The sequence below is a fragment of the Chanodichthys erythropterus genome, chromosome 1 (assembly GCF_024489055.1).
Source record: "Chanodichthys erythropterus isolate Z2021 chromosome 1, ASM2448905v1, whole genome shotgun sequence".
In the NCBI taxonomy this organism is placed as follows: Eukaryota; Metazoa; Chordata; class Actinopteri; order Cypriniformes; family Xenocyprididae; genus Chanodichthys; species Chanodichthys erythropterus.
In genome coordinates this window covers 17,003,977-17,074,787 of record NC_090221.1, presented here as the reverse complement: position 1 = coordinate 17,074,787, position 70,811 = coordinate 17,003,977, and the positions used below count along the sequence as shown (strand labels likewise).

Sequence of the window (70,811 nt, the reverse complement as noted above, 5' to 3'; positions counted from 1 at the left end):
CTGCGATCACAGTCGGTGTTCAAATTCCATGTGAAAGTATTTAAATCGACTTCAGTCACAGGAAACAATCGCTTGTATGTTGAGCACAGTCTTAGAATGTTTTAGCTAGTCGGTAAATGTGTGCCCGGCTTTAATGTGAATCACTATTTACTAATAATTGTAAAACTAAACTAAAATTACAACAAAAGTAAAATGCATATGCATAATTATTATAATTACAAATTTGATGAGAATGTGCTTACTTGTCATGAATATGTCACAATGTAAAAAATAATGGTACCTTACATTACCTTAAATATTTCTATATATATATATATAATATATATAATTATTATTATTATTATTTTTTTAATTGCATCATTTAATAAAAGAAAAAAAATTAAATGTGACCTGGACATGTTTTCATATGTTCTTTTTGTAACAATTTGGTGTTTTTTGATGCTGATTTTTGGTATACTAAATAAGGACAATGTAAATAATATCACATTTTTTTATTCCTTATGAACAGGGGATCTTGAGCTCAATAGCCTCGTGTTCCTGACAGACCTTTGTTCCAGTTTGGGAGGGATTCATCCAGTCTCTCTTTTACCTTCTTCCAACTCCAGTCCACAGCTTCAGCTGGATCCCAAGTTTTGCTCTGACCTAGTTTCTCGGAAGACAAAAGAGGTGTACCCTTACCCTAGTCCACTCCATGCTGTGGCCCTCCAGAGCCCCCTGTTCACAACCTGCCAGGAACCATCCCCCACCCGCCTCTCACCCAGTCCAGAGAGTGAGCAGCCTGAGGAGCCAGAGCTTGATCAACCTCCTGTGAAGAACCAGCCTCCAGCCTCTCCTTCCTTTACTCAGCTGGAGAAATACATCAATAGATTAGTCCATCAGCATCACTGCAGGGTGGCTGCTGAAACTTCCAGTCGTGGACACCAAATAAACATTGCAGGTGCTGGTTATGAGGGACTCCACCCAAGAAGTGCTTCCTCTTCCAGCCTGTCTGGAGGTAGTGTGACTCCTTGTAAGTCTATTCTGGGCAATTCAGCAAGAGTCAGCCTCAGCAGTATTGGTAAACATGCAAGTCGCAATTCCATCAACCTCGGAAACTTGCCCTCTGTGACAGGGGAGGATTTCAACATCAGCTTCCATTTGAATCTGAATTTGAACCTAAATCCGAACCTGAACAAGACTTTAAGTTTTGATGCTAAAAATGTGAAAGAAGAGGTCTCAGGATCATGTGGGCATCTCTCCGCCAACATAGTCACTCCAACTGCTTCCCCTTCCTCTTCAACGTCCACCATCACCAGCACTCCAAACTGGAGCAGGAGACCAAGGATCTCCACCTGCCCTTCCTCAGTGAACCATCGTGGGTCTCTGGAGATAACTGGAAAGACCTTTGCTCCAGTGGGATTCTCCAAGTCTCTAGACTGGAGTGGAGCCTCAAGGGAAGAGGCAGAGGGTTGTCCCCCAGTCAAAGCTTCAGACAGCCCTCCCAAACTTAATGAGGACTCTGCAGTTGTATGTGAAATCTCTCGTGTATCTGGATTGCCAAGATCTGTAGTTCTGGGTTTGATGGAGGAGGGGGTGGAGTTGGATGCCGAATGTTTTAGGAATGAACGAGAAAGAGGTGTAGGTTCTGCTTCTCCAAGTAACGTTCCTACACTGCACTCTTCCCGGTCTTCATTTCAACACCCGTTTGGATTAGAACGAACTAATCTGACACCACCATCAAATGCCTGGACAGGTGCAGGCACAGGACAGGATTACATATCTCAACAGCATCGCCTACAAGTTTCCCATTCGGATTGCCATTCGGCACTGACATCACAGTCAGGTAGCCCTCATTCGGACAATTCTGGACACACGCCTACTCGTTCTTCTCCCATCCTGCCTTTCCCACATAATCAATCGGACCCTGCTTCCTCTCCAGGCTCCTCTCACACCAGAGTCCACTCCCCTCCTCGGCTACTTTCAAATTCACCTTTCACTCCTGCCCAGTTGTCAGTATTCCGGCGGGACTCCCCATCTCAGTGCTCTCTTCCACGCTTTCATCCATGTAGTTCCCCACTGGAGGGTCCCATTCGACCTCGTGGAGGTTCTCTCAGGCAGAACGCAGGGGCTGGATGGAGGCCTCAAGAAAGAGGCTGGAGGAGGAGTGGGGATGGAGAGAGGCTCTACCAGGGAAAACATGCCTCCAGAGAACTTATCCGAGCATCAACGGTGAGTAGCTATTCGGGAAGAGACTACGGCACTGGATGGGAGGATGAAATGAGCACTCAAACACCTAAAAAGGGTGGAAAGTTTTGGAAGGGGTTTGAAACACGATTTTGGGGAAGAGAGGAGGAGGATGAAGAGAGAGATGAGAGAGCTGGAGGATTTGGTTGGAGGCACACCTCTTTGAAAGAAACATCATCCAGTAGGCAAGATCAAAGAGGAAACAACTCGAAAAAGAAAGGAACAAGTTGGGACAGTCGGAGTTCCAGCCTTCGGTTGTCCAGACGAGCATTATTTCGAAGTGAGTCTCAGGGAATTCTCAATCCACATTCTCAGAAACGGGAAAGCAATCAGTGGCGTTCCTCATTTGAGATCAGCCGTGCAGGACGAGGCTCTGAACGTACTCGCAATCTTGTGCAAAAGGAAGAGAAACATCATTCTTCAACTGCGAGTCTTTTTCATCTCTCTCGCTCCCAGAGCCTGGAGGGAAGCAGTCACTCCCTTTCTCCTCTTTCGTCCCCTTCCCTCTCACCCTCGCCACCCCCATCAGCTCCTCTCACCCGTTCCAGATCGTTCCGTGACCTTGGAAGGAAAGTGTTTGGCTCTATGAGGTCCCTCAGTTTCAATAAAAACCACAAGTCAAAAAAGAAAGATTAGTAAGAACATTTCAAAATGGGAGAAACCATGCTGCCAATTTTTCCAAATGTACGATCTACTCGCGTTCTGCTTGTTTAGGTACTGCATGCCATGCTGTGTTGTGTTTCTGTGCACTCTTATGGTCATAGTGGTGCTGGTGTTGTTTTTACTATGAACATATTATGCTTAAAAGAGCACTCTAAAGTATATGCTGACCAAATACAAAAAGATGTTGTTTGATCTCATGCTCAGGACTTTGAAAAAAATATAAAATAATTTGAAATGATTGTTAAAGTGCTGAAACATGAAGAAATATCAATAAAAGTATTTCCAGTTTAATATGATCCTTGTTGATTTGCTTGGCAATGACTTCATAGACTGCTACTGCTGAGTGAAGAGTTTTGTGGTACAATAGGATTAAATGATCTCACATACAAAACTCTGCTGCCATACTTTACACTTATAATAAAAATCTTATCAGCATTTTCCTAATCATATTAGCATAATCCATTAACAATCTATCAACATCTTGGTTGAGTACTCTATTTCAAGTGGCAAATAAATTATGCATTGGGTTCTTTCAAAAATATTTATTAGGATGAACAAACAAAAAACAAGACAACTTTCATCTGAAACGAAAGAAAACACCCACAGCTCGAGGGAACTGAATGCAAAACAGAAGCAGCTTGATAGCACATTAGCCATACAATACCAGAATACAACGCATTTTAAGTGCATTCAAATTCTCTTTCAAGCTGCCACATTGCACCAGATTTTAGCCACATATTTAATCCTCCCATGGGACCTTCAACACCAGTAAATGCCATATGCAGCAAATTATCCATGCCCTGAGGCAAAACATCCATCAACTCCATCAACAGGAGTCCATCAACTAAGTTAATTTAACTTGACATATGTTCCTGCAGAGTCATTTATTAGTCCATTTCGACCAGTTTCTGTGTCTTCTCCTCTGCTAACTGCTCCTCACCCTGTTTCTGTTTGCTGAACATGCCTTTGTACAGCGCCTTCTCTTTCTGGTAGTCTTGGCTGAGTCTCTCCTCCACTCGCTGCAGCTGTTTCTTTACATTGGCATCTGAGAAATAGAGAACAGGATAAAATGAATGTCATCATTATTTCCAATTAAACCACTGAAATGAATTTGATGTGAAACTGAGCAGTTCAATCAAAGGCTGCAAAGCAGAGGTGTTTGATCTTACTAACTGAAGAAAATGGATCAATCCACAAGAAGTAACAACACTACATTATGTAACAGGCTCAAAATTCAACACATGCTGAATCCCTTGTGAAAACAACGTAAAAAAAATCCATGGAAGCATATTAATTAGAACAGTAGTTCCCAAACTTCTTCTCAGGGGACTTACTACACTTTTTTGACACCCACATAAAAACAGCTTTTCAAAGTATTCACACATACAGGAGAAGGAAACATGTAGATATAAAACAAATATGCCTTTTAAATCTAAGTAAATAAATCTGAATTACACAGCAATACTGACAGTTTGGCTATTAAATTACCAGCCAATTAAATCATAATGGGAACACTTTGTATTTTTTCAGGTTATATCAGGAGTGACTTTAATGATTTTCATACAAATATCATTGCACACTTTCACTCTGTATCATGCAGAACATTTTCACTGATAAAACAGATTATGTGGCATTTAGCCATGTATTTTTACATGCCTGTTCACACAAGACACCTTGCATTTAAATATAGATAATGGAATGCAGGGGCCCCGTGACATGTTTTAAAATTATTTTTAACTTGACTTACTCTTTACTTTGCTCATGAGACTGAAAAAAACAGCGAGACAAAAAAACAAAACAAAGATCTGACATCCATATGTACACAGACAATCGCAACAAGTATACTGTGAACGAACCCGTATTTAAATCTTTTGATTTTATTTCTCAGTTGGATATCAGAGCGTTTATAACATGATAATTTGAATGAAAATTAATCGAGCGAAATCACTTAGTTTGCCTAAAAATCAACCCCTGGAGCAGGTTCGAAAACCATGAAATAGACATGAAATAGAATGTGATTGGTTTTTACCGTTAGGTTTCCCCCTGCTGGCCTGTATGAGGTACTGTCGAGCAGTCTGAGCATCACCCAGTTCTAATGAAGCTACACCAGCTCTGTACAGGGCCTTAATGTCACCTGCCCTCCACTGGAGCACTTTCAGACTGTACTCCTGCACACGGGTATAGTCCACCACCTCTCGCTGTAGCAAACATGCTGTAAGACATAGAAATAAGTGAAGAGGAGAATGCTTTCCTAGATAACTTTTGCATACACTACTGTTCAAAAGGGTTTGTTTGGGGCTCTTTTAAATGTTTTTAATTAAAGACGTCTCTTATGCTCACCAAAGCTTATTAAAATTGCAGTATATTTTAAAATGTAATTTATTCCTGTGATGGCAAATCTGAATTTTCAGCAGCCATTACTCCAAAACATATATAAACAGTAATGCATTTTTCCCCCCCAGGATTCTTTGATGAATAGAATGTTCAAAAGAACAGCATTAATTTGAAATAGAAGGCTTTTGTTGCAATGTAAAGTTCTTTACTGTCACTTTGGATAAATTATGTGTCCTTGCTGAATAAAAGTACTAATTTCTTACCAAATAATTAAAGCAAGATCTTGGTTATTATGATATGGGTGATCCTATATCAAAGATTAAGGACCGAGTTCACAGGATTCTTATCTCTTATATGACTAACATGGGTTAAAGGTTTTAACATGTGGTCAAGATATTATGGTAAGCACCAGCAAAGGGTGAAAGCATTTGGTTTGGAGGTTTTAAACCAATAGGAAATTAATATGAATATGAATATGAAATAACCAAATGCTGTGATAAAGTTTGACTAATAATAATACTGTGGTAATGCCTGACCAAAAAGAAAATCATGTAAACATGCTTAAAAATTCACAGAAAGTCGCTTCGGACAAAAGTGTTTGCAAAATGATTACATTTTAGTGTTGTGTTATTCGGTACCATAGCACACTGCCAAAGTACTTTTTTGTAAGGATTACAAACCTGCTAAATTATTATAGCAGTCTACTTGAGTGCTCCTCAGCAGGTCCTCCTGCTCCTGGCTCAGTTTAGGCACTTGAGCCCCAAACCCTTGCAGGGCAGCGTTCACCTCAGAGTCCAGGCCACGGAGAACGAGCAAAGCACGATGATAGCGTCCGATGGCAGTGCGCACATTTTTCTCCCTGTAGAATGCATTCCCCTCTGTCTTTAACCGAACGGCCTCCTGGAGCTGCGAGTCCAAACGGGAACTTGTTGATCCTCCAGTGGCTCCCAAACATGACGAAGAACTGGCTGCTGCTGCCTCTGACCCATCATCCCCTGCTGTGGGATCTAAAGCCTGCCACACATAACAGATGTAAGTGATGACAACATAACACTACTGCATTAATAACACTTAAATATCGCAACAATCTCTGCATTAGGAGAACAATCTGTCAAATCAGTTATATGCTGCTTTTAGAAGGTTTACAATGGTCTCCCATCCAAACCAAACTAGTGTAGCTGGTCTCCCAGTGTGACCAGGTGAAAAGTACCAAGCAGACCGGCCTAACCAGGCAGGGAGACAAGCTAAGACCAGCAAACCACCTTAGGCTGGTCTGAGCTGTTTTTCCAATCAGCGTTTTAACACTGATCATTATCATGTTCATTCATTAGGTGTGAAGTTGACACATCTAAACTCCTACTAATAAATAAATCAAAACAAACAAACAGGCACACAAAGTATGAGGGCGTGCAGCAGAGTTCCCATCATTAAAAAAGTCATAACTTTTTTAAATCTAACCAGTTCATTTCATTGAACTACGCCCATCACAGCATGCAGCAGTAAACTGCCTCGATTTGATCACATATAACACATAATAAGTATATTCTTACCTTTTCGTCCATGGCGTTTAAAGCTTTAAAATGGTTGCAGTCTGCTTAGAAGCCAGTTTAATGACGAAAATATTGTTGGGACGTTAAAGAAACAATTCTTTGACACTCTTCTTCGTGGTTATGGTTGCTGCAGGACATTTGGCAATACTGCCTTCTATCGGTCGAATATTAATAGCGCAACATTACATCTCTGTACCATCTATGCTCTGTACATTGAGTGCATTAAAAAACTAAACAACAGGCCGGATATATTATTATTTAACCATTACAATATCATTATTACGGATAATAAAGTTATTGTGAAATTAGATATTTTTAAAATGACTTAATGAAACAGAAATGACACTGTACAGACTTTTTTGTGGAGAAAATGAAAGAGTATTTACACAAACTTCATGTAACAAACAAAGGGGCAAAATGACAAGATTAGGGAAGTTAAACCTCGTAGTTACTCTATAACACTCCTTATATTGTTTAAGGAATCTGTCATGTATTTGTTAAATAAAGAGATTTGAGAAGCCAGTCTTGAATTTGAAAATTTCTATTTGTGAATAAAAAATCAAACAAAATAAAGAAATTAAAGATAGCCTATATGATTCAAAGACATGTTGGAAGCGTCATCTTTTACATTTAGGATTAGGGGTGGAAATGGGGGGTAACGAAGGGGACGGCGTCCCGGGAGTGAATTTTGAGGGGGGATGGCGTTCCAGTTAAAAATTTTTCGATTTTTTTATAGAAATGAAGGGATTTCTGTATTTATTCAATCAATAGCCTACAAAAATGAAAAATTTAGCCATTTCCAGCCAACTAAAAAAACAACAACATATAATTTACTAGATATTCTGACATCATGTTAGTTGCTGCAATCTATCTACAAAAACATTAATTATTTTTAATTAATAATTATTATTCTTTTTTTAAAATCGGTTTGAATAAATGATTCAATGACTCAATTATAAAGATGTCACTTGTTTCATAGATGAATCAACGTTTTTGAACAATTCTTTGTAATGAATGAATCAATGACAAATACATTTTTTATGGAGTCAAATTAATGCCTTAAAGTTTTGCACAAAAATAAAGTTTTGTAAAACACAAAAAAGAATTGAGCTATAAAAAAATGTTTTGCAAACAAAAATAAAGAATTGCAAAGGAAAATAAAATATCGAGTGGAAAAAAAATAAGTTTTGCAAACAAAAATAATAAATTGCAAAATAAAATAAAGTAGTGCAAAAATAAAAATATAATCAATTACAAAAATCAATGACAGCTGTAATCCTATTTTATCTTTGCCACATATTTTTCATGCTCAAACCTACAAAATCATTTGCAACGCTCATTTTATTCTGCGTTTCAGTCAAGCGTGCGCTCACGATACCGGTTTTCTTTTGCGCTGCACTTTTCTGTGCGGATCTCTTTATGGCACTGGTTTGACGTGGGGGTGGAGTCAAGAAACGGGGGCACGCCCCCGCGAAACACGTCATCGGCAGGAGACGCAGATCGCAACAGAACAGGGCAGCGTTTCCCAAAAGCATCATAAGATTTTGGAAACCAGTGGAGCTACGATCAACTTAGGCTTACGATGCTTTTGGGAAACGCTACCCAGATCAGATCAAGCATAGAGACAGAGCGCATTTATTATAATCTGGAAACCACGCCCACCGGGGGAAAAACAATCCAACAGTCTCCATTGACTTTGTATTGCGTGAGGCTGCCTTCTTGTCTTTTCTGACTCATTACAATAAACAGAACAATGCCTAAAAGCTGCTACGTGACAAGGTGTACAGCTAACAAGCTAAAAAAAAAAACAGAAATACGTTTTTATAAGCAGTCGACCCCAAAAAACGAATGTTTAAGGACACAAAAGTGGATACAGGCAGTGAGACAGAGCGCAACGGGTCATATTACTATAAGAAATGCATTGGAGGGGGTCGTAATCGGTGACAACATATGCTAAACAAACCAACAAAAACAAACCATGCATTATTTTTCACCATGTCAAAGAATTATTTCACCTGTCGCCGATTACGTTCCCTTCCAATGTATTTCGCGGGGGCGTGCCCCCGCTTCTTGACTCCACCCCCACGTCAAACCAGTGCCATAAAGAGATCCGCACAGAAAAGTGCAGCGCAAAGGAAAACCGGTATCGTGAGCGCACGCTTGACTGAAACGCAGAATAAAATGAGCGTTACAAATGATTTTGTAGGTTTGAGCATGAAAAATATGTGGCAAAGATAAAATAGCATTACAGCTGTCATTGATTTTTGTAATTGATTATATTTTTATTTTTGCACTACTTTATTTTATTTTGCAATTTATTATTTTTGTTTGCAAAACTTATTTTTTTTCCGCTCAATATTTTATTTTCCTTTGCAATTCTTTATTTTTGTTTGCAAAACATTTTTTTATAGCTCAATTCTTTTTTGTGTTTGGCAAAACTTTATTTTTGTGCAAAACTTTAAGGCATTAATTTGACTCCATAATTTTTAACAATCATTTGTAACGATGTAATTGACGCAATCTTTATTTGAAGTATCAGGGTAATTTAAACATGCAAAATGTTGGCTTTATTGCAGTTGATAACTCAACTGCAATAAAGTAACAGCCTATAGTTAACAATTACTTGTTGACTTTAAACAAAATAAAGAAATTAAAGATAGCCTATGTTTCCAAGACTTGTTGGAAGCGTCATCTTTTACATTTAGGATTACCTAATGATTCTTTTATAATCTCACCATCACAACTTCTGGTTCTTACGAATTTGTGAAGGCCTAATAACACAAACTGAACCGTTTTAAGTGTTCAGTCATTATGACAGGACACAAAATTATTTACATTCTTAAATCCAGTGACTCAATATGTCATTACCTGGACAAATCTGATACATCAAATGTTTTCGTTTTATTTATTTTCAAATCTGTTGGGTGTAAACTGTTGCATTTTTTGGATTAGGCTATAAAGTGGGTCTGATTATGAATGCCAGACCAGTTCAGACGTTTCATTTGATAAGAACAACTCGTGTGACGTGTGATTTAGGGACAGACTTTGCATGACGGGTGACCCATTTTCATGTTTGGGCTGTAATCGGCCTTACATAACGCAGCGGTGATCCACTGACCGAATTAAGCTTTAGGGGTGTGGCACTGCCTTTGTCATGGAAAACCCCCAACACCCGCTTTTGCTGCTATTCGTAAAAATACAGTTGACTTAAATCAATTACAATCACACACACATTTGATATTAAACAAATTTAGTTTACACTGCAGCTCGTGCGGATCGTGTGAGAGTGCGTCAGCGTCACGCGCAGCGCCCCGTCACAGTCAAAAGTCAGAGGAACCGTTGTGTAAGCCCGTCCCGCCGCCGGAGGGGAGGAGTCCTGACACGAGCTCACGGGCTGTGCTGTGCTGTACAATTCCACTGTATTTACAGTCGAAAACAAACATCGAGATTCCAACAGGTAAGCTACACTCCTCTACCCACAGGCTAAACTAATTTTCGAGTACATGGAGCTGGATCGACGACTCTTGTTGGCTCACTGCGCCGCCTACACCCTGTCCGTCATCGCCGGACTCTTGGTGGTCGTACCGCTCGCCCTAAACGGATCCGCTTTCAAGGGAAGGTGCGCGCTGTTTAGTCAAGGCTTCTGGAGGACGGAGAACCTCACGGTGGGCGAAGGAGAGTCCAAAGCGGTTACTCATCTGGTGGTGCAACAATGGGGTCCACTGGCCGCCTGCCAGTTCGCCACATTTGTCGGTGTGTTTACAGTGTTGTACGGCGCAGTTCAGGGCTGGAGGAGCCTGTTCTACCTCCATCGGCGACACGACGAGTGAGTGCTGATGTGACTTAAAATGACTTGAAAAGATAACATTAAAATGGTACACTTGTTTATGGGAGAATTACATGTAACTTATATAACAGTAGAAACTTCAATTGGCATAATTTATCACATTACATTAAACTATATGCTATTATATCCAATCAAATAATGTTATTAAATATATTTTTTAAATATTAAATGTAAAATGAAGTTGAATTATGGCGTGTAAATTATATATATATATATATATATATATATATATATATATATATATATATATATATATATATATATATTACACCATAATTTCGCTTCATTTTACTTAATATTTGTGTATATTAAATATTAATAATGTTTTAAACATTTATATTATGTATTATTTTTAATGATTTTAGTAACTATGTAATATATATATATATATAATATAGATATATATGTATTTTACATAGTTCATAAAATCATATATATATATATATATATATATAAATCTCAGCTTAATATTCTATTTAATATTTTTATATACTAAATATCATTAGAATTAATAAATAAATGTACAATTTAAAATATATATTATGAGTGTAGAACCAATGTAATTATAATATGTCCATTGGAGAGACCGGCCTTATGTGTATCAGAAGCTAAATTGTGTTATCCATTGGTTCTTATTTTCCCTCTTTTTCCTGCAGCACACTGTTCTCTGCCTTCCTCACACTGTTGCTGAGTCTATGTGTGTTGTTCCTCTCCGGAGGGGCCAGTGTCACTCTCACCTTGGGTCTGGTGTCCTGGTGCAACACTGTTACGGACGATAACACCAGATCCTACAGGTACACAAACCTTTAAACCTACAAGCTAATGTCAAATTAGTTTATTTGTGTAGCATTTTCACAGTAAATATTGTTTCAGAGCAGCTTTAGAGACTTTACTAATCAACACTGATTATGGTCTAAAAACAAAACACATACTTATATATGTTTATTAAAAAATATGCAATGTATACTTTTGATTGCACATGTATCATGAATGGATTAAATGGCTGCATAGTGTTATTACACAACTGTTACATAGTGTTCCATTTAATGATTCTCTCTTTCTCCACAGTTGTGCTGAGTCACAGTCTGTCCCTCTATATCTGGACGTTGAGACATCCTCTTTCTACTCTGAGCTCAATTGTGCGCAGGTAAAGGAGGAATTGACTTGTATTTCTGTCTGAGATCTGTGTCGCAGTTCAACACAGCATGCATATTTTACATGTTAATGCATTATCCTCTTTTTTGCAGATGTCTCTGTGGTGTGTAACAGCTCTATGGTTGGCTCACTCTATTTTGTCCTTCCTGAGGCTCTACCATTCCCACAGTCAGCAGATCAGCAGACCGTGTTTATCCAGGGAGAAGGAACTCCTCCTGGGCCAAACACAAGCGGAATGTCCTATTCATCATCCGCATCCACACTCGCACCCTTCACACACTCCCAGTGTTTTTATTTAGCCATACAGTGTTCATAGAAGTTGTACTTTGAGGTTAATTCTAAAGCCAGATTGGAAAGAAGGAATTACAAGATTGGTCCAAGATTAACGTAAAAGGGAATTAACTTCTAATCTAAACTATCAATCCCCACAGTTCTCATGCATGTTACACAAAGAATAACCTCAGTCATCAAAATTATCCTGGGTATCAGTTACTTTTTATGCACTTGTTGAGAAGTTTTTTTGTTGTGTAGATTGTAGTGCTTACATTGAGGTAAAGTGTTTTGTGCACACTGCACATCCATTTATAACTCTGCCATAACGAATCAAAGTATCCTCAAATAGATATGATATATATTGCACTATTAATGCATCGCTCTTGCATATGCAAGATGTTGTCTGACGTTGTATGTTCAACCATATAATGTGAATTTTAAGTGAATGGGAAGGAAGGACTAGCCTGTTGCATGTGCTCAAGTCAGACCCATGTTCGTTTTGTACTGTGAACGTATACATGTACAGCGTGACTTTTTGCATAGCGAATGGTACCGTCACTCAAGCCAGACATTCTTTTTCTAATCCGATGAAGGTTTTTTATATGAAGCTGTTTGTGTTGATGCAACCTCCTAGTTCGGAATCCACTTTTGGTGGATATAGCATTGCTTAATGAAGTGACGGAAATTCAAAGACAGGGATAAGCTGGAAAAACATGAGATGGAATGTCAAGAATGTTGCTCATCCTTTTTGAATCCTGACCCTTTGACCTGGAGGATTGTTGTGAAACACAGACAGCTGAATAAGAAACAGGAAGGAGATGAGTGAGAAATGTTCATTAATGGCTTGGAAATGAGATTATTTTTGATGCTTGTGTTTTATACTGCTGTTTGTATCCAGTATTTATAAGCTCTTTTCACTTGAGTAAAGGTAATACAAACATGGTGTCTTGATATTGAGCCCATTTTTTAACAGAATAAAAGTAAAATGAAAATATATTAAAACTCATATGGAAAAAATAATAGTAAAAGCAAAGAAAAAGAAACATATATTTATCAAAATTACATTATTAAACAATAATTCAGTGTTAATACTATCCATTGTTTAAATAGACCACATAGTCTCAAAAATAGTACAATTTTGAAAAACAAATTTGTGTTAATATTGCAATAGAAATAGTTTTAAAATGTTTATACTTAAGGACTAAAACCCTGTCCATGTACACATAAAAAAATTTAGAACATATTAATTGTTACATGCAAATAAACAATTAATTACAATAACATTTTCATTAAAGTGCATTCACTGACCATATAATAGAATAATTTAAAGCTGCACTTAACTACTTTACTCTCATTATTCATAATTAGTTTTATCAACATTAATATATAACATTTTTTACTATATGACAAAATTGTTTAATATAAGGCCTTGTTTCCTCCCTGTCATAATTGTCAGTAAAATGGTAAATACTGTAATTATTACTTTATGAATAGTTCTATAAAAACTGATAAATGGCTCAGCAGTTAAGGAAAGGGTTACTATTGCTCAGAATGCTTTTTCCTTCTCAATACTGTTTGCACCTGTTATGCTACACATCCTTGGCGATCTCAGACAGATGATTAAACTTCTCTCTCTTTCATCACAGTCCCTTGTTGTAAGTCAGCACCTTGCAATCTGTTGCCATGGCAATTTCCGGCTCAAGGTGAGATGCCTCGATCTGTGAGGAGCAAAGAATGATTAGCAAGCAATTCCCTGCTAAAATATTTATTATTCAGAGCACATATACACACACACATGAAAAGATTAATGGCAAGAGGTCGACAGACGAAATTAAACCTGCTGCAGCAATTGTTTGCCATAGAGGAAGTGATGCAGGTGTTGCTGCAGTACCTCTGACATCTGTGGGAAGAGGCTGATAGCAAGTGGCAAGGACAGCCCAAAGACGGCCAGACACACTAAGCTGTGCACAGGCAGCATCATCCTGCGATGGGCCTGCATCAGCGGAAGCCTGCCGGAGGACAGTGAGAATTTTTAATGATTAACTTAATACATTTATTACAATACAGCAACATATGATTATATATTATTAATTATAATTATGTATGTATTAATTATATATACTATTTCATACTTTTCCAAGAAGGCCATTATGATTGGTGGAAGGACAAAGATTGGCAGCGGTAAAGCTACACGTGTCAGTGCCGTCTCTATCAGTGCCTGATAAAAAATGCATAAAAATAAAAGTTAAATTATGACACAAACAAAATAATTACTTTTGAAAACTCATTTAAAGGTGCCCTCGAATGAAAAATTGAATTTATCTTGGCATAGTTGAATATCAAGAGTTCAGTACATGGAAATGACATACAGTGAGTCTCAAACTCCATTGTTTCCTCCTTCTTATATAAATCTCATTTGTTTAAAAGACCTCAGAAGAACAGGCGAATATCAACATAACACCGACTGTTACGTAACAGTTGGGGTGTACACCCCAATATTTGCATATGCCAGGCCGTGTTCCCAACATTATGAAAGGCATTAGACAAGGGCAGCCAATAACTGACATGATCCATGATATCATGATATTTTTAGTTATATTTGTAAATTGTCTTTCTAAATGTTTCGTTAGCATGTTGCTAATGTACTGTTAAATGTGGTTAAAGTTACCATCGTTTCTTATTGTATTCACAGAGACGAGAGCCGTCACTATTTTCATTATTAAACACTTGTAACGTTAGTCTGTATAATTCATAAACACAACTTCATTCTTTATAAATCTCTCCAACAGTGTAGCGTTAGCCGTTAGCCATGGATCACAGCCTCAAATTTATTCAGAATCAAACGTAAACAATATAACAGTATACAATACTCACATAATCCGACGCATGCATGCCGCATACATGACGAACACTTTGTAAAGATCCATTTGAGGATTATATTAGCTGTGTGAACTTTGTTTATGCTGTTTAAGGCAAGCGCGAGCTCCGTGGGCAGAGAGCAGGAGAATTAAAGGGGCCGCAGCCTAAATCGGCTCATATTTAATGATGCCCCAAAATAGGCAGTTAAAAATTTTTATTTAAAAAAATCTATGGGGTATTTTGAGCTGAAACTTCACAGACACATTCAGGGTACACCTTAGACTTATATTACATCTTGTAAAAAAACGTTCGATGGCACCTTTAACAGTGTGACATGGTTTGTAAGAATAGAAATATGTCTCAAAAAATGTATCTAGCTTTACTTGCATGGATTTGAAAATAAAACAAAAAACATTCAAGCCACCGACAAACTTAAGTGGGGTGTCCCAACTGTATAACTAACATACGCACATGTTTGGCAGCTATCCGTGAGGATCCCACTACATTCCCGTTGCTGTCCAACACATCTATTCCCTCAGACAGCTCATTGTGTCTCATTAGAGCCACGTTACAGATGTTCGCACTGGCTGAGAAATTAAACAAACACAGATCTTAATGATGACCATCCATGCTAAACAAAACCATGACATCATGTTTCCGTGAAAGGAGATTTGTTCATCTTGACATAGATTGCACTGGTGAAAATAATCTGATACAATCTCCATATGATAGTCTATTATTTTAAGAATTCCTAGTTGATTTGGTAATGTACTTGATTAAAATTTACACTACCATTCAAAAGTTTGGGGTCAGTAAGATTTCTTTTTCCTATTCAGTAAGGACGTGTTAAATTGATTAAAAGTAACAATAGAATATATAAATAGAAAAAAATATTTATATTTCATTTAAATACTGTTCTTTTGAACTTTTTATTGATCAAACAATCATTAAAAATGTATTTACACTCAAATATTAAGTAGCACAGCTTTTTTCAACATTTATAATAATAAGAAATGTTTTTTGAGCACCAAATCAGCATATCAGAATGATTTCTAAAGGATCACGTGATAATGAAGCCTGGAGTAATGATGCTGAAAATTTAGCTTTGACATCACAGGAATAAATGACATTTTAAAATATTTTACAATAGAAAATGGTTATTTTACATTTTAATAATATTTCACAATATTGCTATTTTTACTGTGATCAAATATATTCAGCCTTGATGAGCATAACAGACTTATTTCAAAAACTTTACACAATATTACATACCTCATAGTTTGTGTCATGCTTTTTTACTGACAGCAGGGGGAGCTTTATGCAATGCAGAGTGAAGGACTCTGCTGAGTCAAGCAAAATACTGGATCTATAGGGACATACCTACAGCAGGGAAGGGGATAAACCTCTGTATCAACATTCTGGTGGCGGGGTTAAATTTGCTGGATTTCTGGATAAGTACATTCAGACCCACCTATAAGACAGAATATTACAGGAGAATTTAAATGTCATTTACATATAAACTGTACAATGGTACTTATCAAGATGTTATGGTGTAGTATAGTATACTAGAACACTACTACCATAAATGCATTTTCATATTTTAACTTTTTACATTTATACACAGCTCATTTAGAGGTCACTACACAGCGACAAACGTACATTTACATTACAAATCACAAATAAAACTTGCACATCATTCACGTACTGCAATCGAAACAGCACTGGTGACCGCTCCCAGGTATCCCTGAATAAACTTTGAGGTTGGTGTCGGCTAAAGATAACAATGGGGGGAAAAACAATTATCAACATCCAGTTTCAGCAAATGTTCCACAGACTGCTGTGCAATGAAAAAATACTCTGAGGCTCTGAACCACAGTCGGATGCAGAACAGACGTCTGGCCCTCAGGACACAACGATGATCATTCAAATGGAATCAAGAAGAAACGCTTCACTGAATGACCATCTGCAAAGGCATTGCAATAGTTAGACCTCAAAAACCTGACCTGAATTACAAGAACGTTTCAAACCGTACCTTTGTGGCATTGCGGTTGGCGTAGTTCACGCAGGCATTGTGACTCTGGTTGAGCCACTGTAGGAGAGAAATTCTGGATTAGCTTGACACTCGGTTGATGAAAATCTTTTATTTTCTGTGAAGTCAGATTCTGGTAAAAGTCATATATATATATATATATATATATATATATATATATATATATATATATATATAAAGAAATCTGATTAATTAGGACTACTTTAGACTAATTACGTATTACTGTGAAACAGTGGCTGCTGGGATACTGATGATGCAGAGCCAGCTTTTGTGCTTCCTGGCATTGAGGGGCTCAAATGATGGGAACAAGCCACTTTACCTGCCAAAACACAGTGGAAGCCAAAGTCTGGTTCGGAAGGAGAAGACCAACCACCTGCAAGAGAATCAGTTATGGATCATTTAACATTTCATGTTAACAATTTAACTAACCGTGGTATATAGCCATACGCTGGTTAATAATTTACACCTATCTATAGAAACAAAGGTTTATTACAGACTTTAGAAACTCAATACAGATTCCAACACCTCTCATGCTTAGAGGATCTGGACGTGTCAACACTGGCAGAAGCATAATGATTGGCTTCTCTCTCTCATATTTGCTGTTTGTGTGGTCTTTGATATGCACTTTGATCGTTTTTACAAGCAAACTGAAGACTTACGATTGGTGTTCCAAATGGCACATAGCCTGTGAAATGAATCCAGATAAGAAAAAGAACAACAAATCAGAACAGAGTAAAAATGACCTTTATGGCTGTTCCTCACTTTAAATTAAACATTTATTAATTTAAAGTTAAACAGTTTTATTATGGTGGAGCTGTAAATGTAATCTTGCTAAAGTCATGATTCCAGTAAAATAGGCTTTCTACATAATTACAATGGAGGAGGTGACAGTATATTTCAATGTAAAATAATGTACAATTTAACGTAAAATAATGTACTTTTTTTTAATTTAATATATATTTTAAGGGGCCGTTTACACGACACAGTTTTCAACTAAAAACTTTTTATACGTTTTGGCCGTTCATGTACACGACAACGGCATTTTGGTGGCCTGAAAATGCAAACTTTTGAAAACGGGTTTCAAAATGCAAGTTTTTGGGAACGTTCTCCGTGTAAACATCAAAAACGCGAATCCATGAAAACGATGACAACATGCACATGCGCACTACATGTTCCGTCTATAGTGTTTCATCGCCATCTAATGGCCTGCTAGGAGAATACAGCGTTTTTTTTTTTTTTGTAATTTTCACGGGTTCGTATGAATGGGGATCGTTTTGAGTGTCTTCTGTAGGTGGAAAACTCAAAGGAAAAACTTTTAAAACTCCGTTTTAACCATATCATTGTCGTGTAAACGTACCCTAAAATTTGGTGCTTAAAGGGTTAGTTCAACCAAAAATTTAATTTCTGGCATTAGGTACTCACCCTCAAGTTACCACACTTTCGTTCATCTTCGGATCACAAATTAAGATATTTTTGATGAAATCCGAGAGGTTTTTTTTTATATCTCCCATAGAAAGCAAAGAAATGACCACATTCAAGGTCCAGAAATGGAGTTAAGACATTGTTAAAATAGTCAGCGTGACTACAGTGGTTCAATCTTAAAGGTTCTCTAAGCGATCCTGGGTGAAATAACTTCCTGTTGACGTTCGAAGTGTTGTCAAACAAAACATAGGCTAGCTAGACCCTCCCTCCTCCTCCTCCCCTCCATGCTTCCTGAAACAGTCATGAACACGCAATTAAAATCATTCTTGTCGGTTATTGGCTGGAGCATGTTTATTATGATTCGTGGTCCAGGCTGCACCAGTTTGTTTTTGTTGCTGTTTTTCGGAGCTTGTGGCGACTACAGAGACCGTGTTTTTTTACAGTGTGTTCAGGGGACAGGCAGCTATTGGATAGTGAGATGTTTGCTGTATGTGACAAAAAATGTTTTGGCCTAAAAACGCGTGACATCACTTAAGTCCCGCCTTCTAAATAATCATTGCGTCACTGGAGCAGCCGTTAGAAGCTCCGGTTTCTATAGAAACAGTCAGACGCGCGCCTTCGAAATGAGACGCAAGAGACGCGCATTTAGGACTGCGTATGTGCATTAGCTTGATCCAGCCTGAAAAATACCGTATTTTGTCTTGATTCGAGCGTTTAGAAACAAAATTTATGAAACCGTTGTTGTCAGATTTCATTGGTGATTTCAAATATGAAATTTAATCGAAAGCTTGGAAAACAGCTTTAGAGAATTTGATGTTCTCCATTCAAAGAGATAGGAGCTGCACTTGAATGCCCGAGAGGCGTTTCAAAGATGGCCGCCGAGTGAAATGACTTGTCTTAAAGGGACTTTAGGCGTTTCTCAATGTCAAGGAAGGATCCTCGGAAGCCTGAATTTCGAGGAAGCTACGTCATCAACATCCGTCGAAGGACTGTTCCAATGTCGAGGATCCTCGGAATTTCAAACAAGGACTGAGTCCTTCGTTTGAAAAATATCCCATATACAGGAAAGGATGCATATGTGTAGCCTTCTTACTCTTCGCGCTCTCAAATCACCCACAATCCTATGCGCGCAGCTTTGCGATCTTGTTTAAAAATTAAAAAAAAATAAATAAATTGTCGGACGTTAGCGGGCAATATGCTTTCAAATGTAAGTATATTTACGTTACCAAATATTTGTTAAAACTGTAGTAAATATGTCAGATAAATAAAGTTTAACGTTTAAATGCCAGTACAAATTACTACCGTATTGATATAATAAATGATAGAAATACAAATTACGTTATTGATGGCTAACTGAACCGGACCGTCATTTAACAATTGTTAGCTTGGTTGCCGTCATCAGCATTTCTTTTATAAATAATTAGTTAAGTAGTCCAAAGTAATTTAACTTTAATATTATACCATTCACAGCGTTATTCATAGCTTTCTCGTCTTTTTTAACAGGGACCAAGGAACAAACCGAAGCGTTCATACATCTCCGTGTAGAAAACAAGCAGCTGTTTACCGAAAGCGGACCTTTTCACTGACGTAATGACGCAATGACGTGCATTTGCTAGTCTTTTTTCATTTACGTGTTCTCCAAATGCTAAGTGACTTGGAAGGACCAGTCCTGCCAAGGAAGTATCCTTGACATTGAGAAACGCCTTTTGTGTTGACGCAGTGCAGCACTTCCATGTTTATGTCCGAACGGCAGCTCAGTATTGGCCGAAGCTGTTCACGTGAGCACCAGGACGCATGTGTATAATGCTGACACAGGAGCCAGCCAATACTGAGCCAACATTCAGACGTAAACATGGAAGCTCTTCAATGTGTCTTCAACGTAAACGGCGTAGAATGACATGGAGAGGAAATAGTTGAATAAAGTTGTTATATTTGTTTTGTTTTTGAGCACAAAACGTATTCTTGTCACTTCATAACATTAAGGTTGAACCACTGCAGTCACATGGACTATTTTAACGATGTCTATACTCCATTTCTTGACCTTGAATGTGGTAATTTCATTGCTTTTATGGGAGATAAAAAAAAAAAATCTTGGATTTCATCAAAAATATCTTAAATTGTGTTCTGAAGATGAATAAAGCAAGTACTTAATGACAGAAATTTCATTTTTGAGTGAACTAACCCTTTTACGAAACATTTTTTATTATCATCACAGGTGTAAACAGTTATGCTACTTAACATATTTGTGGAAATAGTGATTTTTTGGAAATTGACAGTTCAAAAGAACAGCATTTATTTGAAATAGGCACTGTAGGAAAAGATTTAAATTCTCTGGACTCCTCTCTATGCTCTTACCTGACATGCGGAAAGGCATGAAGATTTTTTCACCGGTGTCAGGGTGAATGATGGCCTGAAAGGAGATGAGTCAGTGACTGTAATTCAAACCATCATTTGAAAGTGACAGTGAACGATGACCTCAAGACTCACCTGCTTCACTTTCTGAGCCTCCCAGAGCTGAACACACAATACAAGCCGTTATAAAACACTACACCACATACACTTTAGGCCAGGCCTACATACGTTATTCAGCGAAACGTCAGAGACCTCACCTGGTGATCTGTTATTCCTGAAGGAAGATTCCCTTGCTTGAAATCATCCAGGAGTTTGATACATTCTTTTAAACGACACTACAGGGATAAAAGAGAGGAAAGGAAAAGAACTGTAGACTCATCCAGAATCAGAATTAGATGATAAGAATCTGCATTCATTCTTCATAGCTATGACTAAATTACTGAATATTATATAGAAGAAAAAAAAGTTCAATACAACTCATTGTTTCATTCACCTCAATTACTATAACATAGACAAGATTTCCATACCTCCGTCACAAACAAAGTGGAAGGATCGATGATGTCAATAAAATGTCTCAACCTGCCTAGAAATGTGCTCTGAGGAAGAAAAACATTCCTTTAGTTTTCACAAACTTACACCGTCAGCCAGAACCTATAAAGAAAAGATGCAAACAGGACAACCTGCTGACAGCACAAACCAAAAAAATGATTAAAACTTGCTGCTTTGTGCCTTAAATTGTCAACAGACTGTATTCTAATTTTAGTTTAGAGTTAGACTGAAATATTTAAGGGATGTAATGACAACGCACTGACAGTTTGTGCAGACTGTGCTCAAAGGAGAGACGAATGCCTACATCAACATTCCCACTGTTTCTGAACCCTGGGCAGCAATGCAAGCGGTTTTCTGAGAGCCAACTGTTTCAGAGGCCCGATGGTTGAGCATGCCAAGGGTTTATTTGGCAAAGAACACAGAGTAAAAAAAGAAAGCCTCAATCAACAGCATCTAAATGATTTATACAGAGAAAAAGGCTCCTGTGTGGCTCATCTCACCAGTCTTTGTAGCTGAAATCCATTTTTATCTTACAAAAAAAAAAATCTGCTGATCTGACTCGGCTTGGCTAATAACGTTATTTCTGGGCTACAGACACTTGCTTCAAAGCTGTTGCGGAGAGCTATGCGAGCGCATGTCTGCTGGAGAAGACTTGTTAATTATGCATGTGTTTCTGCTCCCCAGAGAATATGCAACACAGTTAGCAGAGATGGAGCAGGGAGAAAACATACACCCATATCCTTCAGCTGCATTGATTTCACCTAAAAGCAGCAGCAATAAAAAGATAATTCATGCACATGTGCTGGATATTTTTGCGCATAAAAACCAATTCGATTTTGATCCAATCTTAGCAGAGAGTGATGACAGGCACAGATCTAATGAATACTCAGTGGAGCTTTCTTAGGCAAAAGACATCTTGAAATCTTGAACTAGCTTGTCAGCAGGGCAGTGATCTTTTGTCTAGAAGTATTCCCTCTAGACCATATGGCATGATTATCAGATGAAACTCATGATTGCATCAAAATAAACACTGACCCGAGTATTTCATTGAGCTGAATTCAAAGACAACATATATAACCGGCAGACTAACAAAGGCAAGGCAAAATATGTCTATAATGTGACCCTGGACCACAAAACCAGTCATAGGTCACATGGATATATTTGTAGCAATAGCCAACAATACATTGTATGGGTCAAAATTATACATTTTGATAATTTTATGCCAAAAATCATTAGGATATTAAGTAAAGATCATGTTCCATGAAGATATTTTGTACATTTCCTACCATAAATATATTAAAATTTATTTTTGTGAGTGGATATGCATTGCTAAGGACTTCATATGGACAACTTTAAAGGTGATTTTCTCAATATTTTGATTCATATAGTTGTATCTCAGCCAAATATTGTCCTATCATAACAATAACATAAATGGAAAGCTTATTTATTCAGCTTTCGGGTGATGTATAAATCTCAATTTAAAAAAAAAATTGACTCTTATGACTGGTTTTGTGGTCCAGGGTCACAAATTAAGTAAAAATGATTTTTGCACCATTGCTTGCACCACTATTTTTGCAAGCAAAGGAGATAAGTGCATGCAGATGTGATTATATTACTAGATAGACATTATAATACTTAGAAATCAATTCAAAATCAATACTGAATTCAAGATATTTTGGTATATTAAAATACTATATATATATATATATATATATATATATATATATATATATATATATATATATATATATATATATATATATATATATGCTTTTAGAAAATAACTTGATTGGTTTAAAAACAACCTGAATAAATCTAATACAATTCTGCATTAGCATATTTTTATTTTTGTTCTTGAAACTTAATTTACATCAAATCCACATGCATGATTACCCAGAAGTTGTTAAAAAACAATACGGACATCAGAAATGACTATTAAAACATTAACATAAACTATTTCTTGATTGATTATCAATTATGGCAGTATTCACAGTACACATAAACTGGTCATATTTTTGACTCCATAGAACATAATTTGGGTCTGAACGGGTTAATTAGGATGACCGCGGTGTTTCCATGGAGGCAACAGGACTTAAATAGATGGTCATTCATTTGACCGACACGAGCGCGTGAGATCTCACAGATAACACAATTGATGAGACAATTAATTGCAATCGTTGAGCAAAAACGGCTGCTATTTCAAAAAGCACAACTTGAAAATCTGAGTTCATCCGGTGTATAAGCACATTTGTTTTTAGAAAGAAAATAAAACAGGGAGGAGAGGCAGTTTTTTCCAGCTTTCAAGAAAAATTATGAACTTTGATAATGTCCCGCGACAACACTCCTACGTAATGCAAAAATAAAAGTGACCAGTGAATTTGAAACTAATCCTGTCCTAGTCATTTCCTGATTTTTGCACATAAAAAGAAAAGCCATTGGTCATGCATCTGATGTTTTAGGGTCTCTATAATAACGGTGCAAGCAGACCTCTCTTACGCTCATCACGAACAACTGCATCGGTCAACAATATTGCAATGAAGCCACGAACAAAAGACTAAAGGCAAAAAAGCGTGAGAAATGGGTGACTTTCGCAGTCCAGTGCAGGAGCAAAGCAAAGGTATCTGCACACATATGTTGTTTATCAACGCCCATCAAAGATGCCCAGACAAAGATGCACTTTAACATCGCGGCAAACTCTTTACCTGCTCGTAACGCGGTTTTCCCAGCTGAAACACCGGACAAGGCGCAGATTCCGCCATCTCAGCTGCGGTGGAGTGATGTTAAATAATAAAAAGGTCCATGATACGGAATTTGTAAGAATAGTCAACTCGGGTACGAAACTAGTGAAGCAATAGCTCGCAGGGGTTCATGGGAAGTGTAGTTTCCTGTTAAACTCAAGACAAAGCAGATATAATGGATGTGGAATGCGCTCTAATTACAAAAGTCTGAAAGATTTACAGCACAGTGTTTTTTTCCCCAAAGCATTTTTAAACAGTTTACTGACTTCTGACAACTTTAAGGTTGGGCAAAATAATTTGCATATCTATATAAATGACCATGGTTTCCAACAATATAGACCTTTGTTATTACTGTAAATCATAAAATAATTAAAATAATGATTCTGAAAGCTAATTTTTTTTAATGGTTAAAATGCTCTCTCTTGAATAATTTGAACCATTCTAAAGATACAATTTGGAAACCTGTAATGATAAATGATGCCACCTAGCTGACAGCTGATAAGAGTGTGGTTGGTTGGGACATTGCATGCAATATAAGAAGCAGATCTAATGAATTTGATCCAAATGTCATGCATGATGTGCATGTATTACAGAGCCATAACCATTATCGTTTGTGGGGGAAATGTATTCAGAGCAATATCCAAATGATTCTTAAAATATGTGATCCTGGCCCACAAAACAAGTCATAAGGGTCAGTTTTTTTTTAATTGAGATGTATACATCATCTGAAAACTGAATAAATAAGCTCTCTATTGATGTATGGTTTGTTAGGATAGGACAATATTTGGAAAAAAAAATATATATTTGGAAAACCTGGAATCTGAGGGTGCAAATTAAATCAAAATATTGAGAAAATCACCTTTAAAATTGTCCAAATGAAGTCCTAAGCAATGCATATCCACTTACAAAAATATTTTTTTTGATATATTTACAGTAGGAAATTTACAAGATATCTATTCCTGGTTTTGTGGAACATGATCTTTGGCATAAAAGAAAAATCGATCATTTCGACCCATACAATGTATTGTTGGCTACTGCTACAAATATACCCGTGTAACTTATGACTGGTTTTGTGGTCCAGGGCCACATTTTATATTTGTTCCAGTCCTAGATATTAGGGTTATGTAATAAAAAAGGTCCTCATGTAGCAGAACTATCAGTTAACTGGTCAGTTAACAGATATAAAAAAACAGTTAAAACCATTATAACAATCTTGAATAGTTAAAATTAAGAATAAAAATAACCATACTCTATCTCTTGAATAATTTTAGCTGTTCAAGAGATTTTATTATTTATCATGTTTCATTTTAGCCAATTATATCATGATCATCATACATATCAGATAAATCTGTAAGTGATGTTAGTTTAATTTAAAATAAACATGTTTATATTTCTCTTTGTCATTTCCCCTCTTAAAACATTATAGCTTTTTAACACTTTTCCAATCAAACCTATAGCCATAATAACTACAGTTGGGGAGTAATATATATTTTATATATATATATATATATATATATATATATATATATATATATATATATATATATATATATATATATATATATATATATATTATATTATATTATATTATATATATATATATATATATATATATATATATATATATATATATATAATATAATATAATATATGTATATGTATATGTAGTGACATTAGATCTCTTTTCTTTTTGCACGTAGTTATGTTATCTTCATGTTTGTCCCACTAGAGATAATTAACCAAGAATGTAAACCTCAGTTTCCGGTATTCCAGTAGGAATTGTTGTTAAGATCAAATTTGCATTACTGTGGCATATTAATGATTAAAGCCCAAACAACACTGCACCCAAACAATGCAAGCAGAGACACTGTCAGTTTAAACTTGGATTCCCACAACATTAATATTTTATGAAACCCATCTGCACAGCCATTTTATAGGAAAAGTTTCGCTGCTGTGATGAATCAGTTACCTGTAAAATCTTATATATGTGAAATTCATAATAATGTACTCTTTACCAATAGGCTGTTTTTAATGTAATATACAAAAATGAGTTCATATTTCAATAAAATATAGTCTAATGATTACAAAGTGGATTAAGCACCATAAATCATCTTTAAAGCACAGTAGTGCCACCCAGTGGCAATCAAATATAGCATTACCGTGATTGTCGATGTGGATTTGAGTACCACTGTACTGTTCTGGGCTGCGTTTGCAAAAGCATTGTATGCCCAAGCAGAGCCATTCCCATGATTGGTCTCTACAATCAGCTTGGCTCAAGATGCTTTTGAGAAACGCAGCCCTGCTCCTTTAGTGAAGATTGAGCTTAAATCTCAGACCTATACAGGTCTCTTCTGTAAAGAACTCAAACCAAAACAGGACAAATGATTTTATAACTTTATTTTCAAATAACTTTGAAAATGAAGCTGTTTGAAATAATTAGCAATAAATAAAACAAAATAAGAAAATACAAATATGAATGTATGTTGTAAATAAATCCAGAGGCACATTACAAAATGGTGATTAAAAAGCAAAATGAATCAACAACAATCTAGAATCACACTGAGGGCTGAGGAACCACAAAAAAAAAAAAAAAAAAAAAAAAAAAAAAATTTTCATTTCAGGATGCATTGTTACAAATACAACTTTTAATGCAGCGAGTCAACAAAATTAACTGCAACCCTGTACTTTCTTTAAGTCCAATACTGAGACATAAAACTGATGATCTTGTGTGACAGAATCTCCTATCATTTTCATCAGAAGAATAAATGAGGAAACATCAACCGAAGAAAACACTGAATACTAAATAAAAATCACACTGTAACCTTAAAAACAGAACAAAAACAATGGTATAAGACACCACTGGAATGAATATCAGAAAAAAAGCACAATGAAGTTACAATGCAACACATTTTTGCCTTAAAAATAAACATTGCTTTTGTGGTTTAGAAAGCTTAGGCATTTGCATATCACTAAATTTGCTACATGAGCAATGATCTAAGTATTCAGCAGAGCTAAGGCTTCATGAATATATTTTATGTAGCATATATTAACTTAAGCTACGGTTTAGCAGGTTGTATTATTGCATAGCTTACATGTTTGCAGAAACAATCTCTGCTTTGGTGCGAGTGCTTGATGGAAGTGAGCATGCACTGATATCAGTGGCTTCAATGTGGCAAAGCTGACTGGCTCAAGAACAACGCTTCTGCATAAGGTGCTTTTAAAGCTATCGAGAAGTAAGATATTCATTTACATGTACAGAATATTTTTGAAAGCAATATTTTACATCAACTTAGACACAAGGTGTATTAGGCTACACATGTATTAAATATTACTAATGTTTTTAAATCTCTGGATTCATACTGAACAGTGTAACATACAACGTGTAGTCAGTAAACAATATTTTCTTGAGATTTGGACACGTTTGGAGGATTGAAAGGTAGATAAGTAGTTCAGTTTTTTTAAATATTATTTTATTGTTATTCTATTTTACTTCCAATTCTGAGGAAAGAAGAGTGACATTTAAAGAAGTCGTTTATTATAGGCAGTGGTTTTTTTACTTGCATTTGTGGATTTTTGTAACTTTCCTAAGACATTTTTTTCATGTTTAACATTTTGGTACACTGATGCATCAAGATGCACCTATTATGAAATTTAGCATAATCATGAACAGGAAGACATTTGTGTAGATTTTATGAATATTTACATCTACATGAGATTAACAAAATCAATCTAAATGCAGATCCTTTTTTTTTTAACTTTTAACCACTGCCTTGTGCTCATATAATAACTAGTAGTATGCTAAGCTTCATTGACTATGGATTTGGAAGTCCAGTAAAAAGCATGCAAAGCTTTATCGTGTCTATGTGAATCTGGCAGTTTTGAAATTTAATGGAGCATCACAAATGGCGTTAGATCAATAATGTTTTCAGGACGGACGGAGCGGGTCACCGTAGTCATTTTGGTCTTGCGCGTACCTGCAGCAAGGTGGGCGTCTGTTCCATGATGCGCACCAGCAGTTTGTCAATGTAGTCCTCCAGGTCTCTGACCTGAACCTTCATCTTCTTCAGTTCGGCCTCACGTTTCTCCAATAACGCCACCTGCACCTCGGTTTCAGCTCGCTGCTTCTTGACGTCCATTTCCTGCTGAAGCAGCAGAGATATCAGCTCCATGTTGGTCATGTTCTGATACTGAGCCCGGGCCTCCATCAGAGCCAACTGCACAGGAAACAGAAACACAGTCATGCTTTCGAGAGGAAGACCGTAATGAGGTACTGCATGTTATGTAGACTCATGAACTAAATCTACTTCATTAAGCGTTTCAGCTGATTTTCGATCACTTGCGCATTCTTTCGGTATCTTCACAGTGCAATCAGCACAAGTCCATATTCATTTCACTGAGACCCTAAATAACCTCTCAGATCATTATGCTTTTTAGTAGAAGGGACATTAGATTAAAACTTTGTTTACAGCACCTTTACTTCATGAAACTTTCGGTACCTGGTTTGTCTCATCCTCAGCAGTGGTTGGTGGCGCAGATTTTCCAGGGTTAATGGTGGACTTGAGTTTTTCCAGAACTGAGCGGCTTTCAGGTTTTTTCTCTCCCTGCACAACTGTGTTGGTCAAGGGCTTCACTGGGTGAGGGCTGTACAGCGGTGCAAAAAGGACATAAATTAAGTATTTATGTAGACCTAGGGACTTGTATGGTTTAACTGGTACTGTGTGGGAATCTTGTACTTTCAGCTACTTTTCTAAATCTTATTAACTTCCTGGTGAGTTAGTGAGTTTAGCTCAAGCAATAGCGAATAGTTGAAGCAGCAATGGTTAAAAGTGACACATACTGTACACAAAAACTTGTCCAATGACATTTGTTCCAGAATCATTGTCAATTTGTCTGGTGTTTCCTGAGCGGTATATACATATTGTACTAGCTTGAAAAAACAACAGGAACTGATTGTTGTAGAACCATGTTTGCAATGGTTTTATTACTCAAGAGTTGCTCTGTTTTGGTTTAGTTCACCTAAAAATGAAAATTCTGTCATTAATTACTCACCCTCATGTCATTCCAAACCTGTAAAGATCTTCGTTCATCTTGGGAACACAAATTAAGATATTTTTGATGAAATCCGAGAGCCCATTTTCAAGGTCCAGAAAGGTACGAAAGACATTGTTAAAAAAGTTGACGTGACTGCAGTGGTTCAACCTTAATTTAATGAAGCGACGAGAATACTTTTTGTGTGCAAAAACGAAACAAAAATAAGTACTTTATTCAAAAATATCTTTTCGGTGTCATTCTCTTGAGCAATTTACATCAGCGCTTCCAGGTTCTACGTCAGAACGCCGGCTCAGTATTGGCAGACGCTGTTCACGTGATCAGCATGACGCATGCGTGTGATGCTGACGCAAGAGCCGACCAATAACGACCGTTTTGACGTAGAACCCGGAAGCACTGGACGTAAACAATTTAGGAGAATGACAAAGAAGAGAAGATACTGTTGAATAAAGTCATTTTTGTTCCGTTTTTGCGCACAAAAAGTATTCTCGTCGCTTCATGGAATTAAGGTTGAACCACTGCAGTCACGTGGACTATTTTAATGATGTTTTTAGTACCTTTTTTGGACCTTGAAAGTGGTGGTTAAATTGCTGTCTATGGAGGAGTCAGAGAGCTCTCGGATTTCATCAAAAACATCTTAATTTGTGTTCTGAAGATGAACAAAGGTCTTACGGGTGTAGAACAACATTAGGGTGAGTAATTAATGACAGAATTTTCATTTTTGGGTGAACTATCCCTTTAATGCTCTCCGTTTTCTTTCATTTAAGCATCAACTTGTTTGGAGATTTAATAAAACAATTTAACAAAATGTATTAAATTATTAATTTATAGTTAAAAATCCTTTTAGTTAATTAAGATAAAGCTGAGATAAATTAAAATATAAATATTAGATAAACTTACTTTATACAACTTAAATGAAAATGTAAAATGCTATTTTGCTATTTAAATATAAAAATATAAAACATCCTAAAAGTCCTTCTGAGAAATAAAAAAAAATTATTGAAGACATCTTGGCAAATCTGAGGTAATTTTTAAAAGGAGACACCTGTGAGATTACTGGATTTAAAAAAGGAGTCTCAAGCAATTTAATTTAATTCAATTCAATGCTGTTTAGGAGAAGCACTTCAGATATTAAAGAGATCTTATTTGCAATTTTTGTCTCTGTGTACTAACAAACAGGTCAGTCGGCCATCATGATACTAAAGTCTACATCTTACATCAAACCTCTCACAAACACTAGATGCATACAATACAACTCTGTCATCTAACTTTAGACTAAGGTAAGTTTAGTTACCTCTACAAAGAAAGATGTTTTGCGGTGTGTCTACCAAATCAGAATGAGACTGAAAAAAGCAATAGAAAAGCAAAGATGAAAAATGAAATAACTAAAGGTAACACAGCATGAGCAAACCAGGAGGAAACATAAGAGATGGTGCCGGAAAAATGCATTTTACACATTTGTCAAAGTCCAAATTATAGCAAGCTGTGAGCGCAAAAACAAAGTTTCTTCTAGGCCAACATATGTGAGAGCATTTATGAGCCTGTCCTAGTGCACCTGTGAGAGAGAATGAGGTCATTTCTCAGGTGAGAGCAGAGGTGAGTGCGCTTTTAAAGGCAGTGAGGTCTCACCTGCTCTCCTCATGGGGCAGGAGGACGTTTGCTGGCTGTGTCTCCTCAGGTGAGAGGGAGAGCGGTGCATCAACGTGGGACTGGGCTGTGGAGGAGCATGTGGAACCCATGCTGGGCATCTCGTTTGGGGGATTTGCCGGAAGGGAAGGGTCAAGGCGGAGGCAGGAATTAGTACCAGCTAATGGGGTGGGTGAAGGGGAAAAATCATGCAAAATGAGGTCTGATGCAGGGTTATGAGAGCCTGGGAGCGAGTTGGCACTGGAGACAGTTTTGGGTGAGCTTGTGGTTGAGCGTGGTCTGATGCGGGCTGATCGGACTTCTGTTGAAAAGGGGCTTCTGGAGTTTCTTGGAGCTACTCTAGCATGCAAGTCCTCAAAGCTGATTTGTTCATTCAACATCGAACAAGATCCCTTGACCTCACTGTCCTTTGAGAAGCACACTTCAGAGTTTAGGTTACAGTCTGTTAAATGAACATTAAGCTCCTCATCATCATGCATAGTGAGCAAGACACAACTGTCCTTCATCTCTGGTTTGATTTGAGTTGTCACAGTGTTGTCATTGCTTAAGCATGTTTGATTGATCACAGTGATTTCTTCTCTGAGGAGAACGTCAGCCACATCCTGAGAGTCACAGTTTAAAGTTGAAGCAGTGTTTTGGTGTTCACAAGGGTTGACATTTTGTCCTTCCAGTCCTTCACAAGATCTCTCAAAAGGTGATGAGCAATGGTTATGGTTTTGTGAGTTAGACAAATGTGATGTGATATCATTATGGGTGTTCTTTGGTGAAAACATCTCCAACTCTGATGTCATTCTGCACAATATATCCTCAGGTAAGCCTGGTGAGCACCTGGGAAGTGAGGAACCATTCCCAGAGTGCAAATGTGAACAATCTTTGGATGCTTTACCTTCTTTATTCATTTCAAAAGGTGGTTGCAACTCCGACGTTGAACTTTCAGAATCAATGAAAGCAAACTCTGAAATAATATCTGTATTGTTGTTCGAATCCCTTGGGGAGAGGGTCAACAAACCGATGTCATTGGTTTTAGTCTTTTGTTGTTGCTCATTCGAGTTCTTTACTTCACAGGACAATTCTGAATCGTGTTTGGGTTGGGCCTGAGGTGAACTGCAAAGTGATTCGGCCACTGTGGTTTCCCAATCAGATGGAAAACACAGCGTTTCAGGTATCGTGTTCTCGCATTCAGAGCTTCCAAGTGCATCTTCACCAAAACCATTCGGAGAAGCATCAGCACTGTTGTTTGTAGGGAAATCTTGCCCTGTTGCTTCCCCAACCATGAATTGGTTCAGTTTGATACCACTGTGCAACTCTGCTTCCATCTTGTTATGCCCTACTGAAGAAATGTGATGCGACTCTTTATCTGAACATAAAACTTGAGAGTTCCTCTTCAAGTCTCCGTCTCTCACATGCTGAAGGGAGGCAAAGTCAGTCTGGGAGAGAAAGCAGGCCTCTTTCTGCACAGCCAGCTCCTGGGCTCTATCCAACCAGCTGTCCATGGTGATCACTTGGGTCCTCATGGGTCTACGTGGTGGTAGAGGAGGCAGATCCCATGGCTTTGAAATACCCATATCAACTTCATCAACTCTTAAACCAATTGCTTTATCATTTACAAACATCATCTGGTTTGTATTTGGTACCTGTGAAAGAAACGGTGCTGACGGAGGTCTAGTTGGAGTCCCGTTTGGTGATTTGAGACGGCTGGTGGCAAATTCCTCAAAATCATCCCATTCCCCAGCCCTCTCAGACAGAGAGTGGTTCGGATTAATATTTGAGTTTGCTTCTGGGGTCTCAGGCATAATGGTCGGAAGAGACCTCTGCCTGGACATACTCCTGGGTCTATCCCGCTTTATTGCAGACATTTTGTTTGGCACTCCATTACGGAGGGGACTGGATCCGACTGGATAATGATAAAGACTTGAATTGAGAGAACAGTAACCAGCAGTTGGAGACTTCAGTGCTTCCTCAGCTATAAGATCCTCAAAAAAAGGGTTTTGCTGTAGTCGTGTGAGGAACGGGTTGGAGGGAGAGATGGAAGGGGGTGTTGAGGAAGAGTGGGTGAATGGGTTGGTGTGATTGCCACTAGGGGGAGACACCGAGCCAGTAGTGCAACTGAGGGGAAGAGAGCATGGGGGCTGACTGGGGGAGCAAGGGATCTGACAGGGGGTGTCTGAGCTGCTCTCTACCTTAGGAGAGACTCCCAGCCTGTGGAGGGAAGGCACAAGTAGTCCTCTTAGTCATAGTGTGTAATGGGCCATAACATCTAACTATGGGTGGGGGGAGAGACAGTTCTTCTCTATTACAGAGAAACCTGTTAATAGAAGAAAAACTGTCTTTGGATTCAAATTTGTTCATGTTTTGTTCAGGAAGTGTCTGGCATGTTTTGACCAGCTTGCAAACTGTGTTCCTACATAAATACTGTTGGTTTAGCTGGAACAATTGAAAAAGAGCAATGAGGGCGAGGGAGTGGGGGTGTTTTCTTTCATTCTAAAATCTATAATTAGGGATGGCCAATAGATCAGTAGACACGATAAACTGATAGAAATTTGACAACTGTAAATTTATCTATCGCTCATGTTACATTGCATCGTAGCGATTTTAAACCATTTAAGTGCAAAAAGGTGCGACAGATAATTCAATTTGGTATTTGCATTCTGACAGACGGTTTTCTGTGGACACACCCGAAGTTTGTCTGTCACACAGCATGAGTAACGAATTCAGTACTTTTTCGTGGTTTATTGAGATTAAAGTTATGTAAAAATGCCCATCTTGAGTATTCAGGTAAACACAGTCGGTTGTGCCTTAAAGGGTTAGTTCACCCAAAAATGAAAATTCTGTCATTAATCACTCACCCCATGTCATTCCACACCCGTAAGACCTTCGTTCATCTTCGGAACAAAAATTAAGATATTTCTGATAAAATTCGATGTCTCAGTGAGGCCTCCATTGACAGCAAGATAATTAACACTTTCAAATGCCCAGAAAGGTACTAAAGACATATTTAAAACAGTGCATGTGACTACAGTTCAACCTTAATGTTATGAAGTGACAAGAATACTTTTTGTGTGTCAAAAAACAAAATAATGACTTTATTCAACAATATCTAGTGATGGGCGATTTCAAAACACTGCTTCATGAAGCTTCACAAATCTTTTGTTTAGATTCAGTGGTTTGGAGCGCTTATCAAACTGCCAAAGTCACGTGAACCATTGAAATGTTGAAACACTTATGACATAAAGCCTCGTTTACTGAAAGCACGTGACTTTGGCACTTCGAACCACTGATTCAAAACAAAAGATTCGTAAAGCTTCAAAGCTTCATGAAGCAGTGTTTTGAAATCGCCCATCACTAGATATTGTTGAATGAAGTCATTATTTTGTTTTTTGGAGCACAAAAAGTATTCTTGTCACTTCATAACATTAAGGTTAAACCACTGTAGTCACATGAACGGTTTTAAAAATGTCTTTAGTACCTTTCTGGGTGTTTGATAGTATAAATTAACTTGCTTTCAATGCAGGCCTCATTGAACCCTCGGATTTTATCAAAAATATCTTAATTTGTGTTCCGAAGATGAATGAAGGTCTTACGGGTGTGGAACGACACGAGTGTGAGTAATTAATGACAGAATTTTCATTTTTGGATGAACTAACCATTTAAGTGAACAAACAATTGAGAGAAAATCAGATGTGTATAGGTCTTAAACATCTTACAGCCTACTGTAATACACTTGCTGCTGTCTGTGTCCTTAATGTTAATCAAAGAACAAAAGAATAAGAAAATCACTCACTGCTCTTGACTAAATTTTTAGCTTTAACAATAATCAGTATTTTATTTATACTGCGAGGACTATGCAGTGTTTTATTTCACATTTGATTACTTTATTCTGTATTTCTTACTTCTGTTAGACAATCCTACCTGAAAGTCTGAGAAGCACTGTTGATATAATCTGTAGCTTTGTTCTATTGTAGTTATTTGTTAGTCAGTGATAAACTAAGAACTACGAATAACTGTTTATTTGTCTTCATTAATCTTGAGAAATGTATATATTAATTAGGCTAGTATTGTTTAAAATTTTCTTAACTTTATTTCCAGCAAAATAACTATACATTGAGACATATATTGTTATTGTGAAATAAAATGACTCATATTGTGATATAAGATTTTTTTGTCATAGCACCCACCCCTAACTCTAACTACTTAAAATAAAACAGGTGTGAACTATAAGAAAATGGTTGGATGTGTTGGAAAAAAAACATGCTGCTGAACGAAAAGATGAAATTACTGAAAGGTGAAATAATAATAATAATAATAATAATAATAATTTAAAAAAAAAATCAATTTAATATACGTGTACATTCCTTGTAAAGAAAAAAAAAAATAGCTGATGATTTTGAATGCTTCAACAAATTTGTGGATCTTGACAATTTTTTTGGATGAAAACACACACATTAACAAGCTCTTCTTAGAAAAATGTATTGACCTTTGTTCTGCATACCAAGAGCAATATATAAAGGAATGAAATGGAAAAAGCTGCTGCAGTAACTGTTGCATCAGCAAATTCAAACAACTCCTTTTTCTAAGAATATTCTCTGAGGACCAAAATGCAGGCTGACATTCAAAGCCATTCCCTTAAAAACAAAGTATCCCTTTTGAATAACATCTGACAGTCAGATACAGATCACGGGGAATGGCTATTGATGATATTGATACATGTGCAAAGTCAGACATCTTTTGTACTGTAACATAAAACCTAGTAGCCGTGCTTTCACTCACCTTGGCTTGTTCTGGGAGTCACCTGAGCCAAACCATCCTCTGCGTCTGCCCTCAAGTGGAGCAGAAACCTGGCTCTGCTCCGGCTTGGCTGGGAGAGAGTCACTCCTCCCACTAGAAAAAAGAGTTTTCCTCAGCTTTTTCCCTTTATCCACCACTTCCACAGGTCCAGCAGCCTGCACTGGCTTTCCCTCTGGAGTGGCGGCCCCTTGGGTCTGACTTTGAGCTCCATCCATCTCCCCATCCTCCTTCTTGCCCTTTTCAATGGACCAGCGTCTACCGTCGCTCTTCTGCGAGTCCTCGCCACGTCGGGTCAGGTTCTGGAGAGAGCGAGAAAGGGGTGCGCATTTCTCCAGCAGGGAGCGCTTGGCCGGGTTAGTGCTTGGACTCTTGGGGCTGACAGGCTCGGATGAGTAGATATGGCTACCGTTGATGCAGAGGGTTGATTTGGAGAGCGCTGTGTTCTGACCTTTTAGGTTTTCCACAGCAGGGCTAGGATGAGGAACACCTGTGATCTTACTGGCTTCGTCGCTGTGCGCACGCTTGTGGGTCATCACTTTAAAGACACGGATCACAGAGAGAAGAGAGAGAAAAGGTACCAACAAAGATCGGTATGTGTCGACCAGACATTTGAGGAGTGGTTTGAAAGAGGTCTTAAAGGGATAGTTCACCCAAAAATGAAAATTCTGTCTTAATTTACTCAACCTCATGTCATTCCAAATTTCCTTCATCTCTGAAACACAAAAGAAGATATTTTGAAAAATGTCTCAAGGTTTTTGCTTTGTCCGCACAATAAAAGTCAATGCTGTCCAATGTTGTTTTGGACACCACTGACTTTAATTGTATGTGTAACATTTTTGATTCATAGAATAAAGAAAATAATACATGTTTGGAATGTCATGAGGGTAAGTAAATTATCAAAAACTATAGGGAGCCCACATTATATAAATTATCAATAGTAAATTGTATAATAATTATGATAGTGAATTCTCAGACTTTATCTCTATTCATAGCTGACTGACCTTTTATCCCTCCTTCAGTGTCCATTCGGAAGGGCTCCAACACTCTGCTGCTGTAGACAGGCGTTCTGGACAGCTCTATTGGGACGAACGGTTCCCCAGCAGACGATGCCATGCTACTGTCCGAAGCCAATGATGAACAGGAGCGTGTGTCTGAATTCTTGCGCAGTTTCCCTTTAAAGAAGTCTTTCACCTTGCTCCGGTGTTCATCGACCACCTCTTCCTCGCCAGGCTCATCGGGTCCACCATCTCCGGCAAACGGAGGACCTACAGACCCTGATAGGGCGGCATAGCGGCCAGGCAAAATGGCAGAGGAGGACTCCACGTCTCCTCGCTTTCTTCCTGTGACGCGGTCCTTCAGTTTCCCAAATGCAGAACGAGGCTTGTCCGTTACGGTCAAATCATACATACTAGCAGTCATGTTGTTGCGGGTGAACTGGACGTTGACCTGCAGCTCTCCCCGCTCCTTCTCCTTTCGACCAGCCTTGGAGTGCAGCTTGAGCCACCTTAAGCACAAAAGGAAAAAAAAAAAAGCAAATAATCTAAGAGCTGATGTATATTATCTAATGCGCACTTAAATTGAATGTTTAAAAATGCTAACATTTTAATAATGTTGTTAAATGTATCTTAAGCAAATGTTAAAATGTATATTAATTTTTCATACTGTACATTTTAATGTTGTGACAAATTCATTTGTAAATTTAAATTTAAATTTATTTAGACAAAATATCAGAATTGTAATACTGATTATTTATCGGTTATTGACAATTACATGATAATCAATATTGGAGATTATTTTAATTTTGGTGCATCCCTACTTTTAGAACATCAATATCTTTTAATGGTTATGATAAACATACATCTGAATCTCATGAAGACTGCCAAGAACATTTTTTTTTGGCAAAATCAAATTAAAACCCATTTTATAATCAAACTTTTATGATTTGTGCCATTATTTTAAAGATGTGACATTATTAAAATATATTACAAAACAAAACATTCATTTAAAACTGTAATAATATTTCACAATATTACTGCATTTTTGATCAAATACATGCAGACATGGTGAGGATGAGAGACTTGCAAAAACATTTTAAAAATCTTACTGATCCAAAGCATTTCATCAATGGTATTTCTCTTTTGATTTTGGGGAGGAAACAACCATTTTGGGCTGAACTTTTACACCTAAAATGATGCTCTCACTGATGGCCTCGTCTTTTATAACATTGGCTTGAACAAACTGCTATGACCTATACCGGAGTGCAAACATAAGCCTCTTGAACGAATGTTACTGCGTTAGTATAGTGCCGTCCCTTTGTCTCACAGTGGTGAAACTATTTCCTCCATTTCCGCTACACCACAGAGCACCTCATGTACGCACACGTGCAGAGAGCCAAGACAAACGCCTTAAACTGGGAGACGGCAGGAGAGAAAGAGAGAGAGAAAGAGGTGCAACTCTGAGCTCAATTAAATCCAGATGTGCAGAACAGCCTCACGCCTACAATGACATGTGATGATTCAGATTCAGAATAGTGCGTGCAAAGATGGACATTTCCGTATGTTTCCATATGATCTGAAATGCCTGAGAGGCCTACAAGGGAGTGCAAATATAAACTACAAAATGAAAAACATTGAATGTTGACTTGACAAATTAATTTGCTATGCTGTTACTAGACAAATCCACCCACCACAACGCTAGGTGTTGCAGGAGGTCTTAGAAATTTGCAGGCAGGCGAGTTTAATCAAGATTTGTTTTGCACAGGCTAAAAAAAACCTTCAAATTGTTTAGATTTTCTTGAAAAACCTTGGCAGATCTGGAAATATTAAATCAGGTAACATGCTTATACTAATATACAAATCAATATAATAATTAGGCTTATGTGTGACCCTGGACCACAAAACCAGTCATAAGTCCCACGGGTATAGCAGTCTTGTAGCAGTAGCAGACAATAAATTTATGGGTCAAAATGATCGATTTTTCTTTTATGACAAAAATCATTTGGATATTAAGTAAAGATCATGTTCCATGAAGATATTTGTACATTTCCTACCATAAATATATCAAAAAATTATTTTTGTGAGTGGATATGGGTTGCTAAGGATTTCATTTGGACAACTTTAAAGGTGATTTTCTGGTGTTTAAATTTTGTTAGTTGAACATTGACTGAAATTGAGAGTTGAATGGTGGACGTGAGAATAAAGGAAGGCGTATCAAATATGAAAATAACAATGTTATTGTTGCTCAGCATGGCTCACTGACTTCCTCCCTTGTTTATAGAGGTTTCAGCCAAGAGGCCCCCACCTACCTCATCTCTTCCTCCCCTCCCATTACGAATGATTTACTCCTAATGATGGCACTGCTAGATATGTAGTTAAACTTCATCTGTATTAGATGTGGAAGCTTCTAAACAAGAGATATATTCAAATAAAATGAAACACTGAAAAAAAAAAACGAGATTCCAGAAAGGTTACGTCTGTTGGACTGCAGTGAAATGTGTGTTTGTTGAGCTTCAGTGACCATTCTGACACACACTGGCACTGCCCTGTGTGTAGGCATGACTCTGTGCCAGCACTATGCAAGAGGACTGATGAGGACTAGACACAGCATGCCCCTCCAAGTATGTTGCTGTTGTTGTGTCTGTAAAAACATATCCCATTACTCTGGTATTCAAAACAATGTTGGTTTTGAACTTCCCATAGATTGCTTGTGTGGCTTTGACCACCATGCATGTTTAATATTGCACGTGACATCAGTAATTTAGGTTAAGTTTTGGTGGCAGGCCAAAGAATCTTCCTGCAGTTCTGTTATGTTGCAAATGCGAATGTCTGTCCAACTTTGAAATGGGTGCATAGACATTCTTCCACCCAAAATCACAGGCTCAAGGTTTTGGCATGCCTGTGTCAAATATCCCAGGACTATATCAAGTGAAAAACAAGGAAAGCTTCTATGCTTTAAAAAGTACATTAAATTACATGAACTGTAAAGCTATAATAACCATAAAGATGGAACTTAAGGCTACACAATCACTCTTTCATGCTGTCATGTGGGAATGATGGAGAAGCGGCAAAAACAACTCTAAAAATGGCATGTTTTTTTTTTTTTTTTTTTTTTACATCTACCCAATGATCAGTGCAATTTTAGTATAATTGAGATACTGTTATTTCAGTTGATGTTTATTTTCAAGTGACGAAAATTTTTTAGTTTTAGTTAACTATGATAACCCTGGCTATTATACAGATGTTTTCATGCATGTCTGCTGAAACTTTAAGCTGGTCTCCTAGTTACTGCTTGTTTTACAAGGGTTTTGGACACTCAAACCAACTAAGACGAGAAAACCAAAATGATGTATACCGGAATATCATGTAAATACCTTGGCACGTGAATATGGTAATCATCATGCAGTACCATGGTAACTGATGCCACCATGGTACTGACACAGTACAAAAGTCTTAAAGAGGCCCAAGAGGCCTATTAATTGATCCTATTATTAGCTCTAATACTCACTCATTTCTAGGACACATTCCTTCCTGGAAAACTTTGTCGAGTGGAACAATAATTTGCCCGAGAAACACGTCCAGTCCGATCAGCACTCTATGCATCACGGTGAGCACCAGGTTGCTGCTCCCGGGCGGGTACGCGCTCGTCCCACCCGCCTCCAGGAGCCCGGGCGGCAGCTCAAACGAGCACTCCTCGTTCCACTGCGGCTCCTCAGCCTTCTCCACCAGGCCGGTGGTGTACTTCTCCTTGCCAACCTGAATTATAGTGTAAACATAGCGGCTGCCTTGCTTGCCCTTCGTCCGCAGACCCCTTGCGCGAAGGACGGTCACGTTGACATGCGTCGGGACCCATCTCTGATCATCGTCGTCCAGGCTTATAAGAGGCATCCCGGTGCAGTTGGAGACGCAGTTGTTTGGGATAATCTAACAGAATGACACTTGCGCATTGGATAACTATGCACTGCCCGCGCCCTTGCGCCTGTCCGCCGCGCGAAGTTGCAGTAAGAGAAATCGCTGCATTATCGTTCAGCACAATTCAAAAGACGTTCACAATCGCAACGCTGACGATAATAAATAGCCTATATAATCCCTCGCGAGACAAACTTCACATCAATTTACTTCAGTGGGCGTTGTGGACCCTCGGCGGCACCACCACAACAGATTTTGACAACTCACTGCGCTGCTGCTGCGCGGCCCGCCCTCCAACATTTTGTGGGGGCTCCGCAATAAAGTCTTCAGCAGAATTAAAGAGAAAGGCAGCTCAAATCCGTGCTGGGATAGTTCATATCAGAACACAACGAATAATCTAGCAGATATCACTATTTGAGCTCTACCTTGACATGGAATGAGGAAAGCATGCCAGAATGTGTTAAAACACGTCTCCACTTGAATCAGCTCAAAGCTGTAGTGGCATTTCTTTCGTGAAAGAGTGTTGAATGAATCATTTCAGTGAGTGAATCAGTGTGTGTGAACAAATCTTTTAACTCGTTCACTTTCGTGGATCTCGCGAAGAAGCATCTCATTGGTTGGAACTGCTGAACGAATACGCCCCTTCACTAACGATTTGCTGTTTTGAGTAGTTTCAGGTGTCTCTGTAAGACCGAAATTGACGTTTTCCAAATCAGCGGCCGCTTTAATACAATTGGACTTTTTAACAGCTGTACTCGATTTGCTAAAATGATGAAGGTTCATCTCTAAAACTCCAACTCTAAGGCTGCGTCCGAAAACCTAGGTAGCTGTCTCGCTGCCTCGCTATCTTATAAGAGGATGACTTGTACGACAGCGTTTGTGCATGAAGGTACCTCACGAAATTGATTTCGGGTAGACTTCTGAGGCAGCGTAACAGTTTAATGATCTACAGCAATATAGCGCGAGCTTTGGTGAGAACTAAACAAATATTTAATTATTACAGTAGTAATTTCTCGATAGAAATGATATCAAAATTGAAATGTTGATCAAAATCGTACATTACACAAACTGAGCAGCAAACGCAACCTTCGGACGCCATATTTATTTTTGTAGCTCAATTGTCACAGAATGGAAAGCAAAGGATTGTGGGATATCAAAGGCAGCTAAGGATACATCTATGCTTCCTTCAAAAATCGATCTGAGGAAGGTATCTCATGAGCGAGGAAGTGAAGTTAACATTGGATTCGGACGTGCCTTGATACCTTACTACCTTGAAATGTGTCCTCGAAGGCAGCATTTTCCAGTTTTCGGACGCAGCCTAAACCTTACTCCACGTGGGCATCATTCATTAACTAATTTTAATGAATTGGGGATATTGTTAATTAAATGTGAACAGCAATTAAACACGCAAATTTTAATAATGTATATATGATAACTTTTTCCCGGTAGACTCGGCGCTTATCAAATTGGTTGGGTGAATGATTCAATGACTCACTCTTCTTTACTTGGCATAACAATGGCTGCGTCCGAAAACCTAGGTAGCTGTCTTGCTGCCTCGCTATCTTATAAGAGAATGACTTGTACGGCAGCGTTTGTGCATGAAGGTATCTCACGAAATTGATTTTGGACAGACTTCTGAGGCAGCGTAACAGTTAAATGATCTACAGCAATATAGCGTGAGCTTTGGTGAGAACTAAACAAATATTTAATTACTACAGTAGTAATTTCTGGATAGAAATGATATCAAAATTGAAATATGTTGATCAAAATCGAATCGTACATTTATACACAAACTGAGCAGCAAACGCAACCTTCGGACGCCATCTTTATTTTTCTAGCTCAACTGTCACAGAATGGAAAGCACAGGATTGTGGGATATCAAAGGCAGCTAAGGATACATCTATGCTTCCTTCAAAAATCGATTTGAGGAAGGTATCATGAGAAAGGAAGTGAAGCTAACATTGGATTTGGACGTGCCTTGATGCCTTCTTACCTTGAAATGTGTCCTCGGAAGGCAGCATTTTCCAGTTTTCGGACGCAGCCAATAAAAAATATCACTGCAATTCAAGTGATTCGAGTCAATGAATCAACTCCCCACCACTCGTGCAGTACAATGATGGTGTGTAGGAGTGCAAGGGGTGGGGTTCGATGCTATCTCTGCTAAACTGTCCCATGGTGAAAATTAGGTATATTTTTGCCAGCTAAACGACATCTTGTTTCAGTCATATTACGTAATGCCTGGAAATGCCTGCATTACACAACCTACTATAGTTGAAAAGATAACTGTACTTTGCAAACAGTGTAAGTTGATTCCCACATAAAAAATTCTATAGTAATATATAGTAAATACTATAGTGTTTTTGAACCATACTATAGTAAAGTACTTGAATTAATGTTTTGTGGTAATTCTATAGTTGCTGTGGTAATATAACAACTAATATAAACAAATTACTTTACCCAATACTGTACCTACTAAGTTTTCTACAACTATAGGGTATATATTATACTCAAATACACTACAGTTTACTGTAGTAAAAACTAAAGTATAGCCAGTATGCTGTAGCATTAAAGGCACAATATGTATTTTTTTCGCCACTTGGGGTCGCTAAACTCTTCAAAACAATAACAAAGGCGTAGATAGATGACGCAGTGAATGAGCGTGGAATCATACTTGTTATCATGACGATGGATCTAAATAATGTTTATGGATGAGTGAATGCATTCATGTTTTTCTTGGCCGAGAAGTGCTGAAATACTAATACAGGTCAGTTTATTTGACAAATTAAAATTGTGAGGTAACACAGCGCTATTTCACTTGGTCTAACGCTACACTATCATACTAAACTGCATTTGAGTATGTTGAAAGTTGTAGTTATTCTGTGTATTAGTTTGTTGCTTACCTTGTCTAATAACATGCAAGAGCTGCGTCTCTATCAAGTCAAAGATTGTGCAAAGCTCTTACCATCACGGTGATACTGATTCTCGTTTTATTTCTCCTTTTGTCCCAAAGTTTGCTTGCCATGTTCCATAATGTTTGAACGAAACAACAGCGTGCCGCTAGAAGTTACAGCTGCGCCGCTATCCACATCTGTTGCCATGGTTACAAGCGGAAACCAGGGATAACGCAGATATTACGTCATTGACAGGCGACAAGTGACAAGGGAGGGACGGGCACTATTTAAAATTGTGAATTTCTCTGAATTTACAAATTTTTTTAAACATTTAGTATAACGTAAGTGCACAGTTTAACGAAATATATAACAATGTGCACGTGGTTTTTGGATATTTTAATATAAAAATCTTATATTATGCCTTTAACAAAGTGTTGTAAATACTATAATATATACAGTGTACTACAATTTACTATAGTATAATTCAAAAACACTATACTATAAATTACTATGGTATTTTTCATACTTAAAACAACAACATAAAGAGTTCAAACTAGCCTAAAATGGTTTTCTGTCTCTCAGCCTGGTCCATCTGGTCAGCTGGCTGGTTCTGAATGGCACTTTTCACTTTGAGCCTAATTTTGCTCTCATGTTTAACATGAATAATACGCTGCAATATCTGAATGATTTGATAAATTGTAGGCACACTCACCCCGCAGACATCTGCTATTATTCACACTGGAGTGAATTTGACAGCCTCTGAATTAGTTTCACAAAGAAACGCTGCAATGGCTTTATTGTTGTCTACTGCCATCTATTGTTCAATGTCTGGAATTAATAGAGTAGCTACTATTGAATCACAACACAGAAGGCATTGTCTGAATCAGTTTGTTGTTTCATTGTCTTTTTTTTTCATTTTTGTTCACATTACATAAATTCATCTTCTGTTTGAAAAGAAAATGGCAATAATAAGTAGGGGGGAAACAGTCTCATCACTTTTGGTGGGGTTCACAGTGTTGACACATTCTTTGAATAGACTAGAAGACTAACAATTTCCAATCACCATGGATTTGTACAATCACAAGAGGCTACATATCACAACAACAGAAGCTTTTGTATGTCTGGTAGTCAAAGGCAACAGCAACTTGGTAGTAACTTATTTTATACCACTCTGACACATTATCATCTGATTAATGTTTGGGAATCGTTGGCATTTAAACCTGTGAACGCGGGTGATACAGTAGCCATTAGTAGCAGATGAACGATGCCACAGATCTTCAGATATGAAACTCCCTCAATGATCACAAGTTTTGATGTCATGTGAACAGGTTTAAATGTTGGGGATTCCCCACCATCTGACATCTGAAGAAGTGCCATGGAGAATCATTTCAAAATGTAGTTAAATGAGATATTACTGAATCCTACCAGACATTACACAATGACCTGGATGTATAAACATTTTAACAGACAGAGACTTTATCTAAGGCATTAAAGAAAGATGGTCTGTTTTCAAACCCATTTTTCTTTTGTTTGAAACCCAAACAGCCAGAGGCCACTAATGTAACAGGAACACCAAGAGATTATCAACAGTCTGAATTGGCAGTATTTGTATTTCTTAGTGGTAGATGTCTCTTTTTAAGGCATTTCATGTAGTTTCTATGCAGTCACACAGAATATTATAGTGTGGTAGAATAAATGATGATGGGTTGATCCTTCAAACATGTTCTTTGTGGTGCTTGACACAAATTATAAACAGCATTGCCTCCTTGTTGGACCTTTAAAGTCAGAGGAAAGACAAGGAAGCCAAACAACAATTTATATTATAGATTACTGTATCTCCACAATCATAGATGCGGACAGTAATTTCATCCTGCAGCCACTAAGAAACTGATTTTTACAACATCACAGTTTTTTTTTTATAAACATCACAGATTATCCATGTCAAATGATGATAAAATAAGGGGCAGCACTTTAAATTTATCAGAGAGAATAAAAGAACATCATAATAGCACCTCATTTATAGGCTGTCTGATGAACATCTGACCAATCTGACAAGAAAGGAAGCTCTCATTATTTACAATGGAGTGAAACGGATACATTCATGTTGCTATAGTGGATCATATTCTTAATCACATTCAATGGAACAAATTAGGAAATGGAGCAAATAACAAACCTGATATTTTGTAGAATTCAACCAGCTCGGCTGCCTAGTGACTACTAACCATTTAACACAGAGTTAAACAATAAAGCATGGAAGAATCCCACATAATTCACTGGGTAGGTGTGAACTCCCTGGAATGTATTGACAGGAAGGAATAAGGATTATGTTCATCCACAAACCCGGTTAACATCACGTAAGAGTTGCAGTCTCTGTGTGATCTGATCTGGACTGACAGTAGGGCTCACTCCTCACCATGATCCATTGGTGAACATTGGATGTACATTTCTTCTTTAGTCCCCCAGGCCATTCTGTGAGCCCTTCAGATAGAGCTCATCCTGAGAGAGCTGCCCGTCATAGCTCTCCATGTATAAACTACCACTGCTGCTGCTACCGCTGCCCCCGTTACCTAGGAAAGTGCCTACAGCCCGGCCCTGCCGCGCGTGCCCTACTGCATCGCTGAAGACTTTGTTTATCTGCTCCTCAGAGGGCATCCACCAGTCAGGATTAGAAGCACAGTGCATCCGGATAAACTCTGACAGAGGGAACACCATGGGAGAGGAGACAGAACATGTGAGATGCTAAATTAAGTTTGAATAATTATCGCATTGAGAATCTGTTTAAAATAAATGCCTCCCACATACTAAAATCAAAAAAGTATAAGGGTGTTTTCACACTTGGAGTTCGGTTCTCTCGGTTCGTTTGTTCCAATAGTCCTGACCAAATAAGAAAATGATACATTTAGCCCTGGTTCACTTAACATTCACAGTGCTTTCATGATTTATATTTTGTTAAAGAACTTCCAAACCAATGCTGTATGCTGGGCTATATGCCCTCGTCATATGTGCGCACATATGATGATATTTTTACCAGCTGAGAGTCAAAACAGAGACAGAATTTCCTCTGTTACACACACAAACGAGGATCTACTGACATAATATGTGGTTCCGACACAAGTACCAAACTGTAATGGGCAACACTGTGACTATGACGAGAAAAAAAAAGGTATGCTTCAGCATTCTGTCATCTTAAGGGGCTATTTTTAGTTTGTTTAGATGTATTTGTTCTGTGTTGCGTTCATACTTCAGAGCTTGTTTGGTGCGCACCAAGGTTCGGATGGCAGCGTTCGCACTTAAAGGGTTAGTTCACCCAAAAATGAAAATTCTGTCATTAATTAATCACCTTCATGTCCTTCCAAACCCATCAGACTTTTGTTCATCCTCGGAACACACATTAAGATATTTCTAATAAAATCCGTGAGCATTCTGGTCTCCGATAGACTTCAACACAATTACCCATTTCAAGGCTTAGAAAGGGAAAAAGACTAAGTTTTAAAATAGTCCATGTTACTACAGGGGTTCAACCTTAAAGTTACAAAGAGACGAGAATACTTTTTTGTGAAAAACAAACAAAAATAACTTTTTAAAACTAACATGGAAGCTTTGCACTGTTTACTACATGATCAGTGTAGGAGACTGACATAGAAGAGAAGAAATTGTTAAATTATTTTTTTTGCGCACAAAAAGTATTCTCGTCGCTTCATAACATTAAGGTTGAACCACTGTAGTCATATGGACTATTTTAGTAATACCTTTCTGTGCCTTGAAAGGGGTAATTGTGTTGCAGAGGCCATAAAAGTTCACGAATTTAATCAAAAATATCTTAATTTGTGTTCCAAAGATGAACGAAGGTCTTACGGGTGTGGAACGACAGGAGGGTGAGTAATTAATGACAGAATTTTCATTTTTGGGTGAACTAACCCTTTAATCAAATAAACCGCACTAACAGAGCAATCGCACCAGTTTGTTTTAATCGAACCTGCCAAGAGTAAACACACTAAAAATACTTTTAGCTCAGTACCTCTGAGACAAGTGACCTTGACGGGGTTAAGAGGCCGTCTCTCCGGTCCTGTTTCCCCTGTGTGGACCGAACGTTTCCTTTTCCCCAGACCGCATGAGTATTTCAGCTCATCTGTGGTGAACACAAACCGGATAAGGTAACGCAGGAGCCGCCGGCCATCTTTTTTTGAGGAGTTGACTGCCTCATCCCACTGCTTATTGGTGATGAAGAGAGGATAGTTACCCAGAAGCTGTTTACTGCCCTATTTAAAAAAGACAGAGATTATAAGATTATAGACCGTAGAGTAGAAAAATTCTTTAATGCTGTCTTTAATCTTTAATTCACTTTAATGCATGAACATTTCACCAGACACGGTGCTAAATATTGTCCCCTAAAAACAAAAAAAAATCAATATAAAGAACTGAAACTTTACTGGAATTATGCTGCTTTTAGTTTTATTTAACAGTTCGTCAAAGTGATATTTTCATAACCCCAGATTAGACCGTAATTTGAATAACAGTTTCAGTTCATGTTCCACTGGTAACAGTGTCTTGCATAAAGTTGTGTCACTGTGGTTTTCACAACTTTTTTAACAGAGGATTTTGCTTTTCAGTCAGGCTCACCTCAGTAAGCTGCTCTTCGGGCTGGGGCTGCACAAATTGGTTGTAGTGCTGAAGAACAGTCTTAAAAAAGTCCAAAACATTCTGGCAAGGAGCTGTTGAAAGCATAAACCGGAAAAATGTGTTGGTTGGTGAACTTTTTGTTTTATTTAAACCAACTGAGCTGTTGCACATATGCCAAAAACAATCAACTGTTAGGTGCAATGTGTATTTTTTTCAATCAAAGTTTTATACCTAATGAAATTAATAGTGCAACTATGAAATTAATTAATACATATTACTCACTTTGATAATATCTGTGGCTTAGAAAAAGCTGCTGTAATCTTTATAAGGGGTTTCCCCCTTCTTAATGGCAATTCTGAGAGTACAATGTCTCGATAACTTTCAGTTGTGGAATAAATTAATCATAGGTGACAAATAGTGATACTGAGAAAAGGTTTTTTTTTTTTTTTTTTTTTTACAAAGGCATCTAAAACTGAAAACGTTTCAATACAAAAAAAGGCCAAAAAAAGGCTAAGGCCAGATATGTAAACAGCTATGGAAAAAAAAAAAAAAAACTTGTCCTCCCAATATGACTATTAATATTTAAATTCTAAAAATTAAATCTATTAGGAAAAGTAGTTGCTAACTGTTGCAAAAATACTATTGTACAGTAAAATTAAAAAGAAAAGTATTTATTATTATTAATAATAATAATAATAATAATAATAATAATAATACTAATAATAATAATGCTTTTATTTTACAGAACAACAGTACCAGTGTTTATGGCTGTCTTGATTTTTCTCCTTTCAAAAGTTAAACTACGAAGCTTTTATTTTGGCAAAAAAAAAAAAAGAAAAAGCTGGGCTAAAGCTTCTCTTTTGTTACCAATTAATGAGAATCTACTCCAGCAAGTACAATAAATAGTTAGCATGTTACATTGTATACCTTTAAAAGTAGTTTAGGATTGTAATAATAATTTAGATCATTTTTTGAAAAAAATATTAGAAATATGAAATCTTATAGTAGATTCTGTGTCTGTCATCATGCCTGAAATAAAAGTAAAGCAATCAAATAAAGTTTTATACCTGGTATGTTGTCCAGTTTGTGTCTCAGTTCCTCATTTTCTTGCTGTAGACTAAGAACTTCCTGTTCCAGCTCCATACAGCGTGGACAACAACCTTCCTCCTCCTCGTCTTCCTCAGGCAGTGTTGATGAGGGGTGTCCGTAGGACTCTGATGGTGCCGGTGAAGCCCAGCCGCCTAAGTTCTGCCTCGGGGACCCTGATGCTGCCGGCTCAGCGTCTACTGGACGGCACCGTTCACTATCTGATGACTGGGGTCCGGATAGCAGGTAGTTCTGAAGTGACTCTGTGAAAATCCGGAGGAAAGCGGAAGTCTGCTGCTGGTTCCAGTGGTTGCCCCGTTGGGTCTCCTCACCTGCGTTCTCCAGGGATGACTCCTCCGACCTGGGCTTAGAGCTGAGCCTCTCTCTGGGAGACAGGCTATTGTCCTCCTGTTTTATGAGAGTAGAGATGGAAGAGGATGGAGGGGCCAGGGAAGGCTGGGCCTCAAGCAGCCGTCCGTTGTTGTTGAGGAGGCTGAGCACTCGACTGCACTGCTGGGCGAAAGCATCCAATATGAGCCGGTTTTCTATGAGGAGAGATCAAAATTACACACAAGTTACCATAACATTGCAGAATTGGATTTCGTTTTATTTTTCATATTCAAAAAAAATTAAACCATATATGAAACTATCATGTATTTCAAAACATGCGTAATATACGTAAAAAAAAAGCATAACTTTTATACCATAAAAGTACATGGTGACCACAGAAATGCTTTTTTTAAATATTATTTTGTGATGATTTATCAGTGCTATTTTGTACTTTTTGTATCTCAGATAGTCTGCTAAACGTCTCCTTTGCTACTCTATGGAAGAAATATAATAATATTAATATGATAATATCCCTTTAAAGTTAAACATTGATCAACTTGCACATCATTTGTGGTAAACGGAAGCTCAAGCATGTTTGCTTGACATGCGAGAACCACTGAGGTCCATTCTCGTGTGTTAGGCAGCACGTTTGAGCTTCCGCAAGAGGTTTGTTCTCACGTGTCAAGCAGTTTCAGCCGAGTTTCTGTTTATGTTCCCTGATCAATGTTTATATGTGAATAAAAGCCCAAATTTTATCTGTTCATCATATAAATTGATTGAGTCTCATCAGAAAATTTGGACTAAACCACTCAGAACATATGGATTAGTTTTACAATCTCTTTATGAACTTTTTGAAGTGGTAGTTGCGTAGCTGTCAATGGAGAGTACAGAACTAGCTAAGATTTATATTAAAAATATCTTCATTTGTGTTCCGAAGATGAATGGAGTAAATGATGACATAATTTTCATTTTTGGGCAAACTAACCCTTTAATATTTCAATTTAGCCTAACATCACCATAGCATTGCTAGCATAGCATCTTTATAAACTCTATTTTGACTTTTATTGTTATATCCTTCTTGTCCTTCATTTGCACTTTCCATCATTTTTATCTGCAACTAGGCCCTGCATGCCTACAGATTTAGGATATAAAGATAAGGATGCTGTGAACCTGCACACACACACACATACAAATATCTCATTTACATGGTGTCACTGTTCTAATAAACACTGTTCATTTCTTCCAAATCCTCTAAATATGATGAGAAGCAGCAGAGAGATTAATAAAAAGAAAATGCTGACCAACCAACCGCATACAATTACTCTTTCTCCCCACAGCCTTCTGGCCGCGCCCAGATGCAGAATCTTAAGAGGATGATTATGAATTTGCCACCCTCACACAAAGACACAGGGCAGACAATTATCAGCTCAGGCAGTTGCTGTGGCACCCGTATGACTGACGGGCTCGAGCCTCCGTCGTCGCCTGGATGTGTCTATCAGGCTTAAGCAGATGTGGCCATTTATTAACATGCGCAGCATCTCTGTTTACCCCCAGCAAGATGGATTTGATATCATTCTCCTCTATCGTTCCCTCTCTCTTTTCCTTTGCTGCTGTCATTCTGTCTCTTTCCTTTCACTTCCCCTTTCTCCTTCTCTCCCTCCCTCTCTTTCTTCCTCCGTTATGCCATGCAGAGTGAGCCTCATGAAATTTCATTAAACACAACATGTACCGCAGAGCCAAATTTATGAGCCACATTTGTTTTAATCACAATCCCTTTGGAGGAGGGATTTTTTAAATGCAATTTGGATTATTGCACTGATCTCAGAGCTGTGTCCTTGGGTGTCTACGGCTCCTTTCCCCTGAGCTAGAAAGATGAAACCATTAGCATTGTCTGATTGGCCAAAAAATATCCCCATGTATTATTTTGCAGCGGATATTCCATAAAAATATTCCATAACAATAAAGCAAAAAGGTTGCACTGTTTACACTGTGAACTCTGATCTTCAGTGGAAACACCCACTGTGCGCAATTAATATTTAGTGAAACCCTTTTAATGATGTCCAGGTGAATTTCAGAATGGACTCTCCATGTTAAACACTGCATTAAAAGACATAAAATGTGCATGGTTGATCTTGAACCTTTCCATATCCAATCTAATAACTTGTGTGGAGAAAAATAGATCAGCTGAATGTTTTGACAGACACTGAGGCGCCCTGCTGTATGATAATGACACAACTTCTCAATTTGTGAAGGCCTGAGGCTCTGATGAATGAAAACAATCTCTGGTGACAAGCACATGAAAAACAATTACTGAAGTTGGGTAACTCATTGAGTTGGTGAGAAAAACAAGACGCTCTCCACAAATGCATGCGGGAGCATCTTAATGCAGCAAGTAAAGAAATCTAACAGTACTTGATGAGACTCATAGCTCATCTCGATGATCATGAGACCAGTGTTTACATTTTATTGTAAAACTCTACGACTCTTCATTACTGATACTCATTTTTGTCTTGCTCTATTTGAGAGATAAGCAGTGTTCATTTCAGGAATTACCTAAGCAGGTGTGTCAACCACTTTGGTAAATACAGTACACATAATGTCATCTCAAAGTGTATGACAGATACAGAACATGTTATTGCAGGGTTATTAAGAAATTGTTAAGCTCTGTTATTGTTTTCAGTCATTATTTTCGGGTAAAAAAACTATGTGGAATTAAGCATGAATTAAGACAATGCTTTAATAAGTCGCATCAATTGGGCGTGGATCTCAAAATATGGATGAGTCGAATTATTAAAAATAATTCCCATATGAAGGAAAAAAAAAATACACTTGCCTTTCTTATTCGGTTGTTCGAAGTTAGACAGTTTAGGTCTCAGCTTCGTGATGAATTCATGGGTAAAAGTTTCTTAGGCAAACTTGTTCGCTTACCTGAGCTTATTCCATAGGTGCAGTCTGGAGACTGGTGGCTGAGCTCGGCGCGACCCGCTGGGTATCTGCCTGACTCCTGGCCGGCGACCCTCCTCTGGCTGCCAAATGATGCCGCCGCCGCCGCCGCCGTGGCGCTCCCCGCTGATGATGCCGCGCTGGATGTCGCGACTCTGCTGCTGGGCCTGATTTCACAGGGGAGACGGTGCTGCTGACTGCTGCTGATGGAGAGGCAGGCTTGAGGAAGCGGCACGCGCTGTGAATACTGCTGCTGTTGATGAGTGAGATGATGAGGATGCTCTCCGAGCTGCGGGATGTCCACCATTGTGGGTCTGTCATATCTCGCCTTGCCCGCCGCGCGCTTGCTCTGGAAGGTCTTGAGGGAGCTGTACGGGCTCCGCTGCTGCTGCTGCCTGCAGATTTTGGGCGCAGAGAGACCCTCGTCTGCCGGTAGCATCTCCTCCTCCATCTCCCTCGGACTTGAGTGTCGTTCTGTCCCGGTATGGTTAAATCAGTTATCCCAGTGTCTCGCCGCCTTGCTCTGTGTCTCAAACACTTCTAACTCTGTCTGAGATACTCAGAGGGTGGGTGACTTTATTGACAAGTCATTGCTCCAATCCCCTGGCGGTAACAGCACCCGCTGGCTTTAATTCTACCAACAGGGGAATACCGGCGGCACCCGCACGCGCCTCGCTACTCAGCGTGTATGTGGCTTGTGCTCCCATCAGTGGGAGCGTCAGATGAGAGAGGTGCAAGATGATATAAAGAGGTGTGCATGATCCCTCCATGTTTTTTTTTTCTTTCTTTTTTTTCTTCTTCCCTCTTTCGAATAGCCATGTTGTCTATTAGGGGTAGCCTATGCTTTCTTGAATTGTTGTTTTTAGGCTGAACTGACAGGGGGGAAAAGAAAAGAAAGAACTTTAGGACTTATATCAGAGCCAATTGGAAATACAATAAATGCAAAAGGCTAAAATATTAAAGCTCCACATTCACAAGGTGTCTAAAAGGTAAATAAATTAATAATAAAAATGAAAATGTAAATTAAATGTAAGCCTAGTTAATTACATGTCTTATATAGAGTTATATTGATAGATACATAAATAAATAGTGTTGTTTTTTAGGAGCGTAGGTCTAACAGCAGCTCTGTATCACTCCTCTCCAGTACTGGATGGAAGCAAATGGGGAACAGTTTTTTGTAACCTTTTTGAAAGTCGGAGTAGGCTATCTTAGCAGCGGGTTTCTCTTATAGTGTGGCCGGAGCGGGAAATGGAAAAGCCGAAGTGGAGCTGGAGCCAAGGACAGAACGCTTTGAGCAGGGAGGGGAAAACGCTATTAGTCCGTTCCACTCATGCGTGGTTCCAAATCTGCTTTCAGTCTATGCGTTACTTGGCGACACAAAGATTGAAACTTTGCTGGAAATAGTTTCGTTTGCAGAAAATGTAAGCCTATACATGGGCAACTAACTGGCCAGTATTAGTCTAAAACATAAATTACTCGCTACTGTGTTTATCTACCGCCACTCACCGGCGTGCTGTTATTCGGCAGCATGAACATCAAGACTGCGCGTGTGAGAATGGAATCAATAAATAGGCTTCTCTGTCTACAGAAGGTCTTTAAAGGGATAGTTCATTTAAAAATTAAAATTTTGTCATTTACTCACCCTCAAGTTTTTCCAAACCTGCTTGAATTTCTTTCTTCCGCTGAGCACAAAAGATGATATTTTGAAGAATCTAAGTAACCAAACAGCTGATGAGTCAATGGGCCCCAACTGTTTGGTTGGGCTACTGACATTCTTCAAAATATCTTCTTGTTCAGCTGAAGAAAGAAATTCATAAAGGTTTGGAACAACTTGAGGGTGAGTAAATGATGACAAAATTTTAATTTTTGGGTGAACTATCCCTATGTGATGACCATTTAAACCCATAGAGAGACATGTGTAAAATAAACAAACAAAAATCTTATTATTTATTTTCATAAAATACAAATGAGCTTGTAAATAATGGCCTCCAGTATTTTATCAGCTTTCCAAAAGACAACAATGGCCAGAAGAGGGCGACAACATGACACTTATGAAATTTTAATTTTAGACTCTAAGCTAAAACAGCTTAAGCAAAAAAAAAAGAAACTGTAAAAAAAGAAAAGTAAAGAAAAAAGGAGAAAAAAACAGGCTTTTCTATTAAAGATATTGGACAGAGAATACACCTGAATCAGGTCCAGATGAAACACTCCCCGGGCAACAGGACGCAGATTAGATACAAGCTGTATGAATGCGCACGTCCGGCCGGCCAGCTGCGTGCGCGTCATAGAAACGGAGCTGGTGCGAGTCTAAAACAAACTCACGAGAGCAGCACATTTGAAAAGTCGCCCAGAGCAGACGCGCGAGTCTCTGTGCAGTCAGAACTTCTTGGGAAGAGCTGCAAGATAGGAGAGTGTTTTTTTACCAGTCATTGATAAATAACGTATAGGTGACAGTTCATTATTTTACATCCACATGGATATCAAAAGTAGGCATATTCGTTGAAAAGTTAACTAGACTAAAATGTCAGTAATCAGCGGGAGCGGATAAAATGTGGATAGAATCATGGAATTTCTGGAAGTGATATTTTAAATCAATCTAGACCGGAGCTGGATGATTCCTAATACTGGATTTGGACAACAATTTTGGATTTAACTCCACTGACTGATTTAAATCTCATGAGCTGATGGAGTATTATCCCGAATCATTGCTAGTTCGTTTAAAGCTCGCTTAACCCCAAAACGCCAGTTTATCGGGCGCGCTCTGTTTGAGAGGAACTGGCAAATTAAAGCGCATCTTGCCGGTATGGGGCGCTTGCTGAACTGCCTAGTCTTGGGGTATTTGACATGGAACCTGCGGATATCTGATGCCCGGGGAGAGTACTGTCACGGCTGGCTAGACAGCAGTGGGAATTATCATGATGGCTTTCAGTGTCCGGAGGACTTTGATACGGCGGACGCGACGGTGTGCTGCGGGAGCTGCTCGCTGCGCTACTGCTGCGCGGCGCCGGACGCGCGCCTCGACCAGGGAACCTGCACGAACGACAGAGAAGTGGAGAACAACACGCAATATGCTGCCCGTAAGACACAGATTAAGTCATGAATAATAATATAAAATAAAGAATAATCTAATAAAAAAGTAAAACACGCAGATAAAAAAAGCTGCAAATTTAACCACATAGGCTATATATAATTTTCTCCATTATGCCTATGATTGAGACAACTGACTGAAACTGAACAAACAAAGGCCTACTGTAAAGTTTATTTAGAAAAATATTATTCCTGCAAAGTAGTTTTATCCTCTTACTATTAACAATTTTTTAAAAACAAATGTGTAAAACAAATAGTTCTTGATATGGGCTACATGGTCTACATGTATAGTTTAGAACGGGGATATAAAATTAAGCCGTAATGACATCTGGCTGGATGACTTATAATTACTTGTTACCAGCAAAATTATCACATTACAGAATGTCATAACAGGATTATGTGATGGTTTTGGTCTTAAGAATAAAGAGTGTATTAGACACTGTTTTACTCAGATAAAATGCCAACAGAAATAAAGGGATTTCATATGCTAGCACTTGGCTGACAGACTTATTTGAGCAGAGCAGAGGTTAACCTGACACACCTGCACTCCTTCTACAGCCGCTGCATGGAGAAAATGTTCTTATCCTAATTTATCGATTTCTTTATTTCTAACTGAACAGTTCTATTCAAAGTGGTTGAAAAGGTGCAGTCACTGCAGGTGGTGACCTACTATTACATCTAATCACATTCATGAACAAACTAAATATTGTTACAAGACATATTTTGATAAAGGCTTCATTAATGACCTGTCAAATCTCATCTGTATGACCAGATGATCATTATTCCTCATTCCACATAATATTGCCTGATCTCAGCTACATGTATATAAGAAAAGTAGGAAGAAATCATTTTTATGTTGGTGACTGACCACCAAAACTGAGTCCTGTCTTAATATGATTAAACACAGACTTAAACTGGGTAAACAAACGCATTTGGGTGGGTTTTCAATAACCTCAACCAAACAGTGGGAATGTGCTTTGAATATTTTTAAAACTAGAGTTTTTGCCAATTTAGATATTGAAAAGATAGTTAATGTGAATAAATCTAAAAGCAGATAAAAGATTTCCATTATATCTTGATTTAGCACAACATTGGTCATCGGTGTTATCAGTGCTTTCAAAATTAATATTCACTATTAAATAACCAAGCAATAAATTAAATCTTAAGCAACAACTATCACACATTTTCAATAAAAAGGGATTTAAAAGTAACATTTGTGAAACCATAATTAATAAGACTAATGATATCTAAATTCAAAGTCAAGTCACATTTATTTACATAGTGTTGTATACTTATTATATTTAGTTCAATGTTGATTCAATTCAGTTCAATAAGTGTCAATGAATATGATTCAGCTATAAAGCAGCTCTACAGAAGTCTCATTATTCCGTTCAAGTTTTATTCTCGTCCAGTCGTGTCAGTGCAGCGCAGTTGTTCATTTGACTGAATTTTAAGTGTCCTCTAAACTCTTTTAAAGAACAGTTATTGTCATGAAAAATAGTTTATATCATACTCAATATTAAGTTTAGGAATATAAGCATTATTGGATTCAACTCTTTAAGCACCAGTGCCGTTTCTCTCTTTCAGAGCCCATCTACGTGCCCTTTCTGATGGTGGGCTCCATCTTCGTGGCATTTGTAGTGGTGGGTTCTCTGGTGGCCGTGTACTGCTGCACCTGCCTGCGGCCCAAGCAACCCACCCAGCAGCCGATCCGCTTCTCGCTGCGCAGCCAGGGCGAAACCATCCCTATGATCTTCACCACAGCCCCTCCCAGCCAGCGCACGCCGTCACGCCAGTCCAGCACGGCCACCACCAGCTCCAGCTCAGCGGGAGGAGGGAGCTCAGTCCGTCGCTTCTCCCTGGGCCGTGGTGACACGCTGGGCCAGTGTTCGCAACAGCAGCTCCTGATGGTCTCATCTTCCTCAGCGTCTACTCCTGTGTCCATGACCCCGACGCAGCCCTTACTGCCTCCACCTCCTCCACCGCCCTATACCTCACAGCAGGGCCTACAGGGCAGCAATTCCCTCCAGCACACACATGGTCACAGCCAGTTACAGCTGCACCACCAGACCCTGCAAAGCTCAGGGTTCCTCCTGCCACAACAATACTTCTTTCCCCTACCGCAGGAACCCTTCTCTGGTAACAAGGGCTTTGCTGACTTCGGCCAGAGCTGACCTGGGCTTCTCGGCTGCTGCTCAAAAAGGAGACGGACACCAAAGAGTCGGTCATTCACAATGTGTTGTTGTAGACTCAAATTACAGGGGCTCCCGCTCAAGGAAACTAATACGTCTTTCAGCATGTGGGAGTGCAGCTGGAATTTAAGAGAGCCATGTGGAGCACTAAAGCTGCTGAGATAGTGAACTATCAATCTGACAGACTCTCAGGTGCTGGATACAACACACCAGAACATGGACGCCTACTTCAAAGCACCTATATCTACAATTGATCATATTTTGTATGCACTTTCAATCTGCTTCTATGATATAAGACGCCTTATTTTTGAAAAATACACTTTTGAAAAGTCTGGCTTGTCAATGACACTCCACTGAACATTTAGCCTCTGTATTTGAGGTAATTTGATTAAGGAAGAACAGATTATAAGAATTTTTTTCTTGACAATCTCAGTCCCGCACAAGTCGTGCACACAAATAGTGCCATGTATGAAGAAGGTTTTATAGAAATGGTATTAGATTAAAGGTTTAGTTACCAGACTGAGATTGTTCATAATGTTTAAAACAGGCATTCACCATGCAATGTTCTTGCTAATAATACATACATTATCGGTCACATCAGGAGCACATGTTAACATCATATGAATGCACAGAACTTCTGTTTTTAATGATTGGAGAGCGTTCATTCTTCAATTTTGTATAATTTGTAGCAATTTAAGCCATTATTGGCTCCGTTTCAGATTACATTGGCAACAGTTTGTATTTTTTTTGTTATATTTGACAAGAGACATTTTGTAAATGATCAGGTGTATCTAAATGTACAGTCCAGCTGGAACCACATCATGTGATGAGACAGCCTTCAACTAAGTATTATGGTCTCTAACCTCAGTGTTTTTGAGCTAAATTAAACTGTTTTATCTTTCACCCGTGTTTAGCTGGTTTCACCACTATAAACAACATTAGATTTAAGAATGAAAGAGACGCATTCTATATTTCAGAACACATTCAAGAAACTTTATGACGAGGTTCCATTTTAGAACAGGATGACGTTCACACAGCAGCAGAATACGGTCTTCAGTCCTTTGAGTCCTTACGGTTGCGTTCACACACAGTGCGATTATTTACTGGAGTGACAACCGCATTCTTGAACCGAACTCACACCCGTAAATTTTCAGGACATACAAACCGCATTCTCGGAAAGCCCGCGCTGTGTGAACGGAACCGCACTGGACAACTAGTTGTCTGTCACGTCATACAGTGCGAGAAAGCAGCTATGCTAAGGGGTTTCTCGTGTGTGGTTTCACTTTTGGTAACTTACAGCGACGAAAATATGAGCTGAAGGTTTCATCTGAAGGTTTTAGATTCAGTCACTATTCTCTACCGGAGTCGCTCCCGTCAGTTTTGCGTTCTGTGCGCGACTCAAATGCCGTGTCATGCGCGAGACACTGCAAAAGACCCAGCATATCAAAAGACGTGAGACGCAAGTGTAACACCGGCTGGCGCGTTTACATTGAAGCTTATGTCGGTTAATGAATATCTGTCGGATGAATTCGCGGCACAGTCGGACTTGTTTTGTCAAAAAGTGAAGACTTTTCAGTTTTATGGACGTCGCTATCTTTGATATTACTTTGGTCACTGTCGCTATGGTTACTCGTAAGAGAATATGGGCTTGACTCTGGTTGCACGTTCATACAGACAGTTTTCGAGACGCTACTGTAAGTTGCTGTGTGAACGGGACATTTTGAGACTAATAGCTGTAAATTTGTCAATCCCAAAAACTAACAGTGTGAACGTAGCCTAAATGTGGCATTCCAGAAAGCTATTTATTACCCGAGATGGGAAAACTTGTTTTAACCTATGGACTAATTCTTTCTATGGACAAAGCAGTGGATAACGTTACATTAAGCATTGGCCAACATAAATACAGCCAGTGCCGGCTGTTATTAAAATTTGGAATGTATAACAACTATTGTTGTCACTGACCAACAGAACATTGACAAATCAAAACTATAAGAGGATGTCATTTATTTGACAAATATCCGCCTTTTCCTGTTTGGGTTGATATCGCATCCTGTTTAATGCCACACACGATGACCAGCTTCAGTGTCATTCTGTCCACACTAAAGCAACATTATGTGCATTGCAACAGTCACAGAAAATGCTTGATTTTTAAAGGGGTTAGTTCACCCCAAAATTAAAATAATGTCATTAATTACTCACCCTCATGTTGTTCCACACCTGTAAGACCTTCATTCATCTTCAGAAGACAAATTAAGATATTTTTGATGAAATCCGATGGCTCAGCGAGGCCTCTATAGACAGCAATGCCATTGTATCTCTCAAGATCCATAAAGGTACTAAAAACACATTTAAAACAGTTCATGTGAATTCAGTGGTTCTACCTTAATATTAAGAAGCGACAAGAATATTTTTGTGCGGCAAAAAACAAAATAACGACTTTTCAACAATATAATGATGGGCCGATTTCAAAACACTGCTTCAGAGCTTTACGAATTGGGTCAGTGATTCGGAGCACCAAAGTCATGTGATTTCAGCAGTTTAGCCATTTGATAGGAGATCCGATTCACTGATTCGATTCGTAAAGCTCTGAAGCAGTGTTTTGAAATCGGCCCATCACTATATTACTGAAAAGTCATTATTTTTTTTTTGGCACACAAAAAGTATTCTTGTCACTTTTTAATATTAAGGTAGAACCACTGAACTCACATGAACTGATTTAAATATGTTTTTAGTACCTTTATGGATCTTGAGAGTTACAATGGCATTGCTGTTATTTTTGGGTGAACTAACCCTTTAATATATACCAGTCAAAAGTTTGGGGCTAGTAAGATTAATACTTTAATTCAGCAAGGATGTTTTAAATTGAACAAATGTAACAGTCAAAACATTTATAATGTTACAAAAGATTTTCATTTCAAATAAATGCTGTTCTTTTAAACTTTTTATTAATCAACGAATCCTGAAAAAATATCCTGTTTTCCACAAAAAATGTTAATCAGCACAGCTGTTTTCAACACTAAAAATTAATAGAAAATGTTTTTTGAGCAGCAAATCATCATATTAGAGTGATTTCTGAAGGATCATTTGAGACTCAAGACTGGAGTAATGATGCTGAAAATTCAGCTTTGCTATCAAAATAAATTATATTTTGAAATGGAAAACATTTAAATTGCTATATTTCACAATATTACTGTTTTTGTTTTGTTGTACAGTATTTTTGATCAAATAAATAAGCCCTGGTGTGGTGAGCATCAGACACTTATTTAAAAACTTTCCGACCCCAAACCTTTGAACGGTATATTTTGCACAAAGATTTTCTGAACATACGAAAAGTTAGTGGAATACATTCATGGGAAGTGCTGAGCAAGAATTTTCTCATGATTAAACAGTATAAACAGATTTTGTTTGCTGTAAACAAGACATCAAGACTAATTTTAACATCCTAACTGCCCTTTCACAAAAGGATGGGCACTGCAGTGTGCAAGTATTTCGAAGAAGAGTGTAATAGTAAATGCTGTGCAGATGGTGAAACATCTCGAAGGTGTTTTAAAAGAGGACATGAAATCCAATGCACGGTATTTGACAGTTTAGAAGTGGTATAATTTAATGCTCGTGCAGAAAAATAAATGTTAGAAATGCATTGGTCTAGACAGGAAATAAGTTCTTGGAAGTTATTGGTACAGAAACAAAACGCGTTCAATGAATCCCCAATGGAGAGTCATGCGATCTTTACTGCGAATGCTCCACACATCACATATGATCAGTGATTCCTGCTACAATACTGTTCCAACACTAATATATCTTGGATAACCTTGAGGTTTCTTCAGGATATAATTAACAGAATCCGGTGATGCAACAAGAAATTACGAGAAAACAGCTTCAGTTGTAAAGTTTATTTCAGTAGTCCTTCATGGCAGTTAAAAGACAAAACATTTAAAAGTTTGCAGTTCCAACATGCTAAACAATCATTTAACAAAAAGACAGAAAGATCTGAAAGAAAAATTAAAACACCCAATACAGAATTCAAAACCATATCAAAGTGCATTTTCATTCTTTAAAGTGACCAACACTAGAGGGAGATTCAGCGTACAATTAACATTTAGGCTAAACCAAGAACGACTTTTCCATTCATGCAATCAGTCACTTTGACAGACAGGATTTTAGAAAGCAACAGTCCAAGCCTTTAACCAACGTCACATCATATTTCCAGCGTTTGAGTCGGATGGTGACCCACGACGCCACTGATCGGTCAAAAGCACAGCTTAAGGAACGAAATGCACAGAGCTATTAATGTATTCTTGTCACGTTAAATAAAAGACATTTCAGCTTGAAGAAGAAGTGTTACACTGAGATCTGAAACTAAATTAAGAACATGTACAGTACATCCATCCAGATAAATAATACTGCAACTGATATGAACTATATAAGAGAATATTCATCACATAAAAGATAAAAGAGTGCATTGTGCAACATCTCCGGTCAAGCTTTAGCAGAGCTTCATACAAACCGAGACATACAGAGACACGTGACACACATGCGCTCTCACACTCATCCCTGCACACACACACACACACACACACACACACCTGCTGACGTACAGGGCCATGCAATGGCATACAGCTCACTGTTAGTATACCCGGAGTCGTGCAGACGGATGAAACGAGCGGCGTCACACAACCGGACACAAAGGACATCACACACGCATCTTCATTCGAGTCTCTCTGGAGAACTATTCTAATACAGTTAAACGGACATGCATACCGACGGAATCACGAACACTCACGCAGTCACACGCATCCGTAACGTAGCTCACATGCACATGCAGACGACACACGTTGCGCAGACGCACTATACAAAACGTGCTCTCCCACAGGGAGAAGAAAACCAACGCGCAAACTCCACCATCAAATAAAGAAGCGTTAATAAGACAGTTGTAGTCACAGGCGACGTAAGCTCATGAACCACGACCGGTTTCTGAAGGGAAACCACAAAAAAGAGGGATGACATTTTCATTACAAAGCAGATCAGTCCAAAAAGTCACACTTAGTCCAATATAAAAATACAAATTCACAAAATAACTATAGAGACAAAGTTGTATCGATACTGTGTGGCGAAATCCTCCGTTCCTCCCCTATGCTAATGGCACTTATGTTTGAGGGATTAAAACTCTGTTATAAGTCAAATAAATAAACGTTATGGTCTAAAAGAGCTTCACACGAGGCCCTTACGATGAGCCGGACGCATAAACAGGGCCTAGGTTCAATACGCTCGTGTAGCAGCCTGATACATTATTATTTTGGTCTAACGTGTAAGCGTGCTATTATAACGCTGCCTAGCTAGAGTCTCTGAAATACTATCTCACTGGGGGGGGGTGGGGGGAGAGTTCCTGTTAGGCACCTTTGTGATCATTGCAGCCGTGTAAGAATGTGGAATGCAGAAACGTGTTCAAGAAAGTCATTGAAACGTTGCCGAATTGTAAAATAAAAATGGCAGATACGTGCAAGCTAAGAAGATCTGAAGAACCAGGCACGAATGACAGATTGATCAAAACAAAACCTAAATCAAAACACAAAACAAAACATACTAAAACAAAACTAAATGAAACAAGTAATTGGCTGAAGGCAACAACAAATGTAAGGCCTTGATACATTAGATTTAACAAAAAAAAATAATAATAATAAAAAAAACTTAGTTGCAGAGAGCATGTGAGGAGTGTAAAAACAACCGGTTAACACCGAATTATAATTTCTAAATACATATCGTTTTAAAAACAGGGACTGCATTCATAAAGTTCTTTGGAAATTTCCGGTGACCTGGGATACGTCTTTTTTTTCTTTTCTTTTTTTGTGTGTGTGTGATGCAAGTAAAATACCGAAGCGTTAAAAAACAAAAGGGAGTGTTTAATGTGCCATTAATGATTAGGAAGTCACAGTCAAAGACCATTACCACAAATGTTTCTCAACACCTTTATCACCACCCTTCATCAACACCACATTTTTGGCTGTAACACTCATAGCCGAAGGAATGGCGGAGGAGAGAGGAGAGTCAATTTTTTATGCTGTTCTCCTCTGTTTGACAGATCAGAAACCATACTGACCGCAGGCCGGGCAAAAATATGCTAGCACAGTGCTAGTGTCTGCTGTTGAATATACAACTACAGCACAACAGAACTTGATTTTTTCCTCTCTCTCTTTCTCATACTGCTTCGTTTTTCGTATTCCATTGTTGCCCAGGGTGCCCCAGGCTGGCCAAAGTTAAACTGACAGGCTTCAGCTCTCTGTCAGCTTTTAAAAAAGTTGAGTGACCGCTGAAAGGGGGCGGGGTCCAGCGAGCCGGATCTCACCACTCATTGGTCCGCTGCTTGGTGGTGTCATAGGCTCTGATGACCTCAGACTGGGAGAGCACTCCGTTCTCATCCTGTGAGAATGCGTAGCCGTCTGTAAACAGGACCCAGAAAACATGCATCAGATAAATACACTCAACTAAACATTCTGCTGGCAAACTTAGGAGACAAGTGATACAAATAAAATCATAGAAAAACATTAAGCAAACAAAATAAACAACAAGCCATGAGATGAAAAAAAAAAAGAGAGCTAACTTTGTGTTTCTTTAGCACAAGCCCTCTCTTAAATCATAAACTTTAAGCGTCTAAATAATAATATTATTAATTATGTAAAAACGTATTTTTTTAGTTTTATGTACTGTGTAATTATGTTAATTATCAATTATTGGACAATTATTTTTAATTTTTAATTTGATTTATAAATAAATATATGCCCGAAGGCCCTGACCAATAGAAATAGTTTTGCTCAGCAAGAAAAAAAAAAAATAGAAGGAACATCGTCTGTAAACTTATAAAAGAGAATTCAAAGGCTGTCTGGATTATTCACAGAGTGTTGTTGGGAGTCTAATAGGGCTCTAATAAGCCCTTACAACTAATGGGACCAAAATAGCTGAAAGTAGTTGTATTGGTCCAAATTAAAGGAGGTCTGTTGTCTGGAGAAAGACGCAGCAAAAAGACATCAGTATGCAAGACATCCTGATTGCCTGCTTCCAGAAATAAACAAAAAAATTCAAATCGGTCTCAGAGGGGACCTTGAGAAGTGCTATGGCACTGTGGGTGGGCTGGCTGGGATGATTGGAGTAGTCAATAGTAATTATCTTGGCAGACTTTAAATGGAAGTTGGCGGGAAATAAGACACTGCGAGTGTTGTAATGTCAGATTATTGATTCTACCTGGAAGAACCAACTACTTTTTCTAAGAAGAAATGTGGCTCATTTATTCAAATATAGTCAATAAAGTCTTTGAAGCAAAAATTTTTTTGATTTGGAGTCTAGACAAATATAAAATATCTACTTAAATTCTAGTCATTTTAATTTCTCACTCATAACTAGCGCTATGGTCTCTAGAGCACTGCACACTGGGATTGGCCCTTTGTTCTATGACTCACCTTATGTCTCAATCGACTCGACCTCTACCTGCTGGCCTGAGGGGGCACATGCAAGAGGCCGAGGAGGGCAATGCATTGTGGGAATGATAGTGGCAAATTGAAATGATTAAATATGACTCTGCCCATCAATCAAAACACAGCAGCACATGCATAGGTGGGGAATGGGAAGGACGTAATGGACAATGCAGGTTTAATTATGGCGTTAATATGTATTTTTGTAAGGCAACTGTAAAAATGTTTAGCGGTATGAGCTAAGGGAAAAATGCATATAACATCAGACTATCACTGAACGTCCCCCATCCTCACCTAAAAGCAAACACAAAAAAATAGAGCAAATAAAGAGAGGCAACAAACAGAAAAGAAATATGAATGTAAAACTATAAAGAAATGAAAAGGCAATGGTTCTCAACTGGTTATGCTTCAAGAGCCAGATTTTACTTTGGACATCATCCACAGCTTATAGTAAGATACACAAAAGTAAACAAAAATAATGTTATTTATTTATATTAAGATAAATAATAAAATATTTATTCGAAAAAAAAAAATAAATAAATATATATATATATATATATATATATATATATATATATATATATATATATATATATATATATATATATATAATTAAATAATTTCTATAATAATTAAATTTAAAAAATCTATTTAAAAAAAATTAAACTATTATAACATATAGTTATATATTTTAAAGCCTTATTTTTCTATCCTATCTAGCTGCATTTTAGTATTTGCCTCCAGCACTGTTTGTGAGACCATCAGAACAGACCTTACCAGTTGAAAACCACTGAAATGAAGCACATGTAGTATAACAGCATATCCAGGGAGAAAATGTTAGTCATGTGATAAGACGGTGTGTGTATGTGCGAACTGTGTGACTGTACATATATGACCTCATGAATCAGCTTTAATAATCAAAGTCAATTTTGGACTGCAATATCCTCAGCAAAATTCTCCAGATTTGATACGGAAGCCAATGTTATGAACTGATAAATGCATGAGATTTGAGTTCCTGTGCCCAAAAACAGCTGCCTGAGGAAGAACCCTATGACTAGTGCCAGCTCCAGCGATGTTAATGCAGCTGTTTCTTTCGAGTGATATTATTGCTACATTAGTTATTATCTGCAGCTGTCAAGGACAACCATCCTCACCTAATTTTCAGGGGTTTTGGTTCAGGTTTGTACTTCAGTAAGTGTCTGCAGTTGCACGTCCATAAGCCCTTGCGTGTGAGAGTGAACCTGCATTTTGATGCTGCAGATGGGAATGGTGGGGTGTGTGTGCATCAGTGATTCTGCGTGAGCCTGTCTGTGATATCTGCGTTGTGGAGAACATGTTGGTGTGTCTGTGTCCGTGTGCCTGTGGGTGGCAGAGCACACGAGTGTCGCTGACGTACGGAGTAGATTCTGCTGCATGGAGTCGGACCGGTACAGACTGACGGTGCTCTTCTTAAAGACGTTCTTTAGGAGCTGGGCTCTCTCGGTCAAACTACAGTGAAAGACACAAAGAAAAAAACAGCACTGAGACACAGACATCATTATTGTGCATAATGGGAGTGTCTTTTCTCTTCCCACAGAAGAAAGATCGAATTAAAGACAAACTTCCTGCTGGACAGATGTGTCTCCAGTGAGAGGTTGAGGAGACGGAATGAGACCGGAGCCGGGAGAGCAGCCAGAAGGATCGTTTACACTTGGAGGTGATCCCTGCTGATCCGCTGTTTTTGCTTGTTATGTTTTATTATGAATTCAGAAGGAATGGCTCTCACCTCTTCCCATGCACCACAGCTCCTGGATCTTTGGACAGCGCCTCCAACTCCTGCACCTCATCAACCAGGGTCTTAAAGCACAACCTTTTCATACTGAGGAAAGATCAACACAAAAAGTCAAAACTGTGAGAAAGAAAAATCAAAAATGTAAATTATCCTATTTTTTATCCAAATTTTTATCCATTAACATGATAGTAAGCATTTTGTAATAATGTTTAGCAGTATGGGTAAGAATGAATTTAGCATAAGACCAAACACCCCCCATTATGACCTTAAAAAAAAAAGAAGAAGAAAACAAAGTGCTATAGTGATAATTTTTGCCTACTGAACAGACCTGCAGCTTGCCATTTGTTACACAGTATGAATAGTAAGCATTCTGAATTATCAATCAATGCTTTTAATATTTTATACATGACAAAAATGTTGGGCTTAATAGAGTGCCCCAGGGATGACGTGTTTTTGTAGGCCAACACGGAAGTTAGCGTCGCACGGGTTCCCTCGATTGAAAGCCTATGCATTTTTCCCATAGACTTTTGGAAAATCACAGAAAATAAGCTCTGTGTTTAACAAAGGGTTATGACACTTACACATTTTGTCTATCAAGATAATCTTTACAAGTTAACATAACATTTATAGATTTTGAAGCCTAAATAAAGTCGTCAGATATAAAAGGCTAACAGTAGGCTATAAACGGACTACAGCACACCATGGTCGCGGATCAACGTCACCACCACCAAGCTTCCTCAAACTGTATTTAAAAAACAACTTTATTTATAAACATGCTCGCTGATTATGATCTGCGAAATCTGCGTATTTATTAATACTTATCCACTTTTTCACGAGAAATGCTGTCCAAGTGTCCCGTTTTCAATGATGACGTTTAAAGTCCCCGCCAAAGGAAGTAGTCCCTTTTAGCAATTTGTTAGCAACCGCCGATATTAAGACACAGTAAAAGTTAAAAAAAATCGTAAGTGGGTTACATCTGGTGTGTTTTATGTCATAGATCAAAACGTGAAAGTATTTAGAGGCTTTGTTAACCACAGACCTTATTTCAGGCGATTTAGCAAAAACCCATTCAAAAAACCCATAGACTTTACAGCGTTGGAACCGGAAGTCCTAAAATGCTAACTGGCTTCCGGGTTTTGCCTACAAAAATGCGTCATCCCTTAGGCACTCTATTACACCTCTGGTGACACACAGGAAGACAGGTTAAGGGTCGCATGGCTGGTACTGAAGAAACTCAACTCACACTTTGTAGGCCACATCAAACACCAGTGAGGTGATGGGAATAAAGATCAGGCCCATCCAGAACACTCCTGAACTGAACATCATGTCCGCCTGGAAAACACACACAAGAAAGAGCACCAATGAGAATCTGTGATGATATCTATACTTAACAAAACCATTGAAATGGACTCCCACAACATCAGAACTACAAAGAACTTTCAACCACCAATCTGACCAAAACTTATTAGATGTAATCTAGCTAAGGGGTGTTGGAATGTGAACTCATTCGGGTACACTTCAAAAGTGTGTGTGACAGATGAGAAGCCAGACAGACAAGAAAGAAGGAATGGGAGGCAGATGACAGAGGCAGTCAGCTAGAGTACTGATCTCAACTGTTGACTGCTAATGCTACTACCCAGATCACCATTCTGAAACCCTGCTCCCAAATGATGACCTGACCTGTCGGAATGCCTCTGCTTCATATGATACATGGGAGGCAGTGGAGTACAATGTCACCATATTTTTAAAAAGGGTTCATAATACACAGCTGTCCGTAACTGACAGAAACATTTTTTTGAACGTCAACGTAAACTGATATAACACTCTACCAGGGTTGCCAGGTTTTCACAACCAATCCCGCCCAATAGCTACTCAAAACTAGCCCAATTGCATTTTAGGGAGGGTCCCCATGGTAAAAAAAAAAAAAGTTCTGAGGGGTAAAATCTGCATTTCTGGCGGGGTTCCCCTGGTAAAATTTGCATTCCAGGGGCTAAATATCATGTTATTTGGGTTTGCTTCAACCCAGGGACATGACAACCCACGGCACCAGTGTAAATGTAGCCCAATTCCGCAGGAAAACCGCGGACTTGGCAACACTGCACACTACCAAAAGTTTGGGGTCAGTATGATTTTTTTTATTCAGGAAGAACTCATTCAATTGATCAAAAGTTAAAGCAAAGCCATTTATAATGTTACAAAAGATTTCTATTTCAAATAAATGCTGTTCATAGAATTCTGAAAAAAAAAAAAAAAAAAAAAAGCATATTTACATCATTTAATTCATATATATCCGTTTGCTATTAGCTTAATTTTGAAAGTAAGCTCCTATATCCTAAATATAATTAAGCACCAGTCTAAAGGGAAAAAAAAAAAAGACATTTCATTTTCCCCTATGTGTGTGCAACAATATGAAATGCATATGAAAGTAAATCTAAAGCAATACTAACCACTGAAATCACTGCTTAGATACCAACACAATTAGTTTAAAGTGCCTAATGTTTCTGCAAAACTATTTTAACCTGGGCTGAGGTTAAGGAGTTAGAAAAGAAAGAAAGAAAGATTTTTAAGCCATTATTTGTGTCATATTTTAAAAATGGATGAACTCAGGTATGCATAAACAGCACAATCTGTTACCACAGTCAAGATAACCGGATGTTACCATCATAATTCTTAGAAAGCACTGCATGGTACTAAGTGCAAAACTCAGACACATAAGTCTTCATTAATTGATAGTTAGAGCAGGATAAATTTCCTGAAAATTCCAAATTGGAACAGAATTAACTCGTTATCTCAAAAATTTCCACAACCAAAACAAATGCTCCCTTAACAAGAGCCAAAGCAAGAACACTATCAGAACACCCATCTGCCAAAATATACCCATGAATTAAACAAGCAAGCAGTAAAGAGATTCATTGGTCTTGGACTGGGTGATACTGAAACAATCAGTGAGGTAATGATATTAAGGTTTTCAAAGACATCAATCTCTCTGATAATTGTAACAGTTTGAGAAGAGTGTGTCTTTTCACTGTAAAACATCTTAATCATAACAGACACATTCAAACTGAAAAGTGTGAAAGCCAGAGAGGGAGCAAGAAATTAGAGAGAGAGACAGAAAGATAAAATAAGAGGGAGAATGAGTAAAAGAAAGGGCTCTCTGTGGTTCCAAAGGGTCTGATTCACAAGACGGGGACATTCTGGCATAGGCTAGTGGGGTGTGAGATGCAGTCGTCTGTGCTTATCCTGTTTGCTTTGGCCCAGCTGTGTTGAAAATACCTGTCATTAAATGTCAAAGAGCACCGATCCACCCCCTTGCGATCCTATTCAACACACATGCTTGCGCCACTTGTCTAAACTCGGTGCTCCGAGACAAATCATCTTCCTGTAATCTAAACCAGTAAAGGCCCCAGCACAAAGCCGAGAGGCACACCTGCCTACAGCAATCTACCAAAGGTTTCAGGTATTCCCAAATTAGCTAATCTATTCACCATTACAGGAAAATAGACTTTGATGTCTAACAAAACATCAGGGAGGCAGGAAATCCCAAATGATTGGAAATCAAAATGGCTTCCTCCACCCTACTAATGTCATCTTTGACCCTGAATGAAACAAGTGTTCTGTGTTGCCAAGAGGAATTACAGAAAAATGTGCACGGGTGAAAAGATATTCATGTTGTGCTGAAATCCGACAGTCCTTGCGGTAACATGTAATGTAGCAGTTTAATCATTTTCATTGGAGGCCAATGCATCTTACAATCAGGCAAAACCAGAGGGGCTCAAAGACATTAAGTACGGACAAAACCAACAGTGGGAATGTTAAATTGGAGTCAATAACTATATAAGTATGATGTCAAACTTCATTAATGTTTTCCTGTTATGTTGTGTGTTTTAAATACTTTTGAAAATCAAAAAATGGAATCACTATACTACACACTGTACAATTTAAATTGATAAAGTGAACTTTCTGAAACATGTTCAGTATGTTTTTTTCAACATCCTTTCTTTAGATAATTCTGGAACAAATACAATAAA

General features: G+C 38.2%; 8 protein-coding genes across 13 annotated transcripts in view; 3 read left to right on the top strand and 5 right to left on the bottom strand.

Annotated features, from left to right (window-relative positions):
* Nucleotides 1-3,165, top strand: part of si:ch211-168f7.5 (dapper homolog 2) — a 9,408-nt gene extending 6,243 nt beyond the window's left edge. Inside the window, exon 4 of the mRNA XM_067388709.1 lies at nt 509-3,165. Within this exon, the coding sequence (XP_067244810.1) occupies nt 509-2,859 (2,351 nt within the window). The 3' untranslated portion in view covers nt 2,860-3,165. The remainder of the gene's footprint in view (nt 1-508) is intronic.
* Nucleotides 3,166-3,426: 261 nt separating this feature from the next.
* On the bottom strand, nt 3,427-7,553 carry ttc9c (tetratricopeptide repeat domain 9C). The gene is made up of 4 exons (XM_067381234.1): nt 6,771-7,553; nt 5,901-6,234; nt 4,916-5,098; nt 3,427-3,931 (listed from the first exon to the last, which is right to left on the bottom strand). Exons 1-4 carry the CDS (start codon nt 6,780-6,782, stop codon nt 3,774-3,776), a joined length of 687 nt encoding a protein of 228 aa, XP_067237335.1. The 5' UTR covers nt 6,783-7,553; the 3' UTR covers nt 3,427-3,773.
* A 2,545-nt stretch (nt 7,554-10,098) lies between these two features.
* zgc:153018 (Transmembrane protein 179-like) lies at nt 10,099-12,988 on the top strand. Its single transcript, XM_067388693.1, has 4 exons — nt 10,099-10,596; nt 11,274-11,411; nt 11,686-11,764; nt 11,865-12,988. The coding sequence occupies exons 1-4, from the start codon at nt 10,274-10,276 to the stop codon at nt 12,069-12,071; spliced, it is 747 nt and encodes a 248-aa protein (XP_067244794.1). The 5' UTR covers nt 10,099-10,273; the 3' UTR covers nt 12,072-12,988.
* Nucleotides 12,989-13,122: 134 nt separating this feature from the next.
* sfxn5b (sideroflexin 5b) lies at nt 13,123-24,127 on the bottom strand. Its single transcript, XM_067388678.1, has 14 exons — nt 23,980-24,127; nt 21,256-21,324; nt 20,986-21,063; nt 20,864-20,890; nt 20,732-20,786; nt 17,614-17,639; nt 17,274-17,327; nt 16,937-16,993; nt 16,610-16,675; nt 16,285-16,375; nt 15,376-15,491; nt 14,178-14,263; nt 13,937-14,054; nt 13,123-13,763 (listed from the first exon to the last, which is right to left on the bottom strand). Exons 1-14 carry the CDS (start codon nt 24,034-24,036, stop codon nt 13,686-13,688), a joined length of 978 nt encoding a protein of 325 aa, XP_067244779.1. The 5' UTR covers nt 24,037-24,127; the 3' UTR covers nt 13,123-13,685.
* A 2,399-nt stretch (nt 24,128-26,526) lies between these two features.
* Nucleotides 26,527-40,768, bottom strand: rab11fip5b (RAB11 family interacting protein 5b (class I)). The gene is made up of 6 exons (XM_067388666.1): nt 40,000-40,768; nt 36,498-37,000; nt 35,479-36,031; nt 30,694-32,910; nt 28,512-28,656; nt 26,527-28,229 (listed from the first exon to the last, which is right to left on the bottom strand). Exons 1-6 carry the CDS (start codon nt 40,377-40,379, stop codon nt 27,969-27,971), a joined length of 4,059 nt encoding a protein of 1,352 aa, XP_067244767.1. The 5' UTR covers nt 40,380-40,768; the 3' UTR covers nt 26,527-27,968.
* Nucleotides 40,769-44,217: 3,449 nt separating this feature from the next.
* LOC137017205 (BEN domain-containing protein 4) lies at nt 44,218-52,797 on the bottom strand. 2 transcript variants are annotated; one of them, XM_067381220.1, is made up of 6 exons: nt 52,256-52,797; nt 48,979-49,542; nt 47,912-48,003; nt 47,532-47,550; nt 47,310-47,420; nt 44,218-45,984 (listed from the first exon to the last, which is right to left on the bottom strand). In XM_067381220.1, exons 1-6 carry the CDS (start codon nt 52,719-52,721, stop codon nt 45,743-45,745), a joined length of 1,494 nt encoding a protein of 497 aa, XP_067237321.1. In that variant the 5' UTR covers nt 52,722-52,797; the 3' UTR covers nt 44,218-45,742. The 2 variants fall into 2 exon arrangements, with proteins under 2 accessions (XP_067237321.1, XP_067237312.1); XM_067381211.1 differs by having other exon boundaries at nt 47,310-47,550.
* A 1,823-nt stretch (nt 52,798-54,620) lies between these two features.
* On the top strand, nt 54,621-58,407 carry shisa3 (shisa family member 3). Its single transcript, XM_067381201.1, has 2 exons — nt 54,621-55,347; nt 56,945-58,407. The coding sequence occupies exons 1-2, from the start codon at nt 55,074-55,076 to the stop codon at nt 57,529-57,531; spliced, it is 861 nt and encodes a 286-aa protein (XP_067237302.1). The 5' UTR covers nt 54,621-55,073; the 3' UTR covers nt 57,532-58,407.
* Nucleotides 58,408-61,433: 3,026 nt separating this feature from the next.
* atp8a1 (ATPase phospholipid transporting 8A1) overlaps nt 61,434-70,811 on the bottom strand; it is a 147,812-nt gene continuing 138,434 nt past the window's right edge. For all 5 annotated transcript variants that reach the window (XM_067388623.1, XM_067388643.1, XM_067388613.1 and 2 more), the window contains 4 exons: nt 68,027-68,115; nt 66,778-66,870; nt 66,409-66,500; nt 61,434-63,986 (listed from right to left, as the gene is read on the bottom strand). In XM_067388623.1, coding sequence (XP_067244724.1) covers nt 63,889-63,986; nt 66,409-66,500; nt 66,778-66,870; nt 68,027-68,115 — 372 coding nt within the window. In that variant the 3' untranslated portion in view covers nt 61,434-63,888. The remainder of the gene's footprint in view (nt 63,987-66,408; nt 66,501-66,777; nt 66,871-68,026; nt 68,116-70,811) is intronic.

Coding starts and splice junctions, on each gene's coding strand:
- ttc9c (XM_067381234.1), bottom strand. Junction 5,099..5,900: donor CTGCTATAATAATTTAGCAG/GTTTGTAATCCT, acceptor TATGTCTTACAG/CATGTTTGCTACAGCGAGAG. Junction 3,932..4,915: donor CAGCAGGGGGAAACCTAACG/GTAAAAACCAAT, acceptor TCTATTTCTCAG/ATGCCAATGTAAAGAAACAG.
- zgc:153018 (XM_067388693.1), top strand. CDS start 10,274: ATGGAGCTGGATCGACGACTCTTGTTGGCTCACTGCGCCGCCTACACC. Junction 10,597..11,273: donor CTCCATCGGCGACACGACGA/GTGAGTGCTGAT, acceptor TTTTTCCTGCAG/CACACTGTTCTCTGCCTTCC. Junction 11,765..11,864: donor CTGAGCTCAATTGTGCGCAG/GTAAAGGAGGAA, acceptor TCTTTTTTGCAG/ATGTCTCTGTGGTGTGTAAC.
- sfxn5b (XM_067388678.1), bottom strand. CDS start 24,036: ATGGCGGAATCTGCGCCTTGTCCGGTGTTTCAGCTGGGAAAACCGCGT. Junction 17,328..17,613: donor TGCCATTTGGAACACCAATC/GTAAGTCTTCAG, acceptor ATTCTCTTGCAG/GTGGTTGGTCTTCTCCTTCC. Junction 14,055..14,177: donor ATAATGGCCTTCTTGGAAAA/GTATGAAATAGT, acceptor GTCCTCCGGCAG/GCTTCCGCTGATGCAGGCCC.
- rab11fip5b (XM_067388666.1), bottom strand. CDS start 40,379: ATGCCTCTTATAAGCCTGGACGACGATGATCAGAGATGGGTCCCGACG. Junction 37,001..39,999: donor GGAATGTGTCCTAGAAATGA/GTGAGTATTAGA, acceptor TTTGTGCTTAAG/GTGGCTCAAGCTGCACTCCA. Junction 28,230..28,511: donor CTGAGGATGAGACAAACCAG/GTACCGAAAGTT, acceptor TTTCCTGTGCAG/TTGGCTCTGATGGAGGCCCG.
- LOC137017205 (XM_067381211.1), bottom strand. CDS start 52,721: ATGGAGGAGGAGATGCTACCGGCAGACGAGGGTCTCTCTGCGCCCAAA. Junction 47,551..47,911: donor CCGAAGAGCAGCTTACTGAG/GTGAGCCTGACT, acceptor TTTTTTAAATAG/GGCAGTAAACAGCTTCTGGG. Junction 45,985..47,309: donor CAAGGTCACTTGTCTCAGAG/GTACTGAGCTAA, acceptor TCCCTCTGTCAG/AGTTTATCCGGATGCACTGT.
- shisa3 (XM_067381201.1), top strand. CDS start 55,074: ATGGGGCGCTTGCTGAACTGCCTAGTCTTGGGGTATTTGACATGGAAC. Junction 55,348..56,944: donor CAACACGCAATATGCTGCCC/GTAAGACACAGA, acceptor TCTCTCTTTCAG/AGCCCATCTACGTGCCCTTT.